Source organism: Eucyclogobius newberryi, unplaced genomic scaffold, assembly GCF_026437365.1.
Source record: "Eucyclogobius newberryi isolate DKJ021-1_F unplaced genomic scaffold, fEucNew1.0.hap1 SCAF_2, whole genome shotgun sequence".
NCBI lineage: Eukaryota > Metazoa > Chordata > Actinopteri > Gobiiformes > Gobiidae > Eucyclogobius > Eucyclogobius newberryi.
Window position 1 is genome coordinate 48,437,277 of NW_027315834.1, and position 72,089 is coordinate 48,509,365.

Sequence of the window (72,089 nt, forward strand, 5' to 3'; positions counted from 1 at the left end):
ACCCCGACATCACAGAGAACAGACAGGTAACAGTGACATGTACCCCGACATCACAGAGAACAGACAGGTAACAGTGACATGTACCCCGACATCACAGAGAACAGACAGGTAACAGTGACATGTACCCCGACATGACAGAGAACAGACAGGTAACAGTGACATGTACCCCGACATGACAGAGAACAGACAGGTAACAGTGACATGTACCCCGACATGACAGAGAACAGACAGGTAACAGTGACATGTACCCCGACATCACAGAGAACAGACAGGTAACAGTGACATGTACCCCGACATCACAGAGAACAGACAGGTAACAGTGACATGTACCCCGACATCACAGAGAACAGACAGGTAACAGTGACATGTACCCCGACATCACAGAGAACAGACAGGTAACAGTGACATGTACCCCGACATCACAGAGAACAGACAGGTAACAGTGACATGTACCCCGACATCACAGAGAACAGACAGGTAACAGTGACATGTACCCCGACATCACAGAGAACAGACAGGTAACAGTGACATGTACCCCGACATCACAGAGAACAGACAGGTAACAGGGACATGTACCCCGACATGACAGAGAACAGACAGGTAACAGTGACATGTACCCCGACATCACAGAGAACAGACAGGTAACAGTGACATGTACCCCGACATCACAGAGAACAGACAGGTAACAGTGACGGTAACAGTGACATGTACCCCGACATCACAGAGAACAGACAGGTAACAGTGACATGTACCCCGACATCACAGAGAACAGACAGGTAACAGTGACATGTACCCCGACATCACAGAGAACAGACAGGTAACAGTGACATGTACCCCGACATGACAGAGAACAGACAGGTAACAGTGACATGTACCCCGACATGAAAGAGAACAGACAGGTAACAGTGACATGTACCCCGACATCACAGAGAACAGACAGGTAACAGTGACGGTAACAGTGACATGTACCCCGACATCACAGAGAACAGACAGGTAACAGTTACATGTACCCCGACATGACAGAGAACAGACAGGTAACAGCGACATGTACCCCGACATCACAGAGAACAGACAGGTAACAGTGACATGTACCCCGACATGACAGAGAACAGACAGGTAACAGTGACATGTACCCCGACATCACAGAGAACAGACAGGTAACAGCGACATGTACCCCGACATGACAGAGAACAGACAGGTAACAGTGACGGTAACAGTGACATGTACCCCGACATCACAGAGAACAGACAGGTAACAGTGACATGTACCCCGACATCACAGAGAACAGACAGGTAACAGTGACATGTACCCCGACATCACAGAGAACAGACAGGTAACAGTGACATGTACCCCGACATGACAGAGAACAGACAGGTAACAGTGACATGTACCCCGACATCACAGAGAACAGACAGGTAACAGTGACATGTACCCCGACATGACAGAGAACAGACAGGTAACAGTGACATGTACCCCGACATCACAGAGAACAGACAGGTAACAGTGACATGTACCCCGACATCACAGAGAACAGACAGGTAACAGTGACATGTACCCCGACATGACAGAGAACAGACAGGTAACAGCGACATGTACCCCGACATCACAGAGAACAGACAGGTAACAGTGACATGTACCCCGACATGACAGAGAACAGACAGGTAACAGTGACATGTACCTCGACATGACAGAGAACAGACAGGTAACAGTGACATGTACCCCGACATCACAGAGAACAGACAGGTAACAGCGACATGTACCCCGACATCACAGAGAACAGACAGGTAACAGCGACATGTACCCCGACATCACAGAGAACAGACAGGTAACAGTGACATGTACCCCGACATCACAGAGAACAGACAGGTAACAGTGACATGTACCCCGACATCACAGAGAACAGACAGGTAACAGTGACATGTACCCCGACATCACAGAGAACAGACAGGTAACAGTGACATGTACCCCGACATGAACAGACAGGTAACAGCGACATGTACCCCGACATCACAGAGAACAGACAGGTAACAGCGACATATACCCTGACATCACAGAGAACAGACAGGTAACAGTGACATGTACCCCGACATCACAGAGAACAGACAGGTAACAGCGACATGTACCCCGACATCACAGAGAACAGACAGGTAACAGTGACATGTACCCCGACATCACAGAGAACAGACAGGTAACAGTGACATGTACCCCGACATCACAGAGAACAGACAGGTAACAGTGACATGTACCCCGACATCACAGAGAACAGACAGGTAACAGTGACATGTACCCCGACATCACAGAGAACAGACAGGTAACAGTGACATGTACCCCGACATCACAGAGAACAGACAGGTAACAGTGACATGTACCCCGACATCACAGAGAACAGACAGGTAACAGTGACATGTACCCCGACATCACAGAGAACAGACAGGTAACAGGGACATGTACCCCGACATGACAGAGAACAGACAGGTAACAGTGACATGTACCCCGACATCACAGAGAACAGACAGGTAACAGTGACATGTACCCCGACATCACAGAGAACAGACAGGTAACAGTGACGGTAACAGTGACATGTACCCCGACATCACAGAGAACAGACAGGTAACAGTGACATGTACCCCGACATCACAGAGAACAGACAGGTAACAGTGACATGTACCCCGACATCACAGAGAACAGACAGGTAACAGTGACATGTACCCCGACATGACAGAGAACAGACAGGTAACAGTGACATGTACCCCGACATGAAAGAGAACAGACAGGTAACAGTGACATGTACCCCGACATCACAGAGAACAGACAGGTAACAGTGACGGTAACAGTGACATGTACCCCGACATCACAGAGAACAGACAGGTAACAGTTACATGTACCCCGACATGACAGAGAACAGACAGGTAACAGCGACATGTACCCCGACATCACAGAGAACAGACAGGTAACAGTGACATGTACCCCGACATGACAGAGAACAGACAGGTAACAGTGACATGTACCCCGACATCACAGAGAACAGACAGGTAACAGCGACATGTACCCCGACATGACAGAGAACAGACAGGTAACAGTGACGGTAACAGTGACATGTACCCCGACATCACAGAGAACAGACAGGTAACAGTGACATGTACCCCGACATCACAGAGAACAGACAGGTAACAGTGACATGTACCCCGACATCACAGAGAACAGACAGGTAACAGTGACATGTACCCCGACATCACAGAGAACAGACAGGTAACAGTGACATGTACCCCGACATGACAGAGAACAGACAGGTAACAGTGACATGTACCCCGACATCACAGAGAACAGACAGGTAACAGTGACATGTACCCCGACATCACAGAGAACAGACAGGTAACAGTGACATGTACCCCGACATGACAGAGAACAGACAGGTAACAGCGACATGTACCCCGACATCACAGAGAACAGACAGGTAACAGTGACATGTACCCCGACATGACAGAGAACAGACAGGTAACAGTGACATGTACCTCGACATGACAGAGAACAGACAGGTAACAGTGACATGTACCCCGACATCACAGAGAACAGACAGGTAACAGCGACATGTACCCCGACATCACAGAGAACAGACAGGTAACAGCGACATGTACCCCGACATCACAGAGAACAGACAGGTAACAGTGACATGTACCCCGACATCACAGAGAACAGACAGGTAACAGTGACATGTACCCCGACATCACAGAGAACAGACAGGTAACAGTGACATGTACCCCGACATCACAGAGAACAGACAGGTAACAGCGACATGTACCCCGACATCACAGAGAACAGACAGGTAACAGGGACATGTACCCCGACATCACAGAGAACAGACAGGTAACAGTGTAGGTAACAGGGACATGTACCCCGACATCACAGAGAACAGACAGGTAACAGTGACATGTACCCCGACATGACAGAGAACAGACAGGTAACAGTGACATGTACCCCGACATCACAGAGAACAGACAGGTAACAGCGACATGTACCCCGACATGACAGAGAACAGACAGGTAACAGTGACGGTAACAGTGACATGTACCCCGACATCACAGAGAACAGACAGGTAACAGTGACATGTACCCCGACATCACAGAGAACAGACAGGTAACAGTGACATGTACCCCGACATGACAGAGAACAGACAGGTAACAGTGACATGTACCCCGACATCACAGAGAACAGACAGGTAACAGTGACATGTACCCCGACATGACAGAGAACAGACAGGTAACAGTGACATGTACCCCGACATCACAGAGAACAGACAGGTAACAGTGACATGTACCCCGACATCACAGAGAACAGACAGGTAACAGTGACATGTACCCCGACATGACAGAGAACAGACAGGTAACAGCGACATGTACCCCGACATCACAGAGAACAGACAGGTAACAGTGACATGTACCCCGACATGACAGAGAACAGACAGGTAACAGTGACATGTACCTCGACATGACAGAGAACAGACAGGTAACAGTGACATGTACCCCGACATCACAGAGAACAGACAGGTAACAGCGACATGTACCCCGACATCACAGAGAACAGACAGGTAACAGCGACATGTACCCCGACATCACAGAGAACAGACAGGTAACAGTGACATGTACCCCGACATCACAGAGAACAGACAGGTAACAGTGACATGTACCCCGACATCACAGAGAACAGACAGGTAACAGTGACATGTACCCCGACATCACAGAGAACAGACAGGTAACAGCGACATGTACCCCGACATCACAGAGAACAGACAGGTAACAGGGACATGTACCCCGACATCACAGAGAACAGACAGGTAACAGTGTAGGTAACAGGGACATGTACCCCGACATGACAGAGAACAGACAGGTAACAGCGACATGTACCCTGAAATGTTGACTTAAAGTTTCTCTCGATGGTTGTGATCCCTGTGTCACCTCTGACATCACATTCTCAGAACAGCTAAAACTCGTCTCAAATCAAAGCCTCAGGACAAAAAAAACATTTTTTTCTTGCAAAAGTCTGTTTTTTCTTTTAACGCTTCGGTCTGAAACATCCCTTATTCCAAACAGTGCAAACGTATAAATGCCTAATAATCCTTGTGGTGCATGTTATCCTTGTGGTGCATGTTATCCTTGTGGTGCATGTTATCCTTATGGTGCATGTTATCCTTGTGGTGCATGTTATCCTTGTGGTGAATGTTATTCCTGTGGTGCATGTTATCCTTGTGGTGCATGTTATCCTTGTGGTGCATGTTATCCTTGTGGTGAATGTTATTCCTGTGGTGAATGTTATCCTTGTGGTGCATGTTATCCTTGTGGTGCATGTTATCCTTGTGGTGCATGTTATCCTTGTGGTGCATGTTATCCTTGTGGTGAATGTTATTCCTGTGGTGCATGTTATCCTTGTGGTGCATGTTATCCTTGTGGTGCATGTTATCCTTGTGGTGAATGTTATTCCTGTGGTGAATGTTATCCTTGTGGTGCATGTTATCCTTGTGGTGCATGTTATCCTTGTGGTGCATGTTATCCTTGTGGTGCATGTTATCCTTGTGGTGAATGTTATTCCTGTGGTGCATGTTATCCTTGTGGTGCATGTTATCCTTGTGGTGCATGTTATCCTTGTGGTGCATGTTATCCTTGTGGTGAATGTTATTCCTGTGGTGAATGTTATCCTTGTGGTGCATGTTATCCTTGTGGTGCATGTTATCCTTGTGGTGAATGTTAACCCTGTGGTGCATGTTATCCTTGTGGTGCATGTTATCCTTGTGGTGCATGTTATCCTTGTGGTGAATGTTATCCCTGTGGTGCATGTTATCCTTGTGGTGCATGTTATCCTTGTGGTGCATGTTATCCCTGTGGTGCATGTTATCCTTGTGGTGCATGTTATCCTTGCGGTGAATGTTATCCCTGTGGTGCATGTTATCCTTGTGGTGCATGTTATCCTTGTGGTGAATGTTATCCCTGTGGTGCATGTTATCCTTGTGGTGCATGTTATCCTTGTGGTGCATGTTATCCTTGTGGTGAATGTTATCCTTGTGGTGCATGTTATCCTTGTGGTGCATGTTATCCTTGTGGTGCATGTTATCCTTGTGGTGCTTGTTATCCTTGTGGTGCATGTTATCCTTGTGGTGAATGTTATTCCTGTGGTGAATGTTATCCTTGTGGTGCATGTTATCCTTGTGGTGCATGTTATCCTTGTGGTGAATGTTATCCCTGTGGTTCATGTTATCCTTGTGGTGCATGTTATCCTTGTGGTGAATGTTATCCCTGTGGTGCATGTTATCCTTGTGGTGCATGTTATCCTTGTGGTGCATGTTATCCTTGTGGTGCTTGTTATCCTTGTGGTGAATGTTATCCCTGTGGTGCATGTTATCCTTGTGGTGCATGTTATCCCTGTGGTGCTTGTTATCCTTGTGGTGCATGTTATCCTTGTGGTGCATGTTATCCTTGTGGTGAATGTTATCCCTGTGGTGCATGTTATCCTTGTGGTGCATGTTATCCTTGTGGTGCATGTTATCCTTGTGGTGCTTGTTATCCTTGTGGTGAATGTTATCCCTGTGGTGCATGTTATCCTTGTGGTGCATGTTATCCCTGTGGTGCATGTTTTCCTTGTGGTGCACGTTATCCCTGTGGTGCATGTTATCCCTGTGGTGCATGTTATCCTTGTGGTGCATGTTATCCTTGTGGTGCATGTTATCCTTGTGGTGCTTGTTATCCTTGTGGTGCATGCTATCCTTGTGGTGAATGTTATTCCTGTGGTGAATGTTATCCTTGTGGTGCATGTTATCCTTGTGGTGCATGTTATCCTTGTGGTGCTTGTTATCCTTGTGGTGCTTGTTATCCTTGTGGTGCATGTTATCCCTGTGGTGCATGTTATCCTTGTGGTGCATGTTATCCCTGTTGTGCATGTTATCCTTGTGGTGCATGTTATCCCTGTGGTGCATGTTATCCTTGTGGTGCATGTTATCCATGTGGTGCATGTTATCCTTGTGGTGCATGTTATCCCTGTGTTGCAGGTTATTTCTGTGGTGCATGTTATACCTGTGGTGCATGTTATCCTTGTGGTGCATGTTACCCTTGTGGTGCATGTTATTCCTGTGGTGCATGTTATCCCTGTGGTGCATGTTATCCTTGTGGTGCATGTTATCCTTGTGGTGCATGTTATCCCTGTGTTGCAGGTTATTTCTGTGGTGCATGTTATCCCTGTGGTGCATGTTATCATTGTGGTGCATGTTATCCTTGTGGTGCATGTTATTCCTGTGGTGCATGTTATCCCTGTGGTGCATGTTATCCTTGTGGTGCTTGTTATCCTTGTGGTGCATGTTATCCTTGTGGTGCATGTTATCCTTGTGGTGCTTGTTATCCTTGTGGTGCTTGTTATCCTTGTGGTGCATGTTATCCCTGTGGTGCATGTTATCCTTGTGGTGCATGTTATCCCTGTTGTGCATGTTATCCTTGTGGTGCATGTTATCCCTGTGGTGCATGTTATCCTTGTGGTGCATGTTATCCTTGTGGTGCATGTTATCCTTGTGGTGCATGTTATCCCTGTGTTGCAGGTTATTTCTGTGGTGCATGTTATACCTGTGGTGCATGTTTTCCTTGTGGTGCATGTTATCCTTGTGGTGCATGTTATTCCTGTGGTGCATGTTATCCCTGTGGTGCATGTTATCCTTGTGGTGCATGTTATCCTTGTGGTGCATGTTATCCCTGTGTTGCATGTTATCCCTGTGGTGCATGTTATCCCTGTGGTGCATGTTATCCCTGTGGTGCATGTTATCCTTGTGGTGCATGTTATCCCTGTGGTGCATGTTATCCCTGTGGTGCATGTTATCCCTGTGGTGCATTTTATCATTGAGGTGCATGTTATCCTTGTGGTGCATGTTATCCTTGTGGTGCATGTTATCATTGAGGTGCATGTTATCCTTGTGGTGCTTGTTATCCTTGTGGTGCATGTTATCCTTGTGGTGCATGTTATCCCTGTGGTGCATGTTATCCCTGTGGTGCAAGTTATCCTTGTGGTGCATGTTAATCTTGTGGTGCATGTTACCCTTGTGGTGCATGTTATCCCTGTGGTGCATGTTATCCCTGTGGTGCATGTTATCCCTGTGGTGCAAGTTATCCTTGTGGTGCATGTTATCCTTGTGGTGCATGTTAATCTTGTGGTGTATTTTAGCCTTGTGGTGCATGTTATCCTTGTGGTGCATGTTATCCTTGTGGTGCATGTTATCCCTGTGGTGCATGTTATCCTTGTGGTACATGATATCCCTGTGGTGCATGTTATCCCTGTGGTGCTTGTTATCCCTGTGGTGCTTGTTATCATTGTGATGCATGCTATCCCTGTGGTGCATGTTACCCCTGTGGTGCATGTTATCCCTGTGGTGCATGTTATCATTGAGGTGCATGTTATCCTTGTGGTGCATGTTATCGTTGTGGTGCGTGTTATCCTTGTGGTGCATGTTATCCCTGTGGTGCATGTTATCATTGAGTTGCATGTTATCCTTGTGGTGCATGTTATCCTTGTGGTGCATGTTATCCCTGTGGTGCATGTTATCCCTGTGGTGCATGTTTTCCTTGTGGTGCATGTTATCCCTGTGGTGCATGTTATCCCTGTGGTGCATGTTATCCTTGTGGTGCATGTTATCCCTGTGGTGCATGCTATCCTTGTGGTGCATGTTATCCTTGTGGTCAATGTTATCCCTGTGGTGCATGTTATCCTTGTGGTGCATGTTATCCTTGTGGTGCATGTTATCCTTGTGGTGCATGTTATCCTGTCTTGCTTGTTACCCTTGTGGTGCATGTTATCCTTGTGGTGCATGTTATTCCTGTGGTGCATGTTATCCTTGTGGTGCATGTTATCCTTTTGGTGCATGTTATTCCTGTGGTGCATGTTATCCCTGTGGTGCATGTTATCCTTGTGGTGCATGTTATCCTTGTGGTACATGTTATCCCTGTGTTGCAGGTTATTTCTGTGGTGCATGTTATCCCTGTGGTGCATGTTATCCTTGTGGTGCATGTTATCCTTGTGGTGCATGTTATTCCGGTGGTGCATGTTATCCCTGTGGTGCATGTTATCCTTGTGGTGCTTGTTATCATTGTGGTGCATGTTATCCCTGTGGTGCATGTTATCCCTGTGGTGCATGTTATCCCTGTGGTGCATGTTATCATTGAGGTGCATGTTATCCCTGTGGTGCATGTTATCCTTGTGGTGCTTGTTATCCTTGTGGTGCTTGTCATCCTTGTGGTGCATGTTATCCTGTGGTTCATGTTATCCTTGTGGTGCTTGTTATCCTTGTGGTGCTTGTCATCCTTGTGGTGCATGTTATCCCTGTGGTGCATGTTATCCCTGTGGTGCATGTTATCCTGTGGTTCATGTTATCCTTGTGGTGCTTGTTATCCTTGTGGTGCTTGTCATCCTTGTGGTGCATGTTATCCCTGTGGTGCTTGTTATCTTTGTGGTGCAAGTTATCCTTGTGGTGCATGTTAATCTTGTGGTGCATGTTATCCCTGTGGTGCATGTTATCCCTGTGGTGCATGTTATGCCTGTGGTGCAAGTTATCCTTGTGGTGCATGTTATCCTTGTGGTGCATTTTATCCCTTTGGTGCATGTTATCCCTGTGGTGCATGTTATCCCTGTGGTGCATGTTATCCTTGTGGTGCATGTTATCCCTTTGGTACATGTTATCACTGTGGTGCATGTTATCCCTGTGGTGCATGTTATCCTTGTGGTGCATGTTAATCTTTTGGTGCTTGTTATCCCTGTGGTACACGTTATCCTTGTGGTGCATGTTATCCCTGTGGTACATGTTATCCTTGTGGTGCATGTTATCCTTGTGGTTTTTGTTATCCTTGTGGTGCATGTTATCCTTGTGGTGCTTGTTACCCTTGTGGTGCATGTTATCCTTGTGGTGCATGTTATCCCTGTGGTGCATGTTATCCTTGTGGTGCATGTTATCCCTGTGTTGCAGGTTATTTCTGTGGTGCATGTTATTCCTGTGGTGCTTGTTATCCTTGTGGTGCATGTTAATCTTGTGGTGTATTTTAGCCTTGTGGTGCATGTTATCCTTGTGTTTTTTGTTATCCTTGTGGTGCATGTTATCCTTGTGGTGCATGTTATCCTTGTGGTGCATGTTATCCTTGTGGTGCTTGTTACCCTTGTGGTGCATGTTATCCTTGTGGTGCATGTTATCCCTGTGGTGCATGTTATCGTTGTGGTGCATGTTATCCTTGTGGTGCATGTTATCCCTGTGTTGCAGGTTATTTCTGTGGTGCATGTTATCCCTGTGGTGCTTGTTATCCTTGTGGTGCATGTTATCCTTGTGGTGCATGTTATTCCTGTGGTGCATGTTATCCCTGTGGTGCATGTTATCCTTGTGGTACATGATATCCCTGTGGTGCATGTTATCCCTGTGGTGCTTGTTATCCCTGTGGTGCTTGTTATCATTGTGGTGCATGCTATCCCTGTGGTGCATGTTACCCCTGTGGTGCATGTTATCCCTGTGGTGCATGTTATCATTGAGGTGCATGTTATCCTTGTGGTGCATGTTATCCTTGTGGTGCGTGTTATCCTTGTGGTGCATGTTATCCTTGTGGTGCATTTTATCAATTTGGTGCATGTTATCCCTGTGGTGCATGTTTTCCTTGTGGTGCATGTTATTTCTGTGGTGCATGTTATCCCTGTGGTGCATGTTATCCTTGTGGTGCATGTTAATCTTGTGGTGTATTTTAGCCTTGTGGTGCATGTTATCCTTGTCGTTTTTGTTATCCTTGTGGTGCATGTTATCCTTGTGGTGCATGTTATCCTTGTGGTGCATGTTATCCCTGTGGTACATGTTATCCTGTGGTGCATGTTATCCTTGTGGTGCATATTATCCTTGTGGTGCATGTTATCCCTGTGGTGCATGCTATCCTTGTGGTGCATGTTATCCTTGTGGTCAATGTTATCCCTGTGGTGCATGTTATCCTTGTGGTGCATGTTATCCTTGTGGTGCATGTTATCCTTGTGGTGCATGTTATCCTTGTGGTGCATGTTATCCTGTCTTGCTTGTTACCCTTGTGGTGCATGTTATCCTTGTGGTGCATGTTATCCCTGTGGTGCATGTTATCCTTGTGGTGCATGTTATCCTTTTGGTGCATGTTATTCCTGTGGTGCATGTTATCCCTGTGGTGCATGTTATCCCTGTGGTGCATGTTATCCCTGTGGTGCATGTTATCCTTGGTGCATGTTAATCTTGTGGTGCATGTTATCCCTGTGGTACATGTTATCCTTGTGGTGCATGTTATCCTTGTGGTGCATGTTATCCTTGTGGTGCATGTTATCCCTGTGGTACATGTTATCCTTGTGGTGCATGTTATCCTTGTGGTGCATGTTATCCTTGTGGTGCATGCTATCCCTGTGGTGCATGTTATCCTTGTGGTGCATGTTATCCTTGTGGTACATGTTATCCTTGTGGTGCATGTTATCCCTGTGGTACATGTTATCCTTGTGGTGCATGTTATCCTTGTGGTACATGTTATCCTTGTGGTGCATGTTATCCCTGTGGTATATGTTATCCTTGTGGTGCATGTTATCCTTGTCGTACATGTTATCCTTGTGGTACATGTTATCCTTGTGGTGCATGTTATCCCTGTGGTACATGTTATCATTGAGGTGCATGTTATCCTCGTGGTACCCTTGTGGTACATGTTATCCCTGTGGTGCACGTTGTGGTGCATGTTATCCTTGTTGTGCATGTTATCCCTGTGGTGCATGTTGTGGTACATGATATCGTTGTGGTGCATGTTATCCTTTTGGTGCATGTTATCCTTGTGGTGCATGTTATCCTTGTGGTGCTTGTTATCCTTGTGGTGCATGTTATCCTTGTGGTGCATGTTATCCTTGTGGTGAATGTTATCCCTGTGGTGCATGTTATCCTTGTGGTGCATGTTATCCTTGTGGTGCATGTTATCCTTGTGGTGCATGCTATCCCTGTGGTGCATGTTATCCTTGTGGTGCATGTTATCCTTGTGGTACATGTTATCCTTGTGGTGCATGTTATCCCTGTGGTACATGTTATCCTTGTGGTGCATGTTATCCTTGTGGTACATGTTATCCTTGTGGTGCATGTTATCCCTGTGGTACATGTTATCCTTGTGGTGCATGTTATCCTTGTCGTACATGTTATCCTTGTGGTACATGTTATCCTTGTGGTGCATGTTATCCCTGTGGTACATGTTATCATTGAGGTGCATGTTATCCTCGTGGTACCCTTGTGGTACATGTTATCCCTGTGGTGCACGTTGTGTTGCATGTTATCCTTGTTGTGCATGTTATCCCTGTGGTGCATGTTGTGGTACATGATATCGTTGTGGTGCATGTTATCCTTTTGGTGCATGTTATCCTTGTGGTGCATGTTATCCTTGTGGTGCTTGTTATCCTTGTGGTGCATGTTATCCTTGTGGTGCATGTTATCCTTGTGGTGAATGTTATCCCTGTGGTGCATGTTATCCTTGTGGTGTAGGTTATCCTTGTGGTACATGTTATCCCTGTGGTGCATGTTATCCTTGTGGTGCATGTTATCCTTGTGGTGCATGTTATCCTTGTGGTGCTTGTTATCCTTGTGGTGCATGTTATCCTTGTGGTGAATGTTATTCCTGTGGTGAATGTTATCCTTGTGGTGCATGTTATCCTTGTGGTGCATGTTATCCTTGTGGTGAATGTTATCCCTGTGGTGCATGTTATCCTTGTGGTGCATGTTATCCTTGTGGTGAATGTTATCCCTGTGGTGCATGTTATCCTTGTGGTGCATGTTATCCTTGTCGTACATGTTATCCTTGTGGTACATGTTATCCTTGTGGCGCATGTTATCCCTGTGGTGCATGTTATCCTCGTGGTACCCTTTTGGTACATGTTATCCCTGTGGTGCACGTTGTGGTGCATGTTATCCTTGTGGTGCATGTTATCCCTGTGGTGCATGTTGTGGTACATGTTATCGTTGTGGTGCATGTTATCCTTGTGGTGCATGTTATCGTTGTGGTGCATGTTATCCTTGTGGTGCATGTTATCATTGAGGTGCATGTTATCCTCGTGGTACCCTTGTGGTACATGTTATCCCTGTGGTGCATGTTGTGGTGCATTTTATCCTTGTGGTGCATGTTAATGTTGTGGTGCATGTTATCCTTGAGGTGCATGTTAATGTTGTGGTGCATGTTATCATTGTGGTGCATGTTAATGTTGTGGTGCATGTTATCCTTGTGGTGCATGTTAATGTTGTGATGCATGTTATCCTTGTGTTGCATGTTAATGTTGTGGTGCATGTTATCCTTGTGATGCATGTTAATGTTGTGTTGCATGTTATCCTTGTGGTGATTGTTTATCTAAAGGGAGGTGTGTTGGCTTCAGACAAAGCTGTTTTTGTTCTGATTGTTTTCCTTGAGCGTGAGGTTCTTTTGGAGGAGTATCTAACTTGACTTCAGGCTGTGGCGTTTGCGTGATGACCTCCTCCAGACCTATGAGGCAAACAAGGCGATTCTGTCACGGAAAAAAGGAGATCGAAGCTGGTTCCACGTCTCAATCCTTTCAAGTCTAAGAGGAAAGCATTTAACAAACTGTGCTACGAAGCTTGTTAATGGCGACTTGTGATAACGAGGGCTTTAATGGCCGTTTCTATGACGTCCGACCGCCGCCGCGGCCCTCCTCCTGGTCCTCCTCCGGCCCCTCCGCGGCCCTTGAGCCGTCTCTCAGGGCGCGCAGTGGGACTGAAGTGCCGGCCGGGCGCGAGGAGTCTGAGCGCCGCAATCAGCAAAGCGACGCACGCGACCGCACAAGGGCCCTCCGGGAGCCCTCCAGGGGCCCAGGCAGCACCAGAGGGGGAGTTGTCTGATTGGCGCTGATCGCGGGACGAGGAGCGAAGGAGACATTTACACATTTAGCCGCAATCAGAGGATCAGACGACGTGGCAATGGAAGGATGGGAACGACGACGATCAGCACATTCAAACGCACATTTCTGACGGAACAGAACGACCCGATGACGATCCACAAAGGTGCGACGGCGAACAGAAGAAGCAGCATATAAGCAGCAGAGCAGCAGCAGCAGCAGCAGCAACAGCAGCTTCAGCAGCAGCAGCAGCTTCAGCAGCAGCAGCAGCAGCAGCAGCAGCAGCAGCAGCAGCAGCAGCAGCTTCAGCAGCAGCAGCAGCTTCAGCAGCCGCAGCAGCAGCTGCAGCAGCAGCAGAGCAGCAGCAGCATCAGCAGCAGCAGCTGCAGCAGCTGCAGCAGCAGCAGCAGCAGCAGAAGCAGAAGCTTCAGCAGCAGCAGCAGGAGCAGGAGCAGCTGGAGCAGCAGTAGCAGCAGCAGCAGCAGCAGCAGCAGCAGCAGCAGCAGCAGAAAGAACAGAGCGACAGAGCAACGATATCAAGATATCAACAAAACTGATATAACATGAAATCATTCACACTTTAGACCATTTACACTCAAAAGTATGAAAGGGCCGCTTGAAGGCAGCTAAAGTCCGGAGTCTCGGCGTCGCTTGTTCTGTTGAAGGAGATAAAAGGTCTCACACTGCAGAATGACCCCAGCGCAGGTCAACAGGGTCATCTTCAGGGAATGCGCTCCATCCAGATTTGATTCGTTCCCGCCGGACCGAGGACCGTCGCACAACGGACCAGAGGCCGCACGATGGTTTGTCCTGCACAGATTCATTATAAAGTCTTCAAAACCACAGCTGGATCTCGCGTAGGTTCTGGTGGTCACACTTTGGCCGCGCCCGCGGTCGTTGGCGCGGGTTCGGAGGGTCCAGCTCCGTCTTATTACATGGTTTGGGCAGAAAGGATACGGTCACGCGATGCTGCCCAGAGCTGTAATCGATTAAAACGTGCTTGCGACCAAAAGGGCAAAAGGTCCTATCTGTGCGGTCCGGCCTGATGCCTGAGCTAAAGTGCAGCGACATCGTAAATTGCAGTATTTGTATGTAAAGATGCAGAACTAATGTACATCTCAGCTCAAGTTTCCTTCCCTTTCTTCTTCCTTCTGCTCTTGCTTTTAAAATCCTTCATAATCCCAAGGAAAACATGTGTCGACCAGTAAAGATCCTGGTCGACGAAGACCCCATCGACTGATTAATCGACTAAAAGCCGTCACAGACCACAGTTTGGCCTCCGTCTGCTCATGAGGGAATTAAGTGGGAGGAGTGAATACCAAACTAACCCGAAGAAAGTATTTCATCTTCAAAGCAAACGAGGACTTGGCTGTAGCCGGTGTGTTCGCGCTTCATACCTTTTCAGATTGTGACTTTTGCCTTTTTAAGTGTAAGTGTTGCTCAGCACATAAAGCTCGAGATCCAGAGGGAAAACAGACCCCTTCCTCTGGCGGCTTCCTGTTGCCATGACGATGGGAAGGACGCGCTTCCTGCATGTTCTCCTCGGCACAGCCCCACAAACCCTTGTCTGCAGCGCACGGCTCCGCTCGCTGTGAGTACATTCAAACTCACATTTTCTACTTCAACCTCAGTTTGTCTGTTTGTGGATCGCTCACGTTTAGATGTAGCTGAAGTTTTAAGTCGAGAAAAGTTCCATGTGACCAGCGCCTTCGGGTCGCTGCAGCAGTGGTGACGTAGAGCTGGTCCAGGGGCCACCTCAGGCCGGGACAGGGGGCATTCTGGACCAGAGCTCAGGAGCGACATGAGCACCTGAAGTCACCCAAATGAAACGGATTCTTAACAAATAAAATCTAACTTGCACATGAGTTATACTTTCTGATCCTGAGGCCGATTCACAAAAAGACTTCAGTCATTCCGTTTGTGAGAGTCAGAGGAAAGGAAACTACAGGAAACTCTCACTTGAGTGTTTCATCATCTTAGCAGCGGAACCTAGATAATAGAGATTTAGTCCACTTCACTTTACAGTCTATGGATCTCATCATCATCTTTTAAATGTGTTCCAGGAGCAAAAAGCAGCTCACTTTTACCACTCGCACTTCTCAGGATCAGATTCGGATCTTAAAATAGATCGTACGTTTCACTTACTCCAGTCGAAACGCTCCAGAACGACTGGAACAACCAGCAACAGCAGCTAAATTACAAACACATACATTTTCCCCCCAGGTTCTCGTGGAAAAGCTCCACCATGAACGTGTGTTGGACGTGATGGAGGTGAGTCTCAGAGGGATCTGCTCATCTTCTGTGAGAGCTGATGCTTTCTTCTGTTCAGAGCAGGACTTTAACCTAGAGCGTGTCCTGGAGGTGTCCCGCTCTGCCACGCCCGTGCCCTCGCCTTGCCCTGGGACACGGGGGCCTGATGGGGACATGATGCTGGTCATCCTCCTGGTGATGGCGGCTGGAGTGACCGTGCTTCTGCTGCTGTACCGCCTCCTGCAGCTGCGACACAGGTCAGATACATCCACAGGATCCAGGAGGTCACAAAAGAGCTGCTCTGTTTCTCCAAATATGATTCCATTTGGCATCGGCGTCCCGGCCACAAGCTGTTCATATGTAAAGCAAAGCGGAGAAGACGCAGTAGCGTCACGGATTGAGCAGTAGGTGTAATAAAAGAACAATTGCGGCGGCGGGGTGGCGAGGGCCGATCATTGCTCGATTTATAACAATAATAATAATTATTATTAGCTAAACATAATAAAAGTGAGTGCTGTGTGTCTTGTTTACAGGCTGAGGATGGCGAGAGCGAGACACGCCCTGGAGTACTATGGATTTTACCACAGCGCCACCTACAGGCTCCAGCACGTACCACTGTATGAGGCAGAAGCCGAGGCCGGGTGTAAACCCTGCCCTGGCCCTGGCCCTGCCCCTGGCCCTGGCCCTGGCCCTGCCCCTGGCCCTGGCCCTGGACCTGCCCCTGGCCCTGGCCCTGGACCTGCCCCTGGCCCTGGCCCTGGACCTGCCCCTGGCCCTGGCCCTGGACCTGCTCTGATGCCGCTGACTTCCCTGAGCCCACCAACGATAGTGGTCACCTCGCTGCCCCCGGTGCCCCCTTCCTTTGCAGAGGCCACGCCCCTCATCATCCCCCCGCTCGCAGACCCATGTGTGCCCGCCCTCCTCCGCCCACCTGTCAGCCAGGCCACGCCCTCCTCCAGCCCTCACCTGTCCTGGGGCGCGTGCTCTGATGCTGACTTGTACTCCCGAGTCGGAGTATTTCGATCGTCCCGCCTCTCCAGTCTTTCCAACCAATCACGAGTCATCCTGTTCGAACACTCGTCGCTCTGAGATGTTAAAGGTTGAACCAGCAGCGTTTCCAGCGTGTCCAGCATGTCCAGCGTTTCCAGCGTGTCCAGCGTGTCCAGCGTGTCCAGCGTGTCCAGCGTCTCCAGCGTGTCCAGCGTTTCCAGCGTTTCCAGCGTTTCCAGCGTGTCCAGCGGGTCCAGTGTGTCCAGCGTGTCCAGCGGGTCCAGCGTGTCCAGCGTGTCCAGCGGGTCCAGCGTGTCCAGCGTGTCCAGCGGGTCCAGCGGGTCCAGCGTGTCCAGCGTGTCCAGCGGGTCCAGCGTGTCCAGCGTGTCCAGCGGGTCCAGCGTGTCCAGCGTGTCCAGCGGGTCCAGCGTGTCACAAGGACACACAGGAACTCAATCTTTAGAGCTGAACCTTAGAGTTGAGGGATAAACTGAGCTCACTTTTTCCATATTTTGCTCATGTTACAGCCTCATCAATATTGATCAAATTAATTATTTGCCTCATACTTCGTCCTCTGCTCGACACGAACGTCCTGGTCCTCAGGTGAACTCTGCTGTTGTGTCCTCGGGCACTGAACCTGCCTCGTCCCAGTGTCTACGTCCAACGTGTCAACCAAACCAAGCAAGACATTTAAACCCGGCCATGTTTCAGATTTGTTTGTGATATCTTATATTTTAAGATGTTTCTCCTCTTCACCTGCAGAGTCTCCGTAATAAAGTTGTGTCAAGCTGATGTGCTTTTATTTGTCCGCATTCCACATGTCCCGATTCGGATCATTTACTGTACTTTTCTTGTCACACTTCCACTTCTAACACACACTCACTGTTAAATATCTGTTCACAGTCGGTTAAAACACAAAAGAACATTGTCCCTTCTCGTCCTTTCGCTGCAGGAGACACATTTTATTAGAGTCCACAGGAGAGAACAGCTGCCCATTGTCCCGCCGCGCTCCGCTCTGTGATCCCCAGCTCCAGCTTTGATCAGAGAAGAACCTCCGTGCCCCGCCGTGTCCATGGAAACCGCCTCCGCCCGCGCCGCCGGACCAGGCTCTCCGGGTGAAGGACACATTCAGCATCGTCCCCGGGCTCAACGACGGCCTCGCTCACCGACGTCCAGCAGGTCGTTTGAAAATTCACCGCGTTCGGAAACAGTAGCGCGAGATTAACCGTGGGATTCTTCACGAAACCTGCCGAGTTTAGAGCGGCGTTTGTTTGTTTACGGTCCCGGCGTTTTGTCTATTCCCCCCGGACCAAATTGAAACGTGAAGAGCAGAACACGAACAGAAAACCCAGTCGCAAATCCTGTCTGAAACAATCACAAATCGACATTTTTTTCCCAGTCGTTTAGCTCCGTTTGCAACTATTAAAACGCTGAGACAAAAGATAGGTTTATCATCACGTCTACATCCTCGGCAAACGTGAAATACTCTAGTTCGACCGTCAAATTCTACATTCGAGTCGACGCACGGTGTTTAAAATGACTGCTTCACCTCCACTTTGTTCCGATCAGACAAAACGCTTCCTTTATACTCAACTGCATCGTCTTCATCTTCTTTCTCCAACAAAAGTTCACGTTGTTTCCTGGTATTCCCCCTGCCATGACTGAAACACTTTATTTTGTGCTGTTTTTACTTGTTTAAACGGCCCCCCATGAATGAACACTAAACCGTTTGGCTGAGAACGAGCCAAGAGTCAGATAAACCCACGCGAACACAGATAAATAAGTTACAATTACAGTTACTCTTAGTAGTGATGGAGAATTCAGGCTCCGTTCAGTTCAGGTGCAGCAGTTTTATTTCATACCTTTTTGTTTAGAGACACATTCGCTGATTTATTCGCACTTATTGGTTAATATTTGTCTGAATTCGATCATTTACAGAACACTATCGAGTTTAATATTGATAATCCAGTGCTCAGGTTTTGGTTATTCGGGTTTCTTTGCTTGAATTTGTCGTTTCTTAGTCTCTTTTGTGTCATTACTTTGTCCTTTTTCTTCCTGTTAAATTCATAGTTTAGTTGGGCCCGAGTTTGGTGGTATCTAAATCATTTTCGAGCCTTTGTAGAATTCATAGTTTTGACTAAACGTTTGCGCTCCGGTCGTCCCCACCTCACGTTTGGTCCGGTACGAGTTGCGAGATCGTTGTGGATCCTGTCGTCTCAAGCGTCCGTTTAATCGAGCGTTACGAGCGCGAAATGACACGCCCGCCAAATGTCGCCGAAATGCCACACAAAGACAAACGAGCCAAGTTTGTTTGCACATACTTTATTTCCAAGTTTATTTAACTTTACAAACGAATAAAACCCGATCATGGAATTTTTGGTTTGTCCAGACACAATGAATAATGTTTGAAAATGTTCCAAACTGTCACACGAATGAAGTGGAACCTCCGGGTGTCTTCGTGCGGGTTCATGCTTGACCCGGTCCAAGTGAACTCTGGTGAATGTTCCATCGAACCACGTTTGCACCAAACAAAACAGAAATCAGGGTTCTGAGAGCACAAAGACCAAACTATATGTGCGCGCCTGACGAGGGCGTGTGGATAAATTAGCCTGACGAAGAGACGGTTTGGACCTGCGTGTGGTGCTGAACACGTCAAACACGTTTACCACCTCCAGTGTCAAAGTTTATGCTCCAAACTTCAGATTTCATTAAATATTTATGAAAAGAAAAGCTGCTGTAGTTTCTTCTTGTTTCCATCCTACACGCCACACTCCTCCCCGACCCTCTCCTGGTGAGTGGCGGTACTGCGTCCTTCGTGAAGGGTGTGTCAGGGGCGTGTCAGGGGCGTGTCAGGGGCGTGTCAGGGCGCACAGTAGCGGCAGTGAAGGATCCTGCTGAAGGCGCGTCTGAAGTCCTTGTTGCAGAAGGCGTAGATGAGCGGGTTGAGCAGCGAGTTGGAGTAGCCCAACCAGTTGATGACGTCCTGCAGCCAGCGGGGCATCGAGCAGAGCTGGCAGAAGGGCATGACCAGAGCCACGATGAAGAAGGGCAGCCAGCACAGGATGAAGGTGCCTATGATGATGCCCAGGGTCTTGACCGCTTTCCGCTCTCTGGCCAGGGCCAGCTTCTTCTTGGCCTCGCTGCTCTGGCTGTGGGGTTGGAACAGTGGGCGGGGGCTGTGGAGGGGCAGGTGGTGGGGTTTGGAGCCCACCGCCTCCACGATCTCCAGAGACTCCTCATCAGCAGGGGGCGCTGTGCTGTTGAGTGGCTCCACGCGGCTGCAGCTCCGCATGCAGTGCGAGCGCAGCCCGGGCGACGGAGCGGGCTGTGAGTCCGACACCTTGTTCCTCTCGGCTTTGCGAGCGCTCCTGCGGATGCGGAAGCGCGCTGCCTTAAAGATGCGCCCGTAAAGCACTAGCATGAGGGCCAGAGGGATGTAGAAGGCCCCAAAGGTGGAGTACACCGTGTACCAGGGGTCCTGCCAGATGCGGCACTGGCGCGGGTTGGCACGGTCATGAGCCAGGCTCCGTGGCTGGCTGCGCATCACCAGCATGGGAGGCACAGAGACCAAAAAGCTGACCAGCCAGGTGGTCCCAATGAGGGCGGCGGCGCGGCGCAGGGTGCGGCGCAGGTGGTGCAGGGGCGTGACTATGGCCCAGTAACGGTCCACAGCGATGGCGCTCAGGTGGAGGATGGACGAGGTGCAGCACAGGACGTCCAGAGACACAAAGATGTGGCAGGCGAAGGGCCCCAGAGTCCAGCGGTCCAGCACCTGGTACAGAGCAGCCATGGGCAGCACCAGCACGGACACCATCAGGTCAGTGACCGCCAGTGAGCCAATCAGGAAGTTAGACACGGTCTGCAGAGAGCGCTCCAGGGCAATCGCTGCCACCACACAGGCGTTTCCTATGATGGCACACAGGATCAGCGCCCCCAACAGGAGAGACGTGACCACCTGATAACTCAGCTCCACCCCCTCCGGCTCTGGCCACCGGGTGGCATTCAGCACCATGCTGTCTGCAGCTGAGCAGCAGAGAAGAAGAGGAGCTCCACCACCACCAGCCACATTTATAAACCCAGATGTGTCCTGCCCACATGACATCAGAGCTATCTGCAGTCACATGGGAGGAGAGAGAGAGGGGGGAGAGAGAGAGAGAGCGGGAGAGAAAGGGAGGGGAGAGAGAAGAGAGAGAGGGGGAGGGGGGAGAGGGAGGGGGAGGGGGGAGGAGAGAGAGAGAGGAGAGAGAGGGAGAGAAAGAGGAGAGGGGGGAGAGAGGGGGGAGGAAGGAGAGAGAGAGGGGGAGGGGGAGAGAGGGGGGAGGGAGAGAGAGGAGGGGGGAGGAGAGAGAGAGAGGAGAGAGAGAGGAGAGGGGGAGGGGGTCATACTTTAAATCCCACACGAGCTTGTGTTTTGTCCATTTCTGAACCAGGAGCAGAGACGCTTCAGGACTAATGTTGGTCTGTTTGAGTGAAGACGTTTCACCATCAGACCTGGACCTGAGGAGTGAGTCATGGAGACGTTTGGCCAAGAAGAACAGAGCAGAAGATGAAAGAAGATGAAAGAAGATGAAAGAAGATGAAAGAAGATGAAAGACACATTTGGTAAACGGAGAAGAGGAAAAGCACATGAACTGCAGGAGGTCCACAGGGTCATCTTCAGAGGGGTCAATGTCGCGCTCGGGGCCAGGAACCGAGGCTCTTTGCTGTCTCCTCCTCCCGTTTGTCCAGCTGAGATGTTGCTGCGGGGTCAGGGTTTCTCCTCCAGGGGTCAGGGTTTCTCCAGGGGTCAGGGTTTCTCCTCCAGGGGTCAGGGTTTCTCCTCCAGGGGTCAGGGTTTCTCCAGGGGTCAGGGTTTCTCCTCCAGGGGTCAGGGTTTCTCCTCCAGGGGTCAGGGTTTCTCCTCCAGGGGTCAGGGTTTCTCCAGGGGTCAGGGTTTCTCCAGGGGTCAGAGTTTCTCCAGGGGTCAGGGTTTCTCCTCCAGGGGTCAGGGTTTCTCCTCCAGGGGTCAGGGTTTCTCCTCCAGGGGTCAGGGTTTCTCCAGGGGTCAGGGTTTCTCCAGGGGTCAGGGTTTCTCCAGGGGTCAGGGTTTCTCCAGGGGTCAGGGTTTCTCCGTGCTGGACGTGTCTGACCACACGCCCTCCGTCCCGGTCCAAGGGGTCTTTATAGTTGTCGGTTTGAAAGGACTTTAAACCGTAAGATAAGTACGAGTTTGTGGAGCCAAAGCTGACATACGTTTGTGGACCATCAACAGCAAATCTCCCAGTTATACAAGCCCCGCCCTATTTCTTCAAGACCCGCCCTCTATCTAAATATAAAACAACATCAAATTCTTGAACACAACTTCTTGAACCACCTCCTTTGGCCTCACGCTGTGTTCAGTGAAAGTATAATTACTGCTCCAAATGGAGATGTATTCACTCCCCTGCATTCTGCGGCCGCCTCTCCACAGATGTGGCCTGTAACTTGCTGGCGGCGGCGATTCTATTTTACATTACACTGAGAAACAAAGTGCTCGACTAAATCTATTCATCCTCATCACTGTCATTTTATATTTTCAATGTGATTTTCCATCTCCAGTGTCTTTTGAGCTCCAGGTTGTTACCATGGCACCAGGACCCCACCTCCCTCCTGTGGACAGACTCCCCCCCCGTCCCACCTCCCTCCTGTGGACAGACTCCTCCCCGTCCCACCTCCCTCCTGTGGACAGACTCCTCCCCCGTCCCACCTCCCTCCTGTGGACAGACTCCTCCCCCGTCCCACCTCCCTCCTGTGGACAGACTCCTCCCCCGTCCCACCTCCCTCCTGTGGACAGACTCCTCCCCCGTCCCAGATGAGCCCGACGAGCAGTTCGTGTACAGGGAGAAGAGCCGAGGGGAAAGTACACAGCCCTGTGGAGAGACGGGTTCACAGCGGGTTGCATTTCGCCCGATTCAGTGAGCGGCTGACCATCCTCGTGTCGCTTGGCCACGCCCCTTAACACCCGGGTGGGGCTCCTTGACCACGCCCCCTGCCGCCCGGTGCTCCCTGGAGGGGCGTGTCCACGACGTGTGGGACCATAAACGCATTTTTGTGCCTCGTTTCCAGCGTCAGTACTCGTGTCCCGATCCGTGACCCGGTTCTCTCGTCCCCAGATCACAGAAAAAATACAATATATGAAATACTTTACACGTATTTCATATATTGTATTTTTTCTGTGATCTGGGGACTGAAAAAACCATAAGTAACAGAATGAAACCACACGAAGTTAAGACAGCTGCTCGTCCACCATGAGGACATAAGACGACCTGACAAGATACAAAGCATAAAATGCAATAAATCGTGTGAACGGGGAGGAGTTTCAGCACAAGAGCGTTGCCATGGCGCTGGTGCAGCACACATCTGTTTTACATCTCCATTCTAGAGAAAAGGGCCAGAGTTTCCCGTAAATCGTATCCAGTTCAGATTATGCAACGTTGTGTGATGATAAAAGAGAGTAAACTGGATGTGGGAGAACAGAGGTCCACACTTCAGAGCTCAGAGGACCTGGTCCACATCTCACCACAGCACACGCCTGACCCTGCGCCCTCCGCCTGACCCTGTGCCACGGGTACAGCTGCCCCTGCGCCCTCCGGCTGCCCCTGCGCCCTCCGGCTGCCCCTGCGCCCTCCGGCTGCCCCTCCGCCCTCGGGTCCTGGAAGAGTCATGCTGCTGCTGCTGCTGGGCCTGTCCTGCTGCCTCTCTCTGTCTGAGGCCTGCTTCTGTGAGAAGTACCCCTGGGGCCAGTGGTCCTCCTGCTCCAGGACCTGCAACTACGGGACGCGCAGTCGGCAAAGGTCAGTTTTATGGATCCCACTGGTCATTGTAGGAAGTGTCTGGACGCTCCGTTTACAGCAAGACAGCGAAAGTGATATTTAACACCTCAAGCTTTGGGAGCTGTTTCTGAAGCTTCTGGAGTCCAAACAAATGTCTTTCTTTAAGGATGTAGGGGGGGTTAGCGAGTAGGGAGTTAGGGTTAGGGTATTGGGGGGTTAGGGCGTAGGGAGTTAGGGTTAGGGGGTTAGGGTTGGCGTGTTGGGGGGTTAGGGTATTGGGGGGTTAGGGCGTAGGGAGTTAGGGTTAGGGGGGTTAGCGTGTTGGGGGTTAGGGTATTGAGGGGTTAGGGCGTAAGGAGTTAGGGTTAGGGGGGTTAGCGTGTTGGGGGTTAAGGTATTGGGGGGTTAGGGCGTAAGGAGTTAGGGTTAGGGGGTTAGGGTTAGGGTTAGCGTGTTGGGGGGTTAGGGTATTGGGGGGTTAGGGCGTAAGGAGTTAGGGTTAGGGGGGTTAGCGTGTTGGGGGTTAGGGTATTGGGGCTTTAGGGTTTAGGGAGTTAGGGTTAGGGTTAGGGGGGTTAGCGTGTTGGGGGTTAGGGTGGTGTGGGTTTAGGGTGTTGGGGGTTTACGGTGTTGGGAGTTTAGGGTGTTAGGGTGTTGGGGGGTTGGCGTGTTGCGGGTTTAAGGTGTAGGGGGTTTAGGGTGTTGGGGGTTTAGGGTGTTGGGGGGTTAGAGTGTTAAGGGATTGCGGTGTTAGGGGGTTAGGGTGTTGGGGTGTAGGGGATTACGGTGTTAGGGGTTTAGGGCATTAGGGTGTTGGGGTGTTGAAGGGTTGGGGTGTCGGGTCGGTGTCCTGTGAGTGTGAGGGAAGGTGTTTGATGTGAGTGACTGCAGTTTGCCCCCGATGTCCTCAGGAAAGTGGAGAGTGGGGACGGATACTACTGGAAGTACGGTTGTCCACAGATGTGTGTGTTTTGGGAGACCGGCCCGTGCAGCCAGCAGCCGTGCCCCATCAACTGTGAGCTCAGCCTCTACTCACCCTGGTCCCAGTGCTCGCCCTGCGCCGAGAAACTGGTACGAATCACAACGGTCAAGAGGAGCACGCTACTAATGAGAGCGAAACGGGCTCCTCCTCAGGTCCTCCTCATGTCCTCCTCATGTCCTCCTCATGTCCTCCTCAGGTCCTCCTCAGGTCCTCCTCATGTCCCCCTCAGGTCCTCCTCAGGTCCTCCTCATGTCCTCCCCATGTCCTCCTCAGGTCCTCCTCAGGTCCTCCTCATGTCCTCCTCATGTCCTCCTCATGTCCTCCTCATGTCCTCCTCGGGTCCTCCTCAGGTCCTCCTCAGGTCCTCCTCTGGTCCTCCTCATGTCCTCCTCATGTCCTCCTCAGGTCCTCCTCAGGTCCTCCTCATGTCCCCCTCAGGTCCTCCTCAGGTCCTCCTCATGTCCTCCCCATGTCCTCCTCAGGTCCTCCTCAGGTCCTCCTCATGTCCTCCTCATGTCCTCCTCATGTTCTCCTCAGGTCCTCCTCATATCCTCCTCAGGTCCTCCTCTGGTCCTCCTCATATCCTCCTCTGGTCCTCCTCATATCCTCCTCATGTCCTCCTCTGGTCCTCCTCATATCCTCCTCTGGTCCTCCTCTGGTCCTCCTCATATCCTCCTCATGTCCTCCTCTGGTCCTTCTCATATCCTCCTCTGGTCCTCCTCATATCCTCCTCATGTCCTCCTCTGGTCCTTCTCTGGTCCTCCTCATGTCCTCCTCTGGTTCTCCTCTGGTCCTCCTCATATCCTCCTCTGGTCCTCCTCATGTCCTCCTCAGGTCCTCCTCAGGTCCTCCTCATATCCTCCTCATGCCCTCCTCTGGTCCTCCTCTGGTCCTCCTCATGCCCTCCTCTGGTCCTCCTCTGGTCCTCCTCATGTCCTCCTCTGGTCCTCCTCAGGTCCTCCTCATATCCTCCTCTGGTTCTCCTCTGGTCCTCCTCATATCCTCCTCTGGTCCTCCTCAGTTCCTCCTCAGGTCCTCCTCAGGTCCTCCTCATGTCCTCCTCATGTCCTCCTCAGGTCCTCCTCAGGTCCTCCTCAGGTCCTCCTCAGGTCCTCCTTATGTCCTCTTCATGTCCTCCTCATGTCCTCCTCAGGTCCTCCTCAGGTCCTCCTCATATCCTCCTCATGCCCTCCTCTGGTCCTCCTCTGGTCCTCCTCATGTCCTCCTCTGGTCCTCCTCAGGTCCTCCTCATATCCTCCTCTGGTTCTCCTCTGGTCCTCCTCATATCCTCCTCTGGTCCTCCTCATGTCCTCCTCAGGTCCTCCTCAGGTCCTCCTCATGTCCTCCTCATGTCCTCCTCAGGTCCTCCTCAGGTCCTCCTCATGTTCTCCTCAGGTCCTCCTCAGGTCCTCCTCATGTCCTCCTCAGGTCCTCCTCAGGTCCTCCTCATGTCCTCCTCATGTCCTCCTCAGGTCCTCCTCAGGTCCTCCTCATGTCCTCTTCATGTCCTCCTCATGTCCTCCTCATGTCCTCCTCAGGTCCACCTCATGTCCTCCTCATGTCCTTCTCTCACCTAAAGAACAAAGTGATTTATGTAAAATTGTGTTGAGCAATGAGTCTTGTATATTTGTTTGATGTATAAAGTTCAGCACTTTTAAATATATACGCTCTCCTCACACTCTCACTCACGCTCTCCTCACGCTCTCCTCACGCTCTCCTCATATTCTCCTCACGCTCTCCTCACACTCTCCTCACACTCTCACTCACGCTCTCCTCACGCTCTCCTCACGCTCTCCTCATATTCTCCTCACGCTCTCATCACACTCTCCTCACACTCTCCTCACACTCTCCTCACGCTCTCCTCACGCTCTCCTCACGCTCTCCTCACACTCTCCTCACACTCTCCGTCACGCTCTCCTCACGCTCTCCTCACGCTCTCCTCACACTCTCCCTCACGCTCTCCTCACGCTCTCCTCACGCTCTCCTCACGCTCTCCTCACACTCTCCTCACACTCTCCCTCACACTCTCCTCACACTCTCCTCACGCTCTCCTCACGCTCTCCTCACACTCTCCTCACGCTCTCCTCACGCTCTCCTCACACTCTCCCTCACACTCTCCTCACACTCTCCTCACACTCTCCTCACACTCTCCCTCACACTCTCCTCACACTCTCCTCACACTCTCCTCACACTCTCCCTCACACTCTCCTCACACTCTCCTCACGCTCTCCTCACGCTCTCCTCACACTCTCCTCACGCTCTCCTCACACTCTCCTCACACTCTCCCTCACACTCTCCTCACGCTCTCCTCACGCTCTCCTCACGCTCTCCCCTCACACTCTCCTCACACTCTCCTCACGCTCTCCTCACGCTCTCCTCACGCTCTCCTCACACTCTCCCTCACACTCTCCTCACGCTCTCCTCACGCTCTCCTCACGCTCTCCTCACACTCTCCCTCACGCTCTCCTCACGCTCTCCTCACACTCTCCTCACGCTCTCCTCACGCTCTCCTCACACTCTCCTCACGCTCTCCTCACACTCTCCTCACACTCTCCTCACGCTCTCCTCACACTCTCCTCACGCTCTCCTCACGCTCTCCTCACGCTCTCCTCACACTCTCCCTCACGCTCTCCTCACACTCTCCCTCACGCTCTCCTCACACTCTCCCTCACGCTCTCCTCACGCTCTCCTCACACTCTCCCTCACGCTCTCCTCACGCTCTCCTCACGCTCTCCTCACGCTCTCCTCACGCTCTCCTCACACTCTCCCTCACACTCTCCCTCACACTCTCCTCACGCTCTCCTCACGCTCTCCTCACGCTCTCCTCACACTCTCCCTCACGCTCTCCTCACACTCTCCTCACACTCTCCCTCACACTCTCCTCACACTCTCCTCACGCTCTCCTCACACTCTCCTCACGCTCTCCTCACACTCTCCTCACACTCTCCTCACGCTCTCCTCACACTCTCCCTCACGCTCTCCTCACACTCTCCTCACGCTCTCCTCACGCTCTCCTCACACTCTCCTCACACTCTCCTCACACTCTCCTCACACTCACGCTCTCCTCACACTCTCCTCACGCTCTCCTCACGCTCTCCTCACACTCTCCTCACGCTCTCCTCACACTCTCCCTCACGCTCTCCTCACACTCTCCTCACGCTCTCCTCACGCTCTCCTCACACTCTCCTCACACTCTCCTCACACTCTCCTCACACTCACGCTCTCCTCACACTCTCCTCACGCTCTCCTCACGCTCTCCTCACACTCTCCCTCACGCTCTCCTCACACTCTCCTCACGCTCTCCTCACGCTCTCCTCACACTCTCCTCACACTCTCCTCACGCTCTCCTCACACTCTCCTCACGCTCTCCTCACACTCTCCCTCACGCTCTCCTCGCGCTCTCCTCACACTCTCCTCACACTCTCCCTCACACTCTCCTCACACTCTCCTCACGCTCTCCTCACACTCTCCCTCACACTCTCCCTCACGCTCTCCTCACGCTCTCCTCACGCTCTCCCCTCACGCTCTCATCACACTCTCCTCACGCTCTCATCACACTCTCCCTCACGCTCTCCTCACGCTCTCCTCACGCTCTCATCACACTCTCCTCACGCTCTCCTCACGCTCTCCTCACACTCTCCCTCACGCTCTCCTCACGCTCTCCTCACACTCTCCTCACACTCTCCTCACACTCTCCTCACGCTCTCCTCACACTCTCCTCACACTCTCCTCACGCTCTCCTCACGCTCTCCTCACGCTCTCCCTCAGCTGCGGACTCGCTCGGTGCTGACTCCGGCTCAGTTTGGGGGCGCTCCCTGCAGTGAGGAGCTGATGGAGGATCGTCCGTGTCACTCCACCAGAGAGTGTAAACTGCCTCCACTCAGCTGCAAGGACCAGTTCAAGTGTGACAATGGTGAGTTCACTCTGCAGCAGTAACAGATTATAATACATTGTTTGAGGAGCCATGGAGGAGGAGCCATGGAGGAGGAGCCATGGAGGAGGAGCCATGGAGGAGGAGCCATGGAGGAGGACTAATTATGGCAAACCGTCCGGCGCCTCAGGAGGGGGAAGCAGGTCCACCCGTCCACCGTAAACAGTGTTGGTGGAAACCTGCTGACCTCGACTGGAGATATTGTCGGACGGCGGATGAATACTTTGAGGACCTCCTTAATCCCACTGTCACGTCTTCTGAAGAGGAAGCAGAGACTGAAGACTTGGAGGCTGACTCGTCCATCACCCAAGCTAAAGTTATTGAGGTTATGGTCTTAGAGCGGCCTCGGAGTGAACCATGTGTGATCTTCAAACGTACAACGGGGATCTCTTTTCCAAATAGTTTATTTTCTTTTTAAATGTTGTTTTTGATTCATTGCTGAAGGTCTGAATCCACATCTTCTTTGTGCCGCAGGCCGCTGCATAAACCAGACTCTGACCTGTAACAGCCAGAACGACTGTGGAGACAACTCTGATGAGAGGGACTGTCCCTCCCGCACTGTCGTGTGCCAGCGCCAGAACCTCCGGACCATCCCCGGGGCTGACCTCATCACCAATGGGTGAGACGCCCAGAGGCGACGCCCAGAGGCCCAGAATCCATCACAAGAGTTTCACATTTCACAATAAAACTACAGTCTACAGGTTCTAAAGCTTCTATCTGAATCAAATGAACTGTGTAAAAGGAGATGGAGAAGGTCCTGGAGCACAAGCAGCTAGAAAGAGAAAATAATCATTCTCACCAAAAGCTGACTTGATCTTGAGATAATTGGCTATATTTTGGTTGGTGTCTTATAGGACATTAGAGCAGACATTAGAATCAGCTGTTTCCTGTTCAACGATATTAATGCCATCTTTAATGAACCTCTGTATTGGCCTCGCATGACCTCCCGCCGGCTCCACCCACGACTTCACGGTAAAGTCTGACCCGCGTTCAGCTCAACTCAGATCAGATCGCTCAGGTCCATGTTTAACTGGTCTAGTATAGTTCCAATCCGACAGTTTGCTGCATGTCATTCCCTAGTCTCATTACCATTTCATATTTTAGTGTTTTGTCAAAAAAAGCCTACAGCCCAAAAATAATCCATAAAATAAATTTAAAAAATAAAGCACGGCAGAGAGGCACAGACGTGATAATAAATCTGAGGTCTTCTGAGGTCAGACCTCTCCTCTGTCTCTGGTGGTCTTCTCCAGGAGCAGACCTCTCCTCTGTCTCTGGTGGTCTTCTCCAGGAGCAGACCTCTCCTCTGTCTCTGGTGGTCTTCTCCAGGAGCAGACCTCTCCTCTGTCTCTGGTGGTCTTCTCCAGGAGCAGACCTCTCCTCTGTCTCTGGTGGTCTTCTCCAGCAGCAGACCTCTCCTCTGTCTCCGCAGGTGGGACGCCCTGGGGGAGAGTTCTCGAGGTGCTGTTCTGGACAATAACTTCATGGGACCAGAGTGTGTGGTCCGCAGACCTCCAAACACAACCTTGTACCACCGAGTCTCCCACAACTTCAAGAGCTTCGAAATCAAGGCGAGGACTTCTTCTTTATTCCTCTTATTTTTACCCATTGTCGCGTCGCACAAATTCAAACCATTTACTTTTATTCATACATTTTACATCTTCTCACATGTTTCTATTTCGAGCAGAAACAAACTCACCTCAGCCTGGTACAGAACTTCAATGTGACGTGTAATATGCCTCAGTAATACTATTGTGCTGAAGATCTGTGTGAGGAACAATGACACGCTGAAGATCTGTGTGAGGAATAATGACACGCTGAAGATCTGTGTGAGGAACAATGACACGCTGAAGATCTGTGTGAGGAACAATGACACGCTGAAGATCTGTGTGAGGAACAATGACACGCTGAAGATCTGTGTGAGGAACAATGACACTCTGGAGGTCTTCTTGTCTTATTGTCTCTGTCCGCTCTGGAGAGCAGCTTCAGTGAGAGACTGATCCACCCTCGCTGTGTGAAGGAAAGGTTTCGTAGGTCTTTCCTTCCTGCTGCTGTCAGACTTTATAACAAACACTGTTAGTACTGAACACTCGCAATACTGACCTAACCTAATACTGATGTGCAATTCTGTCATATGTGCAATTGCTGTTGGAATTCATGTGCAATTCATGTGCAATTACTGTGAAATTCATGTGCAATCTATGTGCTGTCGTGACACATATTCATGTGCAATTACTGTCGGGATCACATGCAATGGTATTTATTTATTTATTTGTCTATGGGAGTTTTTTAGTAGAAAAAGCTTCAGTTGTAGTCATCTGGACTCAGTTTGAAAAAGTAGACGTTTCGACTCTCATCCAAGAGTCATTGTCAATAACAGAATTTAGGTCGAGAACTCCGATATTAATACTGTTCTGTGGTAAGACCCGCCCATTGGGAGGAGCCTTCCTGAAGTAGAAAGAGTTGTTTGTTTCAACAGAAACTCCCCCCTTGTATCTACCGAGCTAGCCTATTCAGAATGGGCTATTAGAGTCCTCTTTGTCTTTGTGAGACCCTGGCTCAACCACCCTGAGTACCTGATTAGCATCTGAATGTCCTCTACCTTTCCAGGGGTTCAGTAACCCATTATAAATAACAGGAAGATTAAACCTAAGCCCTCCATTTCTGTTTAAAGAAGGTCTTTCTTTTTTAACAAAAATAGCTTCCTTAACTCCTCTTTCAAACCATCTTTTCTCCTGCTTAAAACCTTCACCTCACCGTCTTCAAACGAGTGATTAGAGGCTTCAAGATGGAGATGCACGGCGCTCTGAGGTCCTGAACTTGTATTTCTTCTGTGCTGATAAAGCCTCTTGTGTAGAGGCTGTTTCGTCTCACCTATGTAACGTTCTTTACAGCTTTCTTTACTGCATTGGATCGAATAAACTACATTGCTCTGTTTTTGAGTCGGCAATTTGTCCTTAGGGTGAACCAGTTTTTGTCTTAAAGTGTTTCCTGGTTTAAAATAAACAGGGACTTCGTGTTGTCTAAAAATTCTCTGCAGTTTTTCCGACAGGCCAGACACATAAGGGATAGAAACACCCTTCCTTCTCTGTTCAGTTTCCCTTTTGTCCTGCTTCTTGGTTCTCTTCACTCTGTTGAGAGCCCAAGCGGGGTAACCACAGGCTGAGAGGGCATTTCGGACATGTTTTTCCTCTTTCTTCTTGCCCTCTGAGCTGGTGGGCACACCTTGAGCTCTGTGTTGTAAGGTTCTGATCACCCCCAGCTTGTGCTGTAGTGGGTGGTTGGAACCAAAGAGCAGATACTGGTCCGTGTGTGTAGGTTTCCTATATACTTCTATTTGGAGTTTCCCGTCCTCTCCTCTGATCGTGGAACAATCAAGAAAGGCCAAGCGATTCTCCTTAGCGTCTTCTCTTGTAAACCTAATATGTGGGTCCACAGCATTGATGTGATCAGAGAAGGTTTACAGCTCTTGTTTCTTAATTGTTACAAAAGTATCATCTACATAGCGGAGCCACAGTTTTGGGGCTATGCCTGAGAATGAGGACAGTGCCTTCTTCTCAAAGTGCTCCATGTACAGGTTGGCCACTATGGGAGAGACAGGCGAGCCCATGGCACAGCCATGAATCTGTCTGTAAAATTGTCCCCGGAATTGAAAGTAAGTGGTGTTCAGACAGATGTCCAACAGTTTACCTATGTGTTCAGGTGTCAGTTTGGTCCTTTCCTGTAGGGTGGTGTCTTCCTGCAGTCTGATCCTCACTGCTGCTACTGCATCAGAGGTCGGGATGCAGGTGAACAGGGACACCACATCATATGAAACCATGAGGTCATCTGGGTCCAGTTGGAGATGTTTCACTTTATCCACAAAGTTGTGCGTGTTTTCCACATGATGTTCCGAATTCCCCACAAGCGGAGCCAATATAGTTGTTAAATGCTTGGCCACATTGTAAGTGATGGAATCTGTGCTGCACACTATGGGTCTGAGTGGAACATCCTTTTTGTGTATTTTTGGAAGGCCATAAATGCAAGGCATGGCTTCACCAGGATACAGTCTGTACTACAGAGGCCGGTCTATCGCTTCCTCTTTTTCCAGCCTTTGTAAACAGTCTATCACTTTCTTCTTGTAACCACTGGTCGGATCTCTTTTCAAGCGCTCGTATGTGGTCGTGTCCTCGAGGAGGGTGTGGACTTTGGCTTCGTAATCAGCTGCGTTGAGAATCACAGTGCAACGTCCCTTGTCTGCTGGGAGGATGTTGATGCTATGATCTTTTTCTAGTGCTGAAAGTGCTTTTCTCTCTTCAGCTGTGATATTTGAAGGCGGTGGTTTGGCACTCTTCAGGGTCGCTGTGACACGTAACCTCAGGTCTGCAGCCTCCGATTCAGTCATTTTGTTGTTTCTAATTGCCGTTTCAGTGGCTGTGATGTAGTCCTCTGTAGGGATGTGTTTAGAGGTGACAGAAAAGTTGAGCCCTTTAGAGAGCACCTCCTTTTCTGCCTGTGTCAGAACACGATCTGATAGGTTCTTAATCCAATTGTTTTTGCTGGTCGCTAATTTGTCTGTCTCAGTCCTAATGTCTAGCTCGACCTCACCTGCATTCTTTTTGTTCAAAAGAATGTTGAACTTCTTGATTTGGCGTTCTTTGCTCTTCCTGTGCTGTGCTTCTTGTGCTGTCTGTGTAAACTCCAGCACTCTTTTGAAAGCTTCTTCAGGGAGTATGCTGGTTAATTTCTCCTGTAAAGTTCCTGTTCTGCCTTTCAATTTATCAATTCTGACGTTGTTTTCCTGGATCCTTTCACTGAGAATCTGCATAAGGCTCCTTCTCCAAATCTTCTCTGCTCTGTGTCCTCTGACCGGTGATTTGATCTGCAGGCTCTTCGGGATCATGTTGTTCTGTCTGCATCTAAGATTGAACCTCAAGTGATTCCTGTTGTCTGCTAGTTTCCTGGCTACAGATTCGAGTTCCCGAACTAAATCCAAGGGTTTAGGCCCAAAATTCTTGGAAATATGTCGGTGTAATCCCTCATTCGTCCAGGCGTGTTCCATAGTAGAAAAAGCTTCAGTTGTAGTCATCTGGACTCAGTTTGAAAAAGTAGACGTTTCGACTCTCATCCAAGAGTCATTGTCGACTCAAAAACAGAGCAATGTAGTTTATTTGATCCAATGCAGTAAAGAAAGCTGTAAAGAACGTTACATAGGTGAGACAAAACAGCCTCTACACAAGAGGCTTTATCAGCACAGAAGAAATACAAGTTCAGGACCTCAGAGTGCCGTGCATCTCCATCTTGAAGCCTCTAATCACTCGTTTGAAGACGGGGAGGTGAAGGTTTTAAGCAGGGAGAAAAGATGGTTTGAAAGAGGAGTTAAGGAAGCTATTTTTGTTAAAAAAGAAAGACCTTCTTTAAACAGAAATGGAGGGCTAAGGTTTAATCTTCCTGTTATTTATAATGGTATACTGAACCCCTGGAAAGGTAGAGGACCAGGACCAGGACATTCAGATGCTAATCAGGTACTCAGGGTGGTTGAGCCAGGGTCTCACTAAGACAAAGAGGACTCTAATAGCCCATTAAGATTCTGAATAGGCTAGCTCGGTAGATACAAGGGGGAGTTTCTGTTGAAACAAACAACTCTTTCTACTTCAGGAAGGCTCCTCCCAATGGGCGGGTCTTACCACAGAACAGTATTAATATCGGAGTTCTCGACCTAAATTCTGTTATTGACAATGACTCTTGGATGAGAGTCGAAACGTCTACTTTTTCAAACTGAGTCCAGATGACTACAACTGAAGCTTTTTCTACTATGGAACACGCCTGGACGAATGAGGGATTACACCGACATGGGAGTTTTTATTTATTTATAGGAGATCTTCTACTGAAAGTGTTTTTCATACTTCCTATAAGTGATTTGTTCTTCTTTATCTACCTTTGTATCTTCCTGCGTTGCAACAATGAAATTTCCCCATGTGGGACAATAAAGGAATATCTTATCTTATCTTATCTTATTGAAACTAGGTGAATGTGTGCTGTGATCAAAGATAAAGGCGGTCCAGACTCAGTCCAGGCTGTGTCCAGACTCAGTCCAGGCTGTGTCCAGACTGTGTCCTTCTTCATTCTACGACATTCATAGATCTGTACGGTAAATAACAGTATGACCCTGTCTGTTCCCAGGCGGGGAGAGAGGAGGACTATAGACTAAACCCTCCGATCCTGCGCACAGAAACCATCAACTTTAAGGATTCCGGGTCCAGCACTCAGCTGGAGAAGAAGGACCCAAACTCGCTGTTTCTCTTCTTCTACTTCGGCAGCAGCTCCTCCTCCAGCAGCAGCTCCAAGAAGAAGGCTTTTGAGTCCTCCAAGAAAATGGTATGTGCACGTTCTCCTCCTGCAGCCAAACCACGCTGTGTCTTTAGGTGTTTCTTCAGTGACCAGGACCTTTCCCCCTTGTTTATATGAGCCGCGTTTCGTCGAAATCATACCCGAAAGACGATCTCAGCAATTCACAAAAAAACGTTTACCAATTCCAAGTCTGTAGCGATGTGAATATTGTGTTTGGATATTGTTTGCGGTGTTGTGCCCCTGACGGGAGTTTGCCCGCTGTGTGTGCCCAGAGCTCCCGCTTCTTCCGGATAAACCAGGTCCTCCCGGTGGCAGACTTCTCCCTCCGCGAGGCCTCGGACCTGGTTCTGGCTCAGCCCTTCCTGCAGTTCCTCCACGCCCTCCCGCTGCAGTACAACTACCCGCTGTACCGCGAGATCTTTGTGCGCTTTGGCACGCACTACCTGGGCTCCGGCGTGGTGGGCGGGCACTACGACCTGCTCTACCAGTTCAAGGAGGAGACGCTCAAGGCTTCAGGTGCAGATGCAGCCGGAGGGCCAATGAGCAATGTCCAAGCAGCGCCGCGGCCTCCCTGCCAGCGGGCGTGGCCTTCCTGCCAGCGGGCGTGGCCTTCCTGCCAGCGGGCGTGGCCTTCCTGCCAGCGGGCGTGGCCTTCCTTCCAGCGGGCGTGGCCTTCCTGCCAGCAGGCGCGCCACCTTCACGGGGATAGAGCAGTTTGATCAATTCAAATATATTATTTTTTCACATATTTATGAAATCACGCTTTTCAGTATTTGCTTTCTTGTGTGATTTTTCGCAAATATTAAACTATTGATATAACACGACAGGACCTCCTCCGTGGGGCAGTGCCAGCGTTGGGCAGTGCCAGCGTTGGGCAGTGCCAACGTTGGGCAGTGCCAACGATGGGCAGTGCCAGCGTTGGGCAGTGCCAGCGTTGGGCAGTGCCAACGTTGGGCAGTGCCAACGATGGGCAGTGCCAGCGTTGGGCAGTGCCAGCGTTGGGCAGTGCCAACGTTGGGCAGTGCCAACGATGGGCAGTGCCAAGGTTGGGCAGTGCCAGCGTTGGGCAGTGCCAGCGTTGGGCAGTGCCAGCGTTGGGCAGTGCCAGCGATGGGCAGTGCCAGCGTTGGGCAGTGCCAGCGATGGGCAGTGCCAGCGATGGGCAGCGCCAGCGTTGGGCAGCGCCAACGATGGGCAGTGCCAGCGTTGGGCAGTGCCAGCGTTGGGCAGTGCCAACGATGGGCAGTGCCAGCGTTGGGCAGTGCCAGCGATGGGCAGCGCCAGCGATGCCAGCGTTGGGCAGTGCCAACGATGGGCAGCGCCAGCGTTGGGCAGCGCCAGCGTTGGGCAGCGCCAACGATGGGCAGTGCCAGCGTTGGGCAGCGCCAGCGATGGGCAGCGCCAACGATGGGCAGTGCCAGCGTTGGGCAGTGCCAGCGATGGGCAGTGCCAGCGTTGGGCAGTGCCAGCGTTGGGCAGTGCCAGCGATGGGCAGCGCCAGCGATGGGCAGCGCCAGCGTTGGGCAGCGCCAACGATGGGCAGCGCCAGCGTTGGGCAGTGCCAGCGATGGGCAGTGCCAGCGATGGGCAGTGCCAACGATGGGCAGTGCCAGCAATGGGCAGTGCCAGCGTTGGGCAGTGCCAGCGTTGGGCAGTGCCAGCGATGGTGGTGAACTGTTACCATGGTTCCAGGGGAGACTGTGGAGAAGTTCCATCAGTGCGTGGGCAAAGAGACCTTCTTCACGGTCATTCTCTACACTCAGCACAGTGACGTGACGCGCTGCAAGGACGAGACCGAGGACGAGAGGTTCACAGGTACGAGCGGTGCTGCATTTTGTTCTACGTGTTTTAGTTTCATATTGTCTCATGTGTGTCTTCAGCCTCGTACATCCAGCGCTCAGAAAAGTCCTTCTCCATGGTCCGCGGGGGCTTGATCCGACAGGCGGCGCGTCTGAGCTGGGAGAAGGGCCAAACTCCCCCCGACAAAACCGTGTACAGAGAGTGGGCCCGCTCTGTGCTGGAGCAGCCGGATATAGTCAACTTCAAAGTACGTTCTGCTGCAGTTTGGGCCTGAGGTGTTTCATTGACCTTCACGACCTGTCATTCCTCTGACCTTTGTTTATAGCTTCATGTGCTCTTAGTTTACCCGCTTTTATTACACTTTTCACACACATTTATAACCGACACATCTTTTAATATACACACATCTCTCTGTGGACGGCCCGCTCGGACTCTCTCCCGGGATCTTGGACCTGCAGAGTCTGGCTTCCTCCTCCACCAGTGGATCCAAGTGCCACCAGGTGGTGATCGGTTGCACTAATGGACCCTGAACTCCTGTGGCCGTTGAAGTCCCCCAGTAGAACAACACAGACCCAGATCAGTGAACTGTCCAGTACCAGGGGCTCCACGAGGTACTCTGCACTGCATCAGCGTCCAGCCCCTCTCCAGGAGATAAGTTCCAACTATATCTAGTCAGTAATGCTGGACCACCCGCACTAGCTCAGGCTCCTCCCCCCAGGGAGTTGTTGTCACGTTCCCAGAGCTGGAGATGGTGTGTGTGTCTTATGTTTGGGCACGAGCCCCTGACGACCGCCTAACGACAGTACAACTGGCAGCTCTGATCATGTGAACAAGTCGTCGACTCTGGGTCGTGAGGCAGAGAAGCTGTGAAAAGCTTCTTTTGGTTTAGTCCACTTAATTCTGGTTCTTTCCCTCTTCTGCTGTGTGTGTGCCTCAGCTGCGCCCCCTGCTGGAGCTGGTGCAGGGCCTGCCCTGTGCGGTCACGAAACGCAGACACCTGCGGAGGGCGCTGCGCCAGTACCTGGATGAATTCGACCCCTGTAAGTGCTCTCCTTGTCCAAACAACGGGCGCGCCGTGCTGCAGGGGACCCAGTGTCTATGCGTGTGTCAGACCGGGACCTACGGGGACAACTGTGAACTGAGGGACGCCGACGTCCCTTTGGGTGAGACCCCCACACACGGCACATGGACCCCACACACGGCACATGGACCCCCACACACGGCACATGGACCCCCACACACGGCACATGGACCCCCAAACACGGCACATGGACCCCCACACACGGCACATGAACCCCCACACACAGCACATGGACCCCCACACACGGCACATGGACCCCCACACACGGCACATGGACCCCCACACACGGCACATGGACCCCCACACACGGCACATGGACCCCCACACACGGCACATGGACCCTCACACACGGCACATGGACCCCCACATACGGCACATGGACCCACACACACGGCACATGGACCCCACACACAGCACATGGACCCCCACGGACGGCACATGGACCCCCACACACGGCACATGGACCCCCACACACAGCACATGGACCCCAACACACAGCACATGGACCCCCACAGACGGCACATGGACCCCCACACACAGCACATGGACCCCCACAGACGGCACATGGACCCCCACACACAGCACATGGACCCCCACACAGAGCACATGGACCCCCACACACAGCACATGGACCCCCACACACAGCACATGGACCCCAACACACAGCACATGGACCCCACACACAGCACATGGACCCCCACAAACGGCACATGGACCCCCACACACGGCACATGGACCCCCACACACGGCACATGGACCCTCACACACAGCACATGGACCCCAACACACAGCACATGGACCCCCACAGACGGCACATGGACACCCACACACGGCACATGGACCCCCACAGACGGCACATGGACCCCCACAAACAGCACATGGACCCCCACAGACGGCACATGGACCCCCACACACAGCACATGGACCCCCACAGACGGCACATGGACCCCCACACACAGCACATGGACCCCCACACAGAGCACATGGACCCCCACACACAGCACATGGACCCCCACACACAGCACATGGACCCCAACACACAGCACATGGACCCCACACACAGCACATGGACCCCCACAAACGGCACATGGACCCCCACACACGGCACATGGACCCCCACACACGGCACATGGACCCTCACACACAGCACATGGACCCCAACACACAGCACATGGACCCCCACAGACGGCACATGGACACCCACACACGGCACATGGACCCCCACAGACGGCACATGGACCCCCACAAACAGCACATGGACCCCCACAGACGGCACATGGACCCCCACACACAGCACATGGACCCCCACAGACGGCACATGGACCCCCACACACAGCACATGGACCCCCACACAGAGCACATGGACCCCCACACACAGCACATGGACCCCCACATGGACCCCCACATACAGCACATGGACCCCTACATACAACACATGGACCCCCACACACAGCACATGGACCCCCACACACAGCACATGGACCCCACACACAGCACATGGACCCCCACACACGGCACATGGACCCCCACACACAGCACATGGACACCCACACACGGCACATGGACCCCCACAGACGGCACATGGACCCCCACAAACAGCACATGGACCCCCACAGACGGCACATGGACCCCCACACACAGCACATGGACCCCCACAGACGGCACATGGACCCCCACACACAGCACATGGACCCCCACACACGGCACATGGACCCCCACACACGGCACATGGACCCCCACACACGGCACATGGACCCCCACACACGGCACATGGACCCCCACACACGGCACATGGACCCTCAAACACGGCACATGGACCCCCACATACGGCATATGGACCCCCACGGACGGCACATGGACCCCCACACACGGCACATGGACCCCCACACACAGCACATGGACCCCAACACACAGCACATGGACCCCAACACACAGCACATGGACCCCCACGGACGGCACATGGACCCCCACACACGGCACATGGACCCCCACACACAGCACATGGACCCCAACACACAGCACATGGACCCCAACACACAGCACATGGACCCCCACAGACGGCACATGGACCCCCACACACAGCACATGGACCCCCACAGACGGCACATGGACCCCCACACACAGCACATGGACCCCCACACAGAGTACATGGACCCCCACACACAGCACATGGACCCCCACACACAGCACATGGACCCCAACACACAGCACATGGACCCCACACACAGCACATGGACCCCCACAAACGGCACATGGACCCCCACACACGGCACATGGACCCCCACACACGGCACATGGACCCTCACACACAGCACATGGACCCCAACACACAGCACATGGACCCCCACAGACGGCACATGGACACCCACACACGGCACATGGACCCCCACAGACGGCACATGGACCCCCACAGACGGCACATGGACCCCCACACACAGCACATGGACCCCCACAGACGGCACATGGACCCCCACACACAGCACATGGACCCCCACACAGAGCACATGGACCCCCACACACAGCACATGGACCCCCACATGGACCCCCACATACAGCACATGGACCCCTACATACAACACATGGACCCCCACACACAGCACATGGACCCCCACACACAGCACATGGACCCCACACACAGCACATGGACCCCCACACACGGCACATGGACCCCCACACACAGCACATGGACCCCCGCACACAGCACATGGACCCCCACTCACAGCACATGGACCCCCACAGACGGCACATGGACCCCCACACACGGCACATGGACCCCCACATACAGCACATGGACCCCCACACACAGCACATGGACCCCCACATACAGCACATGGACCCCCACATACAGAACATGGACCCCCACACACGGCACATGGACCCCCACATACAGCACATGGGCCCCCACACACAGCACATGGACCCCCACATGGACCCCCACACACGGCACATGGACCCCCAGATACAGCAGATGGACCCCCACACACAGCACATGGACCCCACACACAGCACATTGACCCCCACACACGGCACATGGACCCCCACACACGGCACATGGACCCCCACACACGGTACATGGACCCCCACATGGACCCCCACACACAATACATGGACCCCCACACACGGCACATGGACCCCCACACACGGCACATGGACCCCCACACACAGCACATGGACCCCCACACACAGCACATGGACTCCACACACGGCACATGGACCCCCACATACAGCACATGGACCCCCACACACGGCACATGGACTCCACACACGGCACATGGACCCCCACACACGGCACATGGACCCCCACATACAGCACATGGACCCCCACACACGGCACATGGACTCCACACACGGCACATGGACCCCCACATACAGCAGATGGACCCCCACACACAGCACATGGACCCCACACACAGCACATGGACCCTCACACACGGCACATGGACACCCACGGACGGCACATGGACCCCCACACACGGCACATGGACCCCCACACACAGCACATGGACCCCAACACACAGCACATGGACCCCAACACACAGCACATGGACCCCCACAGACGGCATATGGACCCCCACACACAGCACATGGACCCCCACAGACGGCACATGGACCCCCACACACAGCACGTGGACCCCCACACAGAGCACATGGACCCCCACACACAGCACATGGACCCCCACATGGACCCCCACATACAGCACATGGACACCCACACACGGCACATGGACCCCCACACACGGCACATGGACTCCACACACGGCACATGGACCCCCACATACAGCACATGGACCCCCACACACGGCACATGGACCCCCACACACGGCACATGGACCCCCACACACGGCACATGGACCCCACACACAGCACATGGACCCCCACACACGGCACATGGACCCCCACACACGGCACATGGACCCCCACACACAGCACATGGACCCCCACACACAGCATATGGACCCCCACAGACGGCACATGGACCCCCACACACGGCACATGGACCCCCACACACAGCACATGGACCCCAACACACAGCACATGGACCCCAACACACAGCACATGGACCCCCACAGACGGCACATGGACCCCCACACACAGCACATGGACCCCCACAGACGGCACATGGACCCCCACACACAGCACATGGACCCCCACACAGAGCACATGGACCCCCACACACAGCACATGGACCCCCACATGGACCCCCACATACAGCACATGGACACCCACACACGGCACATGGACCCCCACAGACGGCACATGGACCCCCAAACACAGCACATGGACCCCCACACAGAGCACATGGACCCCCACACACAGCACATGGACCCCCCACATGGACCCCCACATACAGCACATGGACCCCCACATACAACACATGGACCCCCACACACAGCACATGGACCCCAACACACAGCACATGGACCCCCACACACAGCACATGGACCCCCACACACGGCACATGGACCCCCACACACGGCACATGGACCCCCACACACAGCACATGGACCCCCGCACACAGCACATGGACCCCCACTCACAGCACATGGACCCCCACACACGGCACATGGACCCCCACATACAGCACATGGACACCCACACACGGCACATGGACCCCCACATACAGCACATGGACCCCCACATACAGCACATGGACCCCCACACACAGCACATGGACCCCCACACACAGCACATGGACCCCCACACACGGCACATGGACCCCCACACACGGCACATGGACCCCCACACACAGCACATGGACCCCCGCACACAGCACATGGACCCCCACTCACAGCACATGGACCCCCACAGACGGCACATGGACCCCCACACACAGCACATGGACCCCCACATGGACCCCCACACACGGCACATGGACCCCCACATACAGCACATGGACACCCACACACGGCACATGGACCCCCACATACAGCACATGGACCCCCACATACAGCACATGGACCCCCACACACGGCACATGGATGCCACACACAGCACATGGACCCTCACACACAGCACATGGACCCCCACACACAGCACATGGACCCCCAAACACAGCATATGGACCCCCACATACAGCACATGGACCCCCACACACGGCACATGGACCCCCACACACGGCACATGGACCCCCACATATAGCACATGGGCCCCCACACACAGCACATGGACCCCCACATGGACCCCCACACACGGCACATGGACCCCCAGATACAGCAGATGGACCCCCACACACAGCACATGGACCCCACACACAGCACATTGACCCCCACACACGGCACATGGACCCCCACACACGGCACATGGACCCCCACACACGGTACATGGACCCCCACATGGACCCCCACACACAATACATGGACCCCCACACACGGCACATGGACCCCCACACACAGCACATGGACCCCCACACACAGCACATGGACTCCACACACGGCACATGGACCCCCACATACAGCACATGGACCCCCACACACGGCACATGGACTCCACACACGGCACATGGACCCCCACACACGGCACATGGACCCCCACATACAGCACATGGACCCCCACACACGGCACTTGGACTCCACACACGGCACATGGACCCCCACATACAGCAGATGGACCCCCACACACAGCACATGGACCCCACACACAGCACATGGACCCTCACACACGGCACATGGACACCCACGGACGGCACATGGACCCCCACACACGGCACATGGACCCCCACACACAGCACATGGACCCCAACACACAGCACATGGACCCCAACACACAGCACATGGACCCCCACAGACGGCATATGGACCCCCACACACAGCACATGGACCCCCACAGACGGCATATGGACCCCCACACACAGCACATGGACCCCCACACAGAGCACATGGACCCCCACACACAGCACATGGACCCCCACATGGACCCCCACATACAGCACATGGACACCCACACACGGCACATGGACCCCCACACACGGCACATGGACTCCACACACGGCACATGGACCCCCACATACAGCACATGGACCCCCACACACGGCACATGGACCCCCACACACGGCACATGGACCCCCACACACGGCACATGGACCCCACACACAGCACATGGACCCCCACACACGGCACATGGACCCCCACACACGGCACATGGACCCCCACACACAGCACATGGACCCCCACACACAGCATATGGACCCCCACAGACGGCACATGGACCCCCACACACGGCACATGGACCCCCACACACAGCACATGGACCCCAACACACAGCACATGGACCCCAACACACAGCACATGGACCCCCACAGACGGCACATGGACCCCCACACACAGCACATGGACCCCCACAGACGGCACATGGACCCCCACACACAGCACATGGACCCCCACACAGAGCACATGGACCCCCACACACAGCACATGGACCCCCACATGGACCCCCACATACAGCACATGGACACCCACACACGGCACATGGACCCCCACAGACGGCACATGGACCCCCAAACACAGCACATGGACCCCCACAGACGGCACATGGACCCCCACACACAGCACATGGACCCCCACACAGAGCACATGGACCCCCACACACAGCACATGGACCCCCCACATGGACCCCCACATACAGCACATGGACCCCCACATACAACACATGGACCCCCACACACAGCACATGGACCCCAACACACAGCACATTGACCCCCACACACAGCACATGGACCCCCACACACGGCACATGGACCCCCACACACGGCACATGGACCCCCACACACAGCACATGGACCCCCGCACACAGCACATGGACCCCCACTCACAGCACATGGACCCCCACACACGGCACATGGACCCCCACATACAGCACATGGACACCCACACACGGCACATGGACCCCCACATACAGCACATGGACCCCCACATACAGCACATGGACCCCCACACACAGCACATGGACCCCCACACACAGCACATGGACCCCCACACACGGCACATGGACCCCCACACACGGCACATGGACCCCCACACACAGCACATGGACCCCCGCACACAGCACATGGACCCCCACTCACAGCACATGGACCCCCACAGACGGCACATGGACCCCCACACACAGCACATGGACCCCCACATGGACCCCCACACACGGCACATGGACCCCCACATACAGCACATGGACACCCACACACGGCACATGGACCCCCACATACAGCACATGGACCCCCACATACAGCACATGGACCCGCACACACGGCACATGGATGCCACACACAGCACATGGACCCTCACACACAGCACATGGACCCCCACACACAGCACATGGACCCCCAAACACAGCATATGGACCCCCACATACAGCACATGGACCCCCACACACGGCACATCGACTCCACACACGGCACATGGACCCCAACACACAGCACATGGACCCTCACACACGGCACATGGACCCCCACATACGGCACATGGACCCCCACACACGGCACATGGACCCCTACACACAGCACATGGACCCTCATACACGGCACATGGACCCCCACATACGGCACATGGACCCCCACACACGGCACATGGACCCCACACACAGCACATGGACCCCCACACACGGCACATGGACCCCCACACACGGCACATGGACCCCCACACACAGCACATGGACCCCCACACACGGCACATGGACCCCCACACACAGCACATGGACCCCCACACACAGCACATGGACCCCCACGGACGGCACATGGACCCCCACACACGGCACATGGACCCCCACACACAGCACATGGACCCCAACACACAGCACATGGACCCCAACACACAGCACATGGACCCCCACAGACGGCACATGGACCCCCACACACAGCATATGGACCCCCACAGACGGCACATGGACCCCCACACACAGCACATGGACCCCCACACAGAGCACATGGACCCCCACACACAGCACATGGACCCCCACATTGACCCCCACATACAGCACATGGACACCCACACACGGCACATGGACCCCCACACACGGCACATGGACCCCCACACACAGCACATGGACCCCCACACATAGCACATGGACCCTCACTCACAGCACATGGACCCCCACACACGGCACATGGACCCCCACACACAGCACATGGACCCCCACACACGGCACATGGACCCCCACACACGGCACATGGACCCCCACACACGGCACATGGACCCCCACACACAGCACATGGACCCCCACAGACGGCACATGGACCCCCACACACGGCACATGGACCCCCACACACAGCACATGGACCCCAACACACAGCACATGGACCCCAACACACAGCACATGGACCCCCACAGACGGCACATGGACCCCCACACACAGCACATGGACCCCCACACAGAGCACATGGACCCCCACACACAGCACATGGACCCCCACATGGACCCCCACACACAGCACATGGACCCCCACACAGAGCACATGGACCCCCACACACAGCACATGGACCCCCACACACGGCACATGGACCCCCACACACGGCACATGGACCCCCACACACGGCACATGGACCCCCACACACAGCACATGGACCCCCGCACACAGCACATGGACCCCCACTCACAGCACATGGACCCCCACAGACGGCACATGGACCCCCACACACAGCACATGGACCCCCACACTCAGCACATGGACCCCCATATGGACCCCCACAGACGGCACATGGACCCCCACATACAGCACATGGACCCCCACACACGGCACATGGACCCCCACATACAGCAAATGGACCCCCACACACAGCACATGGACCCCCACATGGACCCCCACACACGGCACATGGACCCCCACATACAGCAGATGGACCCCCACACACAGCACATGGAACCCCACATGGACCCCCACACACGGCACATGGACCCCCACATACAGCAGATGGACCCCCACACACAGCACATGGACCCCACACACAGCACATGGACCCCCACACACGGCACATGGACCCCCACACACGGTACATGGACCCCCACATGGACCCCCACACACAGCACATGGACCCCCACATGGACCCCCACACACGGCACATGGACCCCCACATGGACCCCCACATACAACACATGGACCCCCACACACGGCGCAGATGTTTCTTGCTCTTCTGGTGTGTGCAGCTGCAGTCGATGGCTCCTGGAGCTGCTGGGGCTCCTGGAGCAGCTGTGGAGCCGCCATGAGCAGACAGAGGAGGAGGAGCTGTAATAACCCCGCCCCTCTGATGAGAGGAAAGCCCTGCCCCGGGCCAAGCCGCGAGTTCGAGCCCTGCTTCATCTCCATCTTCGAAAAGTAAAGCGCACAGCATCACCTGGGACCAGACCAAACCAGACCAGACCAAACAAACCAGACCAAACCAGACCAGGCCAGACGAAGGTCGAAACTTATTTAAATAAAGCACCCCCCCCCCCCCCCCCCCCCCCCCCCCCCGCCCCTTGCCCCGCCCCTCCTGACCCGTCATGTTTAGGATGGTTTCAGACACACCTCTGCAGTTGTTGTCTTCTTCCTGTTTGTTGACTTCCACTTCCTGCGCAGACAGGAATCATGTGACAACGATGATGACTTCACAGACGGCTGGATCGATGAGCTGCCGCCGGGCTTCAGGGGCTGCCTGCGCCCCAAGAGACCCGACAACGGCTTCCTCAGGGTCAGTGGAGATGTCTGAGGAGGTTCTGCTGCTGTGGGGGAGATGGCCACAGGGGGCACTTGGGGGAGATGGCCAGATGGCCACAGGGGGCACGTGGTAGAAATGGCCACAGGGGGCAGGTGGGGGAAATGGCCACAGAGGGCACATGGGGGAGATGGCCACAGGGGGCACATGGGGGAGATGGCCACAGGGGGCACATGGGGGAGATGGCCACAGGGGGCACATGAGGGAGATGGCCACAGGGGGCACATGAGGGAGATGGCCACAGGGGGCACATGGGGGAGATGGCCACAGGGGGCACATGAGGGAGATGGCCACAGGGGGCACATGGGGGAGATGGCCACACGGGGCACGTGGGGGAGATGGCCACAGAGGGCACATGGGGGAGATGGCCACAGAGGGCACATGGGGGAGATGGCCACAGAGGGCACATGGGGGAGATGGCCACAGAGGGCACATGGGGGAGATGGCCACAGGGGGCACATGAGGGAGATGGCCACAGGGGGCACATGGGGGAGATGGCCACAGGGGGCACGTGGGGGAGATGGCCACAGAGGGCACATGGGGGAGATGGCCACAGGGGGCACGTGGGGGAGATGGCCACAGAGGGCACATGGGGGAGATGGCCACAGGGGGCACGTGGGGGAGATGGCCACAGAGGGCACATGGGGGAGATGGCCACAGGGGGCACGTGGGGGAGATGGCCACAGAGGGCACATGGGGGAGATGGCCACAGGGGGCACATGTCCAGGGTTAAACACTTGTCACTGTTAAAATGAACCCAGAGCTCGTGTAGACCTAATGTATTGATTAGGAACTGGTTTTGTCACATTTTAGTTGTGAAATAGCAGAAAAGATTGTCTTGAGATGTAAAAATGAGCCTAAATGAAGTTTCTAGACTAAAAAAAGTCTAGAACCCTCCACTGACCTGACGGTGTGTGTCCACAGAAATCGAAGCAGTACTACGAGTTTGGAGAGGAGGAAGAGTTTGTCTGCTTCACTGGCTACGAGCTGGAGGGTTTTCAGTACTTCAACTGCCGCCCGGACGGGTCCTGGAGCGACCTGCGGGGGCGCTGCGTCCGTCAGTACCACACAATGCACCTGAAGAAACCTGTGACTGAGCATGTGCAGAGAAGAAGAGAAGCTCTAACTGAGCATGTGCAGAGAAGAAGAGAAGCCCTCACTGAGCATGTGCAGAGGAGAGAAGCCCTAACTGAGCATGTGCAGAGGAGAGAAGCTCTAACTGAGCATGTGCAGAGGAGAGGAGAAGCCCTAACTGAGCATGTGCAGAGAAGAAGAGAAGCCCTAACTGAGCATGTGCAGAGGAGAAGAGAAGCCCTAACTGAGCATGTGCAGAGTAGAAGAAGAAGCCCTAACTGAGCATGTGCAGAGGAGAGAAGCACTAACTGAGCATGTGCAGAGAAGAAGAGAAGCCCTCACTGAGCATGTGCAGAGGAGAGAAGCCCTAACTGAGCATGTGCAGAGGAGAGAAGCTCTAACTGAGCATGTGCAGAGGAGAGGAGAAGCCCTAACTGAGCATGTGCAGAGAAGAAGAGAAGCCCTAACTGAGCATGTGCAGAGGAGAAGAGGAGCTCTAACTGAGCATGTGCAGAGAAGAGAAGCTCTAACTGAGCATGTGCAGAGGAGAAGAGAAGCCCTAACTGAGCATGTGCAGAGGAGAGAAGCACTAACTGAGCATGTGCAGAGGAGAGAAGCTCTAACTGAGCATGTGCAGAGAAGAAAAGCCCTAACTGAGCATGTGGAGAGGAGAAGAGAAGCTCTTTCTGAGCATGTGCAGAGGAGAAGAGAAGCTCTAACTGAGCATGTGCAGAGGAGAGAAGCTCTAACTGAGCATGTGCAGAGAAGAGAAGCTCTTTCTGAGCATGTGCAGAGGAGAAGAGAAGCTCTAACTGAGCATGTGCAGAGGAGAGAAGCTCTAACTGAGCATGTGCAGAGGAGAAGAGAAGCCCTAACTGAGCATGTGCAGAGAAGAGAAGCTCTTTCTGAGCATGTGCAGAGGAGAAGAGAAGCCCTAACTGAGCATGTGCAGAGGAGAAGAGAAGCTCTTTCTGAGCATGTGCAGAGGAGAAGAGAAGCCCTAACTGAGCATGTGCATAGAAGAGAAGCTCTTTCTGAGCATGTGCAGAGGAGAAGAGAAGCCCTAACTGAGCATGTGCAGAGGAGAAGAGAAGCTCTTTCTGAGCATGTGCAGAGGAGAAGAGAAGCTCTAACTGAGCATGTGCAGAGGAGAAGAGAAGCTCTAACTGAGCATGTGCAGAGGAGAAGAGAAGCCCTAACTGAGCATGTGCAGAGGAGAAGAGAAGCTCTTTCTGAGCATGTGCAGAGGAGAAGAGAAGCACTAACTGAGCATGTGCAGAGGAGAAGAGAAGCTCTAACTGAGCATGTGCAGAGGAGAAGAGAAGCCCTAACTGAGCATGTGCAGAGAAGAGAAGCTCTTTCTGAGCATGTGCAGAGGAGAAGAGAAGCCCTAACTGAGCATGTGCAGAGGAGAAGAGAAGCTCTTTCTGAGCATGTGCAGAGGAGAAGAGAAGCTCTAACTGAGCATGTGCAGAAGAGAAGAGAAGCTCTTTCTGAGCATGTTCAGACACTATATCTGGACTGTAGCAAAACATATTTTACTTTATGTGAAAAAAGTTAAAGCCTCTTTGAACTTAGTCTTTCTGTCCACTGTAACTCACTGGCCGGTGCAGGAACTTTATTGGGGCTAAATATATGAACAGAATCATGACACTCATATTCACACTGATATAAAGTCTTCCTCTGATCAGTAGCGTTCTTGATTGTCGGTCTGTATCTTCTCGTCCCAGGGAAGACCTGTGTGGCCCCTGAGCTCCCCGAGGGGCTGCTCCCGTTCCCGGATAAGCAGCAGTACGGTGTGGGGGAGTCGATGGGCTTCAACTGTCTGAGCCCCGGCCTGAGCCCCCTCCCCCGCACCTACCACAAGTGCGGCCCGTCCCTGAGCTGGGAGCCGGCCGTGCCCCAGGACCTGCGCTGCACAGACGGTACGTCCAGCTCCAGCTCGGCCTGGACCGTGCGGAGCTCCACTTGTGCAGCAGCGCGGTCACCTGTCCAGCCAAACTCAAACTGAACTGTGCAATCAGATGCGTTTGTTTCAGCCACACGCAGAACGAGATCTTGGGTCGGCGACATTCAGAACAAACTCAAGCTGAAACCGATGACCAGGTCGATAAGATAAAAGCTGATGGAGAATAATGTTTCGTCCGTTTGAGGGAAAATGTGGTCGGACCTTTGTGCGTGTTGTGACCCTTTGAGCCCTCGTGATGCTGACATGTTTCCCCGGCCCCTGTGCTGTGTGCAGAGGCCCCGTACATCCCGGAGGGGCGCTGTGGAGTCGGACAGAAGCTGCAGGGCGACCAGTGCGTGTGCAGGACGCGGGAGAGCTGCTCGTGAGGCCACGCCCTAACACACATGAGGATTTTGCACTCTTTTTTACACACATTCTCTCAGTTTTATCCATGTTCTCACTCTGGTCCTCACAAACCGTCGTGTTTTTCTTCTTTCACTTTGTTTCGTCTCATGAATCCTGTTTTCGAGCTCGTCTTCTCCGAGCCTCACAAAAACACGCTTCAATTTTCCAGATTTGTGACTTCAAATCTAGAGATGTTTTCATACAAACGTAACAAAGAACACGACACTCGCAGAGGGAACACAATTTACATCAAAACATCAAAATCCCACAATTATTCCGACATTTCTGTCCCAACTGCTCCAAAGTCGGTCTCATTTTCAAATTGAGTCTGAATGTGACTTTTGTTTTTCTTTTTGGGCAAATGTACAAAATCATTTGGTCGGTGCAGTTTGCGTCGTCCATTTTTGGTGAGACCTTTTGACCTGAAGCCAACAATACGGCCCAAAGATACTGTCTCTATTGTTTATGTCCACGGCAGGAGTTTTGAGGCCTAGATTTCTTTTTTAGTTTGAAGTACAAATATTCAGCACTCGTTCTACCATCAGTAATTCCCTCTGCTGCCAGTAGATGGAGTTCTAACACAAATCTTGAAGTGGGAATGCCCGACTGATAGAGAGTGATTTGCGCTTTTAGATACAGATTATTTTGAGTTCTAAAGTGAAGGTCCTCGCGAGCACGTTTAAAGGTCCCATATTCCGCCGTGTTTCCAATTTCATAGTCGACCGTAAGGACATTTATGATCATATTTTGCGGTGGTGAGACATTCTTCACTTGTGATATTCTACTCTCTTACACGCAGTTGTTCTTTCTGCCGTGCGGCGCCGTTTCCACTCGCCAGGGTTGAATCTGGTGCGATGTGACTGCAGTTCTGCCCCATCCTAACTTCTGGTACCGGTGCGCCCCCTGGTGACTCCCCAAAGTATTGCATTTCACAGTTAAAGCCCTTAGTTTGCTTACTCCAGACACTGTAAAATTAAAAAATAGTAAATGCCATGCATTTATCAACATTTCAACCCTTTTAAAAGCATATTTAAACCATGCATTATTACTATGAGCCTTTCAAAAAGTAACTTGGCAGATGCAGCGTTCCAGTTCGGCTTCTGAAGAGACTTTTTTAAATGACATACATATTGTAGAGTGTGAACGCTGCGACGGGCTGGCCCCTGCCCAGGAGGACCCCACCTAAGGCCCAAAGTCACTGGGACAGGCTCCAGTCACCCGCAAGTAGAAGATGAATGAACGTATTGCACGATACTCTGGATGGGAGACAGACCGTGGACGTGTGGTAGAGACAGAAACACTTCCTGGAGGAGGAGCTGCAGTTGTTAACTCCTCCCCTCGTTTCAAAGGATTAAAGTTACAAAATGTTGGATGAAAGAAATAACGACTTTGAGGATTATTTTGAGGTACAACAACCACTAATAGAAGGTTAAAAGCTCCCAAATGTAGGTTCGGTAGAATATGGGCCCTTTAAAAATGCTATAAATCCCACAATGCAAAAAATTACCCTAAAACCACCAAGACACTCAGAGCGGACTCACTTTGCACCAGTAACTGACAAAACTGTCCATGAGATCATCACCAGTCTGAGTTCATCTACATGCTACCTCCGTGTGTGACCTCCAGATTTCTAAAGTCTGTGCTGAACAGTTTGTTAGCACCATTCAATCTGGAACATTCCCAATGTCTTTGAAAACTGCAGTCAAAAAACCTCTCCTAAAGAAGAGCAGGGGTCAGGGGTCAGGGGGAGCGGTCATAAAGCCTCTCCTAAAGAAGAGCAGGGGTCAGGGGTCAGGGGGAGCGGTCATAAAGCCTCTCCTAAAGAAGAGCAGGGGTCAGGGGTCAGGGGGAGCGGTCATAAAGCCTCTCCTAAAGAAGAGCAGGGGTCAGGGGTCAGGGGGAGCGGTCATAAAGCCTCTCCTAAAGAAGAGCAGGGGTCAGGGGTCAGGGGGAGCGGTCATAAAGCCTCTCCTAAAGAAGAGCAGGGGTCAGGGGTCAGGGGGAGCGGTCATAAAGCCTCTCCTAAAGAAGAGCAGTCTTGATGCCGCAGTACTGAGTCATTACCGGCCCATCTCTAATCTGCCATTTTGGGGCAAAGTCCTTGAAAAGGTTGTTTACCAACAGCTCACAGATTTCCTCTTAATAAACAACTCATTTGATGTTTTTCAGTCAGGTTTTAGACCTCATCACAGCACTGAGACTGCTCTTGTCAAGGTGACAAATGACATCCGCCTGAACACTGACACGGGCAAAGCCTCAGTCTTAATTCTGTTAGATCTGAGTGCTGCTTTTGACACTGTCGATCATGGGATCCTCTTACAGAGACTAGAGGACTGGGTGGGCATCACTGGCCCCGCCCTAAACTGGTTAAGGTCCTATCTGGAAGACAGGAAGTACTTTGTTGAAATTGGTAGCTGTGTCTCAGACCACATGACCCTGACCTGTGGAGTGCCCCAAGGGTCAGTCCTGGGTCCCCTTCTGTTCAACCTCTACATGCTGCCGTTAGGTCAGTTGATACGCAGTGAAAATGTGTCCTATCACAATTATGCAGACGACACTCAGATCTATGTTTCACTGTCGGCAGGTGACTATGGACCAGTGGATTCACTCTGTCACTGCATCCAACAGATCAGTTTGTGGATGCAAAACAACTTTCTCCAGCTGAACTCAGACAAGACTGAAATAATCGTTTTTGGCCCACAGAAACAAAGAGAAAGTGTTAGCGGTCACCTCCAGAGTCTCGCTCTAAAACCTACAAACCAAGTTGGAAATCTGGGGGTAATAATGGACTCAGACTTGAACTTTAATAGCCACGTCAAATCAATAACATCAGCAGCTTTTTACCATCTAAAAAACATTGCCAAAATTAAAAATATAGTGTCCCAACCAGACTTGGAGAGACTTATCCACGCGTTTGTCTCCAGTAGATTAGACTACTGTAACGGCCGCTCACTGGCCTCTCCAAACGAGCTGTAAAACAGCTGCAGTACATCCAGAACGCTGCTGCTCGGGTCCTGACTAGAACCAGGAAGTACCATCACATTAGTCCTGTTCTCAGGGGCCGGCCTCCTGCTGGTGTCAGAGTCAGGACTAAATAGAAGATGTGAGACAGGCTTCTACTCTGACAATGTTCAAATCTAAGCTAAAAACAGTTTTGTTTAGCTGTGCATATGACTGAAAGGATTTTTTCTTTGCTCTCTTCTCTTTTGTTTGTGATTTTATTAGTTTAGAAAATCAGTTGGATTGATCATTTTTAATTTAGTTAATTTTATTGTATTTCTGTTTCTGTAATTTCTTTGTGATTTGAATGCATTTTTCCTGCTGTGAAGCACTTTGAATTGCCTTGTGTATGAAATGTGCTCTACAAATAAACTTGCCTTTAAGCCACACCCCTTCATAACAGTGTGGTTTCCTCCTGGTCAGGGCTTATGAGGCCAGTGTGTGCGTGCTGAACACCGACGCAGACGCAGCCGTGCACATGTCTTTGTGCGCCTTCCACACGGGCCGTTGCCATGGAGACCACCTCTATTACATCTCGGACAGCAAGTGTGACGGCCTGGATCCCGCCAAACTGGACTGGGGCCGCTTCAGAGCCAAGATGGCTGCCAAGAGCTCCGTCCATCAGAGCTGTGACCTGGACACGTGCTACGAGTGGGAGAAGTGCTCAGGTCAGTCCTGGTTTAGTCCTGGTTTAGTCCCGGTTTGGACCCGGTTTAGTCCTTTTAGTCCTGGTTTAGTCCTGGTTTAGTTCTGGTTTAGTCCTGGTTTAGTCCTGGTTTAGTCCCGGTTTGGACCCGGTTTAGTCCTTTTAGTCCTGGTTTAGTCCTGGTTTAGTCCTGGTTTAGTCCTGGTTTAGTCCTGGTTTAGTCCCGGTTTGGACCCGGTTTAGTCCTTTTAGTCCTGGTTTAGTCCTGGTTTAGTTCTGGTTTAGTCCTGGTTTAGTCCTGGTTTAGTCCCGGTTTAGTCCCGGTTTGGACCCGGTTTAGTCCTTTTAATCCTGGTTTAGTCCTGTTAAAAATGTCAATGTGTGTGTGTGTGTGTGTGTGTGTGTGTGTGTGTGTGTGTGTGTGTGTGTGTGTATGTGTGTGTGTGTGTGTGTGTGTGTGTGTGTGTGTATGTGTGTGTGTGTGTGTGTGTGTATGTGTATGTGTGTGTGTGTATGTGTGTGTGTGTGTGTATGTGTGTGTGTGTGTGTGCGTGTGTGTATGTGTGTGTGTGTATGTGTGTGTGTGTGTGTGTGTGTGTGTGTGTGTGTGTGTGTATGTGTGTGTGTGTGTATGTGTGTGTGTATGTGTGTGTGTGTGTATGTGTGTGTGTATGTGTGTGTGTGTGTGTGTGTGTGTGTGTGTATGTGTGTGTGTGTGTGTGTGTATGTGTGTGTGTGTGTGTATGTGTGTGTGTGTGTGTGTGTGTGTGTATGTGTGTGTGTGTGTGTATGTGTGTGTGTGTGTGTGTATGTGTGTGTGTGTGTGTGTGTGTGTATGTGTGTGTGTGTGTGTATGTGTGTGTGTGTGTGTATGTGTGTGTGTGTGTGTATGTGTGTGTGTGTGTATGTGTGTGTGTGTGTGTGTGTGTGTGTATGTGTGTGTGTGTGTGTATGTGTGTGTGTGTGTGTATGTGTGTGTGTGTGTGTGTATGTGTGTGTGTGTGTGTGTGTGTGTATGTGTGTGTGTGTGTGTATGTGTGTGTGTGTGTGTATGTGTGTGTGTGTGTGTATGTGTGTGTGTGTGTGTATGTGTGTGTGTGTGTATGTGTGTGTGTGTGTGTGTGTGTGTATGTGTGTGTGTGTGTGTATGTGTGTGTGTGTGTGTATGTGTGTGTGTGTGTGTATGTGTGTGTGTGTGTATGTGTGTGTGTGTGTGTATGTGTGTGTGTGTGTGTATGTGTGTGTGTGTGTATGTGTGTGTGTATGTGTGTGTGTATGTGTGTGTGTGTGACAGCATCCCACAAGTGTGAGATCAGGAGGGCCCAGGACTGCCCCTCAGACGCCCCGGCGCTCTTCTGCGTCACCTTCACCGCGCTCCAGATGACCCGCCCCTTGAGTCTGTGTGCCCTGTCCATCATGCGCTATGCCGGACACCAGATGGAGGTCAGTGAGGGCCCCTGTCCGTGAGGGCCCCTGAACCGGCTCCTCACCAGCTCCAAGTTCTCTTCTTCAACATGGCGTCCTGGCAAGAAAGAGTCTGTGGATTTGTGATTTTCTGTAGTATAAGTATTAAGTATTAAGAGTCCTCCTAAATGTAGGGGCAGTATATTTTACTAGAAATAAACTGGCCCCTGAAACCTAAATGGGGCAGTACACTTCCTCGAGGGCAGTACACTTCCTCGAGGGCAGTATACTTCTTCGAGGGCAGTATACTTCCTCGAGGGCAGTACACTTCCTCGAGGGCAGTATACTTCTTCGAGGGCAGTACACTTCCTCGAGGGCAGTACACTTCCTCGAGGGCAGTATACTTCCTCGAGGGCAGTACACTTCCTCGAGGGCAGTACACTTCCTCGAGGGCAGTACACTTCCTCGAGGGCAGTACACTTCCTCGAGGGCAGTACACTTCCTCGAGGGCAGTACACTTCCTCGAGGGCAGTGAGGGCAGTATACTTCCTCGAGGGCATAGTATTAGTATTTATAGTATTTTGAAGCCACAGATGTTCTTTTCTTTCCACGGCTCTGGGGCTTTAACTTTGCTGTAAATGCAAAAATAAAACATTTGAACATGTATTTCTCCCAATCGTGTTTTTTCTCTTAATGTAAATTGTTTTAACATTTAAACATTTGAAAAATAGATGCTTTATACATACATGTCTTATAAGTTTTAAAGTTTAAAAAGACCGTCACACAAGAAGCAGCTCGTTTCTGCTCTAGGACAAAGTCAAAAACAAAAGAATCATTATTATGTTCTTATTTTTGTAAAAAGCAAAAAAAATAAAAAATCTACAATGACAAGAGTCTTGTAAAACTGATTTGTTTATAAAATAATGTATGCATGAAACTTAAACAAAGCTGTGTCATTTCAGAATAAATACATTCTTATCTTTATGTCAACACTTTTAATAAGCCACTCGTTTTTGAAGAAACATCTTGAGGTTCAATCTGTCGCTGACATTTACTCCTACAGGATAAACGAGGAATTACACCCACTTTAGGACAGGTTCTGGTGTTTTTCTCATTATGACTTATTGGTAACTTAAGTAGGTAAAAGGTAAAAATAATAAATATGATAAAGAGAGAAAATAAAGACAGTTTGTTTCATTGCATACGTTTGGAGGAGAATGTTTGTTTTTTGAGTTTCCTGTTTAAGAATTCAGATTTGTGAATATTACATGTTTCCAGCAGGTGGCGGTGTTGAGCCATGAGCAGAAGAAAGAGTCACGACATGAATCATAAGTTTGTAAAACATAAACATGTTTGAAGTTTTCCATTTTCACAGTAAAAAAGTACTATTTTGCCGCACAGAGACTGTAATTTGTAAAAGTTACAAAAGTGTAAATGAGATAACTTTTGATGGTCCACTCCTGAAGACGAGTCTGTAAAAGTGTAAAGGAGTTTGTTATTTATAAAGACCTCAACAGCTTCAGGCCGGTGGCTCTCACGTCCTGATGAAAACACTGAAGCAGCTGGTCCTGGACCACCTCCGCTCCACCGTGAGCTCAGCCATGGACCCGCTGCAGTTTGCATATCAGTCTGGCATCGGAGTGGAGGACGCCGTCATCTCCCTGCTGCACCGCTCTCTCTCTCACCTGGAAAAGCCTGGCAGCTCTGTGAGGATCCTGTTCTTTGATCTCTCCAGCGCCTTCAACACCATCAGCTCCTGAGGGACAAGCTGGAGACGGCTGGTGTGGAGTACGACCTGCAGAGTGGATCCTGGACTACCTCACAGACCGACCCCAGTTTGTGAGACTGACACTCGGACCTGCAGTGTGAGGGACCTGCAGTGTGAGGGACCTGCAGTGTGGAGGACCTGCAGTGTGAGGGACCTGCAGTGTGGGGGACCTGCAGTGTGGAGGACCTGCAGTGTGAGGGACCTGCAGTGGGAGGGGACCTGCAGTGTGAGGGAGCTGCAGTGTGGGGGACCTGCAGTGTGGGGGACCTGCAGTGTGGGGGACCTGCAGTGTGAGGGACCTGCAGTGTGGGGGACCTGCAGTGTGGAGGACCTGCAGTGTGAGGGACCTGCAGTGTGGGGGACCTGCAGTGTGGAGGACCTGCAGTGTGAGGGACCTGCAGTGGGAGGGGACCTGCAGTGTGAGGGAGCTGCAGTGTGTGGGACCTGCAGTGTGGGGGACCTGCAGTGTGGGGGACCTGCAGTGTGGGGGACCTGCAGTGTGAGGGACCTGCAGTGTGGGGGACCTGCAGTGTGGGGGACCTGCAGTGTGAGGGACCTGCAGTGTGGGGGACCTGCAGTGTGGAGGACCTGCAGTGTGAGGGACCTGCAGTGTGGGGGACCTGCAGTGTGGAGGACCTGCAGTGTGAGGGACCTGCAGTGGGAGGGGACCTGCAGTGTGAGGGAGCTGCAGTGTGGGGGACCTGCAGTGTGGGGGACCTGCAGTGTGGAGGACCTGCAGTGTGAGGGACCTGCAGTGTGGGGGACCTGCAGTGTGGAGGACCTGCAGTGTGAGGGACCTGCAGTGGGAGGGGACCTGCAGTGTGAGGGAGCTGCAGTGTGGGGGACCTGCAGTGTGGGGGACCTGCAGTGTGGGGGACCTGCAGTGTGAGGGACCTGCAGTGTGGGGGCGCCCCAGGGCACTGTCCTCGCGCCCTTTCTCTTCACCCTCTACACTGCAGACCTCAGACATGGACAGCTGTGTCCTGCAGAAGTTCTCTGACCACTCTGCCATCATCGGACTCATCATGGACGACGATGATGTGGAGGACAGAGGACAGAGGACTGGAGCAGGACTTTGTGGAACCTCCTCCTCATCAACGCGGGGAAGACCAAGGAGATGGTGGTGGACTTCCACAGAGGCCACGCCCCCCTCACCAGTGAACATCCAGGGACAGGACAGGCCACGCCCCCCTCACCAGTGAACATCCAGGGACAGGACAGGCCACGCCCCCCTCACCAGTGGACATCCAGGGACGGGACAGGCCACGCCCCCCTCACCAGTGAACATCCAGGGACGGGACAGGCCACGCCCCCCTCACCAGTGAACATCCAGGGACAGGACAGGCCACGCCCCCCTCACCAGTGAACATCCAGGGACAGGACAGGCCACGCCCCCCTCACCAGTGAACATCCAGGGACAGGACAGGCCACGCCTCCCTCACCAGTGAACAGGGACAGGACAGGCCACGCCCCCCTCACCAGTGAACAGGGACGGGACAGGCCACGCCCCCCTCACCAGTGAACAGGGACGGGACAGGCCACGCCCCCCTCACCAGTGAACAGGGACGGGACATTGAGAGAGTGACTCACACAAGGACCTGGTGTTCATCTGAACCACAAACTGGACTCATAACACAGACTGAACAGGACGAGCCAGAGTCGGCTCCACCTCCTGAGGAGACTCAGGACTTTTGGAGTGACAGGGCCACTCCTGACAGGACCGCTCCTGACAGGGCCGCTCCTGACAGGGCCGCTCCTGAAGACCTTCTGAAGAAGCTGGACAAAGCTCCGTCCTGGGCTGTCCTCTGGACTCGGTGCAGGAGGTGGAGGACAGGAGGTCCTGGCTAAACTCACATCTATGCTGGACCATGAGTGTCGCCCCCTGCAGGACACTCTGCCCCCTGCAGGACACTCTGTCCCCTGCAGGACACTCTGTCCCCTGCAGGACACTCTGTCCACTCTGGAGAGCAGCTTCAGTGACTGATCCACCCTCGCTGTGTGAAGGAGACGTTTCACAGTCTGTCCTTCTGCTGCTGTCACACTCTACAACAAACACTGACATACACATGTGCAATACTGATGTAAATAAGAGTGTTTTGTTTACTTACCATTGGTATAAGTATTATTTAGTCATATGCCAGCTAATTTTACTTTACTTTATTTCATCATTATTTTATTTGATTATTATTTGATTTTTATCTTTATCTTTTAATTCAATTTATTTTTTATTTTTTCCTCCATTGTAAAAGTGTAAAGGAGTCTGTAAAAGTGTAAAGGAGTCTGTAAAAGTATAAAGGAGTCTGTAAAAGTGTAAAGGAGTCTGTAAAAGTGTAAAGGAGTTTGTAAAAGTGTAAAGGAGTCTGTAAAAGTATAAAGGAGTCTGTAAAAGTGTAAAGGAGTCTGTAAAAGTAATAAAGGAGTTTGTAAAAGTGTAAACGAGTCTGTAAAAGTATAAAGGAGTCTGTAAAAGTGTAAAGGAGTTTGTAAAAGTATAAAGGAGTCTGTAAAAGTAATAAAGGAGTTTGTAAAAGTGTAAACGAGTGTGTAAAAGTATAAAGGAGTCTGTAAAAGTGTAAAGGAGTTTGTAAAAGTATAAAGGAGTCTGTAAAAGTAATAAAGGAGTCTGTAAAAGTGTAAAGGAGTTTGTAAAAGTATAAAGGAGTCTGTAAAAGTGTAAAGGAGTCTGTAAAAGTATAAAGGAGTCTGTAAAAGTGTAAAGGAGTCTGTAAAAGTAATAAAGGAGTTTGTAAAAGTGTAAACGAGTCTGTAAAAGTATAAAGGAGTCTGTAAAAGTGTAAAGGAGTCTGTAAAAGTAATAAAGGAGTTTGTAAAAGTGTAAACGAGTCTGTAAAAGTATAAAGGAGTCTGTAAAAGTGTAAAGGAGTTTGTAAAAGTATAAAGGAGTCTGTAAAAGCAATAAAGGAGTTTGTAAAAGTGTAAACGAGTCTGTAAAAGTATAAAGGAGTCTGTAAAAGTGTAAAGGAGTTTGTAAAAGTATAAAGGAGTCTGTAAAAGTATAAAGGAGTCTGTAAAAGTGTAAAGGAGTCTGTAAAAGTATAAAGGGAGTCTGTAAAAGTATAAAGGAGTCTGTAAAAGTGTAAAGGAGTCTGTAAAAGTATAAAGGAGTCTGTAAAAGTGTAAAGGAGTCTGTAAAAGTGTAAACGAGTCTGTAAAAGTATAAAGGAGTCTGTAAAAGTGTAAAGGAGTTTGTAAAAGTATAAAGGAGTCTGTAAAAGTAATAAAGGAGTTTGTAAAAGTGTAAACGAGTCTGTAAAAGTATAAAGGAGTCTGTAAAAGTGTAAAGGAGTTTGTAAAAGTATAAAGGAGTCTGTAAAAGTATAAAGGAGTCTGTAAAAGTGTAAAGGAGTCTGTAAAAGTATAAAGGGAGTCTGTAAAAGTATAAAGGAGTCTGTAAAAGTGTAAAGGGAGTCTGTAAAAGTATAAAGGAGTCTGTAAAAGTGTAAAGGAGTCTGTAAAAGTATAAAGGAGTCTGTAAAAGTGTAAAGGAGTCTGTAAAAGTGTAAAGGAGTCTGTAAAAGTAATAAAGGAGTCTGTAAAAGTATAAAGGAGTCTGTAAAAGTATAAAGGAGTCTGTAAAAGTGTAAAGGAGTCTGTAAAAGTGTAAAGGAGTTTGTAAAAGTGTAAAGGAGTCTGTAAAAGTATAAAGGAGTCTGTAAAAGTGTAAAGGAGTCTGTAAAAGTATAAAGGGAGTCTGTAAAAGTATAAAGGAGTCTGTAAAAGTGTAAAGGAGTCTGTAAAAGTGTAAAGGAGTTTGTAAAAGTGTAAAGGAGTCTGTAAAAGTATAAAGGAGTCTGTAAAAGTGTAAAGGAGTCTGTAAAAGTATAAAGGGAGTCTGTAAAAGTATAAAGGAGTCTGTAAAAGTGTAAAGGAGTCTGTAAAAGTATAAAGGAGTCTGTAAAAGTGTAAAGGAGTCTGTAAAAGTATAAAGGAGTCTGTAAAAGTATAAAGGAGTCTGTAAAAGTGTAAAGGAGTCTGTAAAAGTATAAAGGAGTCTGTAAAAGTGTAAAGGAGTCTGTAAAAGTATAAAGGAGTCTGTAAAAGTGTAAAGGAGTTTGTAAAAGTGTAAAGGAGTCTGTAAAAGTATAAAGGAGTCTCTAAAAGTAATAAAGGAGTCTGTAAAAGTATAAAGGAGTCTGTAAAAGTATAAAGGAGTCTGTAAAAGTATAAAGGAGTCTGTAAAAGTATAAAGGAGTCACCCAAACCCGTTTTACGGACGCGAGTTCGACTTGTGGCGTCTCGGTGGAATCGTACTCTGCCCGAACGCTAATACTGCGTATGACATGTCTGTGTTTCAGGGCCGTACTTTCGCTTGTTTTGGCTCTGGCGAGTGTCTTTGTGGATCTCGATGTCGCCCAAACCATGACGTGGTTCTCCCTGACGGTCCAGATGGGTTTGCAGAGATGATACTGATATTTGCCTCGCCGATGTGGCCGATGTTTAGACGTTAGAATCCATAATAAAGACAACAGATTTACGTTGAAAAGTGCGATACGGGAACCGATATCTTGCCCTGGTTCTCCCGCTCGATCCCGCTCGATCCCGCTCGCGGCGATCGGAAATGACCTCGAGCGGCGGTGTCAAAGGTGAATTCTTAAGACCTGGTTTAGCCCCAGTTTATCCCTGAATCAGTCCAGGTGTAGATCAGAAATCGTGTTCTTTGGCGTAAAACGTTTGAGAACCACTGCTTTAGACAAAAGGCCAAGATTTTCAACACAAAACAATTATTTATTAGACTTTCCGGTCTTTTTCTAGTTCTGACGAAGCTCAAGATCATTTTATAAAGTCACATTTTGTCCCGTTTATGTCCTGTTTTTTAGGATCCATACTTGAGCGATTGATGAGTATCTGCTTTTCAACTCTTTCACGACATCAACTTCACAACTGAGACTTAAAAGAACATGGTAAGACACTAAACTTGGTCGACGGCTCGCTGCGTTTTCTGGCGTCTCTCTTTTGCGTTACGCTCGACGTTTCTTTTCTCGGGCCTCGGACGCTCTTCTGTTTGCCGTGCGTAGGTCTGAGCGGAGACGTCACGGTAACGCTTCCCGAGTAACGGCGGCAGAAAACACCCGAAAGGTCTGATCGAAACGAGCTCAAACCTATTAAAACGTGAAGACCAAAGAAACCTGATGGACTTGTTGGACCCGATGGACCCGATGGACCCGATGGACCCGATGGACCCAATGAACCCGATGGACCCGATGGACCCAATGAACCCGATGGACACGATGGACCCGATGAACCAGATGGACCTGATGAACCTGATGGACCTGATGAACCAGATGAAGCTGATGGACCTGATGGACCTGATGGACCCGATGGACCCGATGAACCCGATGGACCCGATGGACCCGATGAACCAGATGGACCTGATGGACCCGATGGACCCGATGAACCCGATGGACCCGATGGACCCGATGAACCAGATGGACCTGATGGACCCGATGGACCCGATGAACCCGATGGACCCGATGGACCCGATGAACCAGATGGACCTGATGGACCCGATGGACCCGATGAACCAGATGGACCTGATGGACCTGATGGACCTGATGGACCTGATGGACCTGATGGACCTGATGAAGCTGATGGACCTGATGGACCTGATGAAGCTGATGGACCTGATGGACCTGATGGACCTGATGAAGCTGATGGACCTGATGGACCAGATGAAGCTGATGGACCTGGTGGACCTGGTGGACCTGATGGACCTGATGGACCTGATGAAGCTGATGGACCTGATGGACCAGATGAAGCTGATGGACCTGATGGACCTGATGAACCTGATGGACCTGATGAACCAGATGAAGCTGATGGACCTGATGGACCTGATGGACCTGATGAAGCTGATGGACCTGATGAAGCTGATGGACCTGATGGACCAGATGAAGCTGATGGACCTGATGGACCTGATGGACCTGATGAAGCTGATGGACCTGATGAAGCTGATGGACCTGATGAAGCTGATGGACCTGATGGACCTGATGAAGCTGATGGACCTGAAGAAGCTGATGGACCTGATGAACCTGATGGACCTGATGGACCTGATGGACCTGATGAAGCTGATGGACCTGATGGACCTGATGAAGCTGATGGACCTGATGAAGCTGATGGACCTGATGAAGCTGATGGACCTGATGGACCTGATGAAGCTGATGGACCTGAAGAAGCTGATGGACCTGATGAACCTGATGGACCTGATGAACCTGATGGACCTGATGGACCTGATGAACCTGATGGACCTGATGGACCTGATGGACCTCACTGGACTAAACGCTGTCAGTCAGAGCTCTGCAAACATGTTCTGAAACGCCGGGGCTCCTCGGACAGGTTGATGCTCCTCGAAGGTTCAAAATGTCGACTTTCCCCTTTAATAACGTGGTGTTCTGGAAACCTCCTGCTTAAGCTTGTCAGCAAACGCATTAGCAAACAGCATTATTCCTTCACCCAGACGGGTGAAGGAATAATGCACCCGGGTTTTGGCTCCATTTCCACCGCACTCGTCATCGTTTCTTCAATAACACATCTGGTCGGCGCTGATGCTCTGATTGATCTGTTCCAATTTGAAAAAACGTGTCGATCCGTCTTGCTTCAAACCAAATTCGTTGTTACATTTTTCTCATGCGACGACCTTCTACACGCGTCCAGAATCGATGAAATCACTTCAGAAAAATCCTCCCAACGTTTCATGCCACATTCTTTCGTTTGCGTTTATGGCCGATACCTTTCTGAGATCGTAATTACCTTTCAGATTGTGCCAAGTCGTTAAAAAAGGACAGGAAATCAGAGCGGTTGGGCTTTCTCATGATCGTTAACAAATCTTCCTTTTTAGTCAAACTTCTGGCCTTTGATTGGAACCAGACAAAGATGGCGGACGCTGAGAGTGGACGTTTACAGCCGCGAGTAACATAATCCCTCTTCAGTCGGTGCCAGTCTCTGCTGAGCTCATCCTGAAAATGTGGACGCCATTAAGCAGCGCTCTCTGATCTGAGAACGCTCCGACCGTCTGCGGCTTCATCTGAACGTCGTGTTCGAACGCCGAGTTTGAACGTCGTGCCAAACGCGCTCAACGGTTTGACTGAAGGTTTGTTTAGAGGTTTGAACGTGTCGACGATGGAGCAGGTTGAAGACACGAGACGTTCAGAGGCGTTCAGAGGCATTCAGGGATGTTCAGAGGCATTCAGAGGCGTTCAGAGGTGTTCAGAGGCGTTCAGAGGCGCTCAGAGGCGCTCAGAGGCGCTCAGAGGCGTTCAGAGGCGCTCAGGGGCGTTCAGAGGCGTTCAGAGGCGCTCAGGGGTGTTCAGAGGCGTTCAGAGGCATTCAGGGGCGTTCAGAGGTGTTCAGAGGCGCTCAGGGGCGCTCAGAGGCGCTCAGGGGTGTTCAGAGGCGTTCAGAGGCATTCAGAGGCATTCAGAAGTGTTCAGAGGCGCTCAGGGGCGTTCAGAGGCGTTCAGAGGCATTCAGAGGCATTCAGAAGCGTTGCCGATCAAACCTCTGAGACAGAAAGCGCTGCAGAAGGTCATCGTCACGGTCCAGATCATCACCGGTGGCGCTCTCCGTTCTCAGATGGGCGGCGCAACGGAAACGATATTAAAACGTTAGTATTAAACGAGGCGCAGAAGAACCTGAAGCTGAACATCACAGACATCAGGACGTTCTTACATTACACAGAGTCAGGAAAAAAGACCTTCGCGAGATCATCTTCAGGTCATAGTGTGTGTTTATACATCTGATCACTTATCTTTGATTTATTTTATCGACATTTTAGTTATTTGTTCTTATGTGCTTTGTACTCGTGGAAAAGATAATTTTTTTCTCACTGTATAGATAACAAAGTACGTGAAATAAAACACAGTATGTCACCTTTAAGTCCGGCTGGTGCACTCGGATCCAGAAGTCTGAAAATAATCACGATGTTAAACTTCTCACGTGAACAAACAACATTGTGCTTTCAGCATAATTGAATAAAAACAGAAACATATTGACTGTTTCCAGTGCTATTCTGGGCCTCAGGACGGAACATAATCCTCGGCTGTGCGTCGTTAACCTTCACCGCCGACGCTTTGATGACAGCGCTCCTCCTTAAAATAGATGAGATAAGAACATTCCGCCTGAAATGGGCCGAGGCCACGAGTCTTTCGTGTGTTCAGGCTGGATTTCTTTACATCGGGGCCGTCGGCGTTGCCAGAAGCGGTCGTCACGTTGCCCAAAGCGTCTGAAGCGTCTGAAGCAGCTGAAAATCACTCAAAACAAATGACATACTCTGTGTTTTGGGGTTTTATGACTCCCACATGTCGGCTGCCATGATGTAACGTCGGTTCAAGTTTAAATTAAAACAGATTCTGGACCTTTCAGCGCGTCAAACAGAGAACGAGAGGAACTTTGAGCCGAGATGTCGCTGTTTCTTTCATTTATTTTGTCCATATTGATACGTAACATTGGTCATATTTTAGGTTTTCTGCCACTATAATTACTCTTCGTTTTAGTTCAGGCTGAGATTGAAAGAAAATAACGATGGCTAAAGTCAAATTGTTCATAGTTGAGGAGTTTCAACGCATTTTAGGACAAAAGTTTGTCAGAATGATGCAAAATCTTTATCCCAGCGTTTTTTTTCTTTCTTTATCTTAAAAAGACCGAGGGTTTCTCAGAGGAGTCGTCGTCAGGTCGAGGCTGGTTTATCTTTATCATAATAAGACAGTTTAATAATCAAATACAAACACACTTGTCAGAAATACCACCTTATGTTCTTATTTACAAGCGTATAGAATAATCATATTTAATCAGCTCTTTTGGCATGATTTTACTACAAACATTATACTTGAGGTTTAAATGTTGCCTGTGAGAAAATATCAGTATCAGTATCGGATCAATATAATAACATATTTGAGAATCACTTGAAAAAAATAATCACTAATTGTCAGAATGATGCAAAATATTTATCCCAGTGTTTTTTCATAAAAAGAGTGAGGGTTTCTCAGAGGAGTCGTCGTCAGGTCAACGCTGGTTTATCTTTTATCATAATAAGACAGTTTAATAATCAAATACAAACACATTTCACAGACAAATATACAAAAAAAGAGTGAGGATTTCTCAGGGGAGTCTCGGAAGACTTGTCTGTAAAATGAATGTCAGAAATACCTTATGTTCTTATTTACAAGTGTATAGAATAATATTGTATTTAATCAGCTCTTTTGGCATCATTTTTACTATAAACATTATACTTGAGGTTTAAATGTTGCATGTGACAAAATATCAGTATCGGTATCAGATCAAAATTTTAATATATTTGAGAATCACTTGAAAAATAATCACTAACGGATGCAATATCTTTATCCCCGTTTTTTTTTCTTTCTTCTTTGTTTCTTTCAGCAAGGGTTTCTCAGGAGAGTTGGCTTGATTTTCCGCTCACAGACAGCAGGGGGCGACGATGGGCACTTCAAACACCCCAAAAACACATATTTAACATAACAGAGGCTTCAAAAAGTCTGTAAAATGAATGTCTAAAGAGCAGAAATGTCACCTTATGCTCTTATTTGCAAGTGTATAAGATAATATTGTATTTAATCAGCCCTTTTATTACGTCATAAGGCGCTGGTACAGCTGGCAGCCCGGTGTAAACGCTCTCTCTTCTTTCTCACACTTATTGTGCTTTATCTCCTATATTTTGTAAATATAGTTAGTATATTTTTTCTATTTTACTGTACGATAGGGACACGCGCTGGAATAGTTTTTTAATTCAACTGTTTTTGACTTTTTTCGGCTGGATTTGAGCGTTTTTCGTTGCGTTCGTTGTGTTGTTGTGACGTGAGCTAGCTCCGAGCGAGCCCACCAGCCCCCCCCCCCGCGCCCTCCGGCCGCGCTAAAGTACGGCGTGTCGTCGGTACACGTTTATTTACACGTTTATATACACGTTTATATGAAAGAGGAACTTCACGAACGATCGGGACACGCACTGGAATCGCTTTAAATTAACTTGTTTTGACTTTATTCGGCTGGATTGAGTGTTTTCGTCGTGTCGTCGCGATGTGTCTTGGCTCTGAGTCCCCTGGCCCCGCCCCCCGGCCCCGCCCCCCGGCTCCGGCCCCGCCCCCCGGCCGGCGCCGTACCGCGTTTCCACAAAGGAGGAACTCGTGAAACTGCAGAGAACAGTCGTCTTACCCGGAGATCGTCACGTTATCCCGTCGCAATACTGACCTAACCTAATACTGATGTGCAATTCTGTCGTATGTGCAATTGCTGTTGGAATTCATGTGCAATTCATGTGCAATTACTGTGAAATTCATGTGCAATCTATGTGCTGTCGTGACACATATTCATGTGCAATTACTGTCGGGATCACATGACATGGTATTTATTTATTTATTTGTCTATGGGAGTTTTTATTTATTTATAGGAGATCTTCTACTAAGTGTTTTTCAGACTTCCTATAAGTGATCTGTTCTTCTGTATCTACCTCTGTATCTTCCTGCGTTGCACCAATGAAATTTCCCCATGTGGGACAATAAAGGAATATCTTATCTTATCTTATCTTTTAGCATCATTTTTACTATAAACATTATACTTTAGATTTAAATGTTGCCTGTGACATTACGCACATTTGGAGCTCTTCCTGAAACTCGCTCAAACAAACACTTTCTGCTTTGACTCTTCGGTTTAAGAGCTTAATGTTCTTCACAACACGATCTCCTTTAAAGGACTTTGCGGCCCACACTTGAGCCCTTAAACGTCCCGCTGGGTCGCGCCCGGGTTTAGCGCCCTGTCGTCCTATCGTCGAATCTCGTGAGAAAACTCAAAGAGAAACCGGCTCTGTGTGTGGCAGCGTTTGCACCCGACCGCTAACAAATCAAATCAAATAAACACTCGCTTTCGAGCACGGCAATTAGCCTCTGGAGATGGTAAAGCGCTCCACGGCTTTAGTTAATGACAGCTTTGCTAACGGAGTCTTCAATTAAACGCGGCGGCTCTAAACCCTGTCGTGAGAAGACTCGGAGCCTCTTCTCCGCCTCCTTGTTTTTATCCCTGTTTTAATCTGATCCGGCCCCGGGAGGCGGAACGAGGTCGTGTTCGAACATGGGCGTGGCGTTTTTTGGCGCCGTCGGCCTCGTCGCTGGCTTCGGCGCAGGATTCGCTCGTTATTGAGCCAAACAAATCTGAACTTTTCACTTTGAGGGTGAAAAAAAAGTCATGGAAAATGCGGAGTCTTTGTCCATCCATCCATCCATCTTCTGCCGCTTTATCCGGGGCCGGGTCGCGGGGGCAGCAGTCTGAGCAGGGACTCCCAGACTTCCTACTCCCCAGACACTTCCTCTAACTCCTCTGGGGGGATCCCGAGGCGTTCCCAGGACACTCTCCAGCGTGTCCTGGGTCTTCCCCGGGGCCTCTTCCCGGTGGGACATGCCTGAAACACCTCCCGAGGGAGGCGTCCAGGAGGCATCCGGAACAGATGCCCGAGCCACCTCAGCTGGCTCCTCTCGACGTGGAGGAGCAGCGGCTCTACTCCGAGCTCCCCCCGTGTGGCCGAGCTCCTCACCTTATCTCTAAGGGAGCGCCCAGCCACACGGCAGAGGAAACTCATTTCGACCGCTTGTATCCGCGATCTTGTTCTTTCAGTCACTTCCCAAAGCTCGTGACCATAGGTGAGGTCAGAACGTAGACCGACCGGTAAATAGAGAGCTTTGTCTTTCGACTCAGCTCCCTCTTTACCACAACGGTCCGATGCAGCGACTGCATCACTGCAGCCGCTGCACCGATCCGCCTGTCGATCTCACGCTCCATCCTTCCCTCACTCGTGAACAAGACCCCGAGATACTTGAACTCCTCCACTTGGGGCAAGGACACCCCACCCACCTGGAGAGGGCAAGCCACCTTTTTCCGGTCGAGAACCATGGCCTCGGATTTGGAGGTGCTGATTCTCATCCCAGCCGCTTCACACTCGGCTGCAAACCGTCCCAGTGCATGCTGCAGGTCCGGGTTTGATGGAGCCATCAGGACAACATCGTCTGCAAACAGCAGAGATGAGATCCTGTGGTCCCCAAACCGGAGTCTTTGTCAATTTTGAAAAACAAACTCGAGGATTGTTTTACATCAGGACTTTTTGAGACGTTATCGACCGAATGAAGGTGTAAATATGGCTTTAAGCGAGAGAATATGAACAAAATAAAGTGTATAATTGTGTATTACTGTTTATTCTTTATTTGTCAAAAGTCTCACTCAACGTCATGAACTGTCACAATTTATTGACTTAGAGAAGATCCGGAAACACTTTATAAAAGCTGCACTTATTCCTGCATGAACAAAGCATGAACAAAGCATGAACAAAGCATGAACAAAGTATGAACAAAGCATGAACAAAGCATGAACAAAGTATGAACAAAGCATGAACAAAGCATGAACAAAGCATGAACAAAGCATGAACAAAGCATGAACAAAGCATGAACAAAGGGGTAATTAAATATGAACAAATAGATTATTAAGAGGGATTCAGGATTAGTAATCACTTAACTAATAATCATATATATATAATAATAATAATAATAATAAGTAACAAACACCTAAACTTAGTTAAGCAGTTTCTAAACTAGAATCAGACTCAAAGTAAATGTTATGTTCATTATGAGTTAAGTCGATGCTCATGCTGTGTTAAGTGCAGTTATTATAAAGTAAGATCCTTTACTTAAATGCTCTGTTTTGTGGCAACAAAATAAACCAGAGGGAACTACATAGACCATGATCCTTTGCTCCATTTCAATGAAAAACAGGACTTTTTTCCTGCATTTTTACATATTTATTGTTCCATGTCTTTAAAAAGGGAGTTGTTTATATGAAAAAGTAAATCTACATCTATAAAAAGGATAAAGATGAGTGTCAGTTAGAGAAAATAATAAATAATTTGTAGAAAACTATATGTAGAATCAGACTCAGAATCAGACTCTGTTAGTATAAGTATGATAATAAAACCTTCAGTACTGCATGTGTTTTTACTTATCTTTGTCACCTAAAACATGTTAAAAACGGTTAAATATATTTCGCGCAGAGACTTGGACATGACACACACGCTGCGTTTTCGTGTTTCTGCAGAGTCGCAATCGCTCGGAGGCTGCTCACTGTCTGGACGGCGAGCGCTGCATTTCACGCACACACAAATCTGTCAGCGCGTCGCCGAGTGAGTAAGCGCCGAGTTTCTGTGGCTCGGAGCGAGTTTGATGAGCGAGAGGGCGTGTCGTCCCCCCCCGCCGCCCCCCCCCCCCCCCCCCCCCCCCCCCCCCACCGCCGCCCCGGGACAGGTCCGTGCAAGGCTGGAGCTGACGAGGAACGTGGCGAGCGAGCGCAGTCAGCAGACAAACACGACAAGAACAAACGCATTAGAAACGGGCACGAGATGAGCCGACGAGTCCAAACGGTTTATCACGCCGACTGTTGCGTTTTGTTTTAACTCTTCTTAACTTTTCACACTGCGTTTGTTAAAGTTGAGCACGTATTCACCTCATTCTTTCTTCTTTTTTTATCATAATAAGACAGTAAAATCACACAAAAAACATTTCACAGGCAAATATACAAAAATGTCCAGGGTTTCTTAGGAGAGTTTGTCTCAGGAGAGTTTGTCTTGGTTTTCCGCTCAGAGACAGCAGGGGGCGACGGACGCCTCCAACGCTCCGGAAACACATATTTAACCATCATGAATTGAAGTGTTTGAATTTACTTTTATCTAGATATGTTTAAAATACAAAGTCTGAGCTCCACAGGTTTTACTGACTTTAAAAAGACACAAACTGATCATTGACCAAACAGTTCGATTTATTTATTATTTATTTGATTTAAAGGGCACGAGCTCTTCTTCTCTGAGCCTCACAAAACGCGGCTGTCAATAGTATAAAAGTACGGATTTCTGCACAAATGTTCATGCATTGGTCACGTTTCCTGAAGGCTTCATTTATCTATTGTAATCTATTGTAATCAGTATCTAAGTAAGTGTCATCATTTTACGCGCCTTAATTAAGAGACCAGACACTTTTCACACCCGGTAAACCTGAGCCGGCCCAACTGAGCCAATTAAAGGAATGACCACAAACGAGTTCAAACAGACAAACGACCACAACAAACCCACAGTGTGATCACGAAAA

The 72,089-nt window shown here is 50.8% G+C and overlaps 3 protein-coding genes across 3 annotated transcripts; 2 read left to right on the forward strand and 1 right to left on the reverse strand.

Annotated features, from left to right (window-relative positions):
• The first annotated feature begins 16,217 nt into the window (after positions 1–16,217).
• Positions 16,218–17,586, forward strand: LOC140367030 (uncharacterized). Its single transcript, XM_072453327.1, has 2 exons — positions 16,218–16,379; positions 16,656–17,586. Exons 1-2 carry the CDS (start codon positions 16,297–16,299, stop codon positions 17,209–17,211), a joined length of 639 nt encoding a protein of 212 aa, XP_072309428.1. The 5' UTR covers positions 16,218–16,296; the 3' UTR covers positions 17,212–17,586.
• A 2,376-nt stretch (positions 17,587–19,962) lies between these two features.
• LOC140367191 (5-hydroxytryptamine receptor 1A-beta-like) lies at positions 19,963–21,124 on the reverse strand. The gene has a single exon (XM_072453546.1). It carries the CDS (start codon positions 21,122–21,124, stop codon positions 19,973–19,975), a length of 1,152 nt encoding a protein of 383 aa, XP_072309647.1. The 3' UTR covers positions 19,963–19,972.
• Positions 21,125–23,691: 2,567 nt separating this feature from the next.
• Positions 23,692–56,859, forward strand: LOC140367021 (complement component C6-like). The gene is made up of 17 exons (XM_072453316.1): positions 23,692–23,924; positions 24,815–24,974; positions 28,654–28,798; positions 29,291–29,435; positions 30,246–30,384; positions 34,976–35,170; positions 35,416–35,659; positions 36,836–36,958; positions 37,024–37,190; positions 37,881–38,106; positions 47,156–47,324; positions 47,568–47,679; positions 48,628–48,760; positions 50,508–50,702; positions 51,020–51,107; positions 54,554–54,798; positions 56,071–56,859. Exons 1-17 carry the CDS (start codon positions 23,794–23,796, stop codon positions 56,241–56,243), a joined length of 2,790 nt encoding a protein of 929 aa, XP_072309417.1. The 5' UTR covers positions 23,692–23,793; the 3' UTR covers positions 56,244–56,859.
• The last annotated feature ends 15,230 nt before the right edge of the window (positions 56,860–72,089 follow it).

Excerpts from the sequence above, each read along its gene's own strand:
- LOC140367030 (XM_072453327.1), top strand. The coding sequence starts at position 16,297 with ATGATGCTGGTCATCCTCCTGGTGATGGCGGCTGGAGTGACCGTGCTT. Across the intron at positions 16,380-16,655 it reads CTCCTGCAGCTGCGACACAG|GCTGAGGATGGCGAGAGCGA; the intron begins GTCAGATACATC and ends TCTTGTTTACAG.
- LOC140367191 (XM_072453546.1), bottom strand. The coding sequence starts at position 21,124 with ATGGTGCTGAATGCCACCCGGTGGCCAGAGCCGGAGGGGGTGGAGCTG.
- LOC140367021 (XM_072453316.1), top strand. The coding sequence starts at position 23,794 with ATGCTGCTGCTGCTGCTGGGCCTGTCCTGCTGCCTCTCTCTGTCTGAG. Across the intron at positions 23,925-24,814 it reads GGGACGCGCAGTCGGCAAAG|GAAAGTGGAGAGTGGGGACG; the intron begins GTCAGTTTTATG and ends CGATGTCCTCAG. Across the intron at positions 29,436-30,245 it reads GCTGACCTCATCACCAATGG|GTGGGACGCCCTGGGGGAGA; the intron begins GTGAGACGCCCA and ends CTGTCTCCGCAG.